The sequence below is a fragment of the Triticum aestivum genome, chromosome 1B (genome assembly GCF_018294505.1).
Source record: "Triticum aestivum cultivar Chinese Spring chromosome 1B, IWGSC CS RefSeq v2.1, whole genome shotgun sequence".
Lineage (NCBI taxonomy): Eukaryota > Viridiplantae > Streptophyta > Magnoliopsida > Poales > Poaceae > Triticum > Triticum aestivum.
This window is the reverse complement of record NC_057795.1, coordinates 596,019,307-596,090,363: the sequence shown is the minus strand read 5'-3', so window position 1 is coordinate 596,090,363 and position 71,057 is coordinate 596,019,307. Positions and strand designations below refer to the sequence as shown.

Here is a 71,057-nt window from a genome sequence, read left to right as displayed (position 1 = left end):
CATCTACCTCCCGCTCCGGACATGATTGGAGAAGGTTGAGGTGGGAAGTGCGGGCTTGGACGCTGGAGCTCGAGCGCGCAGGGACGGATAAGCAGAGGAGGAAGAAGGCATGAACGGAAAGGGCGGATTCTTATCCCCTTATATGGGCGGCCGAAACTACGAGCCCCCACCGGCCTAGTAAAACTCGCTCATCTCCCAAGCGCCGTGGTTAATGACACGGTTGGGTTACCCACGCCCGTATTGATGAGAATCCCGGAATAAGGGGACACGATCTCTGCTTTAACAAGACGTGCCAGGGAAACTGCCTCGCTAAACGTGCTGAGGTGGAACAGTAAAATGATTCGAATGAAGGCCTGGCCGTGACGTCATGCTACGGAATACGTCAGCAGATCCGATTGATGCAAATATTATTCTCTCTACGGTGGAATGTGGAACTTATTTTGCAGAGCCGGACACTACCCTGGTGTTCAACATCTTCTATGAAATATTTGGAGGAGGAACCCGCCTTGCAATGCCGAAGACAACTTGCGCGCCGGACTCATCGTCATTGAAGCCTGGTTCAGGGGCTACTAAGGGAGTCCTGGATTAGGGGGTGTCCGGATGGCTGGACTAAGACCCTTGGCCGGACTCCCGGACTATGAAGATACAAGATTGAAGACTCTGTCCCATGTCTGGATGGGACTTTCCTTGGCGTGGAAGGCAAGCTTGGCGATACGATATGAAGATCTCCTCCCATTGTAACCGACTCTGTGTAACCCTAGCCCTCTCCGGTGTCTATATAAACCGGAGAGTTTTAGTCCATAGGACGAACAACAATCATACCATAGGCTAGCTTCTAGGGTTTAGCCTCTCTAATCTCGTGGTAGATTTACTCTTGTACTACCCATATCATCAATATTAATCAAGTAGGAGTAGGGTTTTACCTCCATCGAGAGGGCCCGAACCTGGGTAAAAACATCGTGTCTCTTGTCTCCTGTTAGCATCCGCCTAGACGCACAGTTTGGGACGCCCTACCCGAGATCCGCCAGTTTTGACACCGACAGTTACTATGAACACTAGTAAAGTACACATCAAAAATATGTATATCAAATATACCTTTGTTTACTTTGCCATCCTTCTTACACGACAAATGTTTGGGGTAGTTCCGCTTTCAGTGACCATTCTCTTTGCAGTAGAAGCACTCAGTTCCAGGCTTGGGTCTAGCTTTGGGTTTCTTCATTCGAGCAACAACTTGCTTGCTATTCTTCTTGAAGTTCCCTTTCTTTCCCTTTGCCCTTTTACTTGAAACTAGTGGTATTGTCAACCATCAACACTTGATGCTTTTCTTGATTTCTACCTTTGCCGATTTCAGCATCGTGAAGAGCTTGGGAATTTCTTCGTTATCCCTCGCATATTATAGTTCATCACGAAGTTCTAGTAACTTGGTGATAGTGACTAGAGAATTCTGTCAATCACTATCTTATCTGGAAGATTAACTCCCACTTGATTCAAGCGATTGTAGTACCCAGACAATCTGGGCATATGCTCACTAGTTGAGATATTCTCCTCCATCTTGTAGGCAAAGTACTGTCAGAGGTCTCATACCTCTCGACATGGGCATGAGTATGAAATACCAATTTCAACTCTTGGAACATCTTATATGCTCCGTGGCATTCAAAACATTTTTGAAGTCCCGATTCTAAGTCGTAAAGCATGATGCACTAAACTCTCAAGTAGTCATCATACCGAGCTTTGCCAAATGTTCATAACATTTGTATCTGCTCCTGCAATAGTCTATCACCTAGTGGTGCATCAAGGACATAATTTTTCTGTGCAGCAATGAGGATAATCCTCAGATCATGGATCCAATTCGCATCATTGCTACTAACATCTTTCAACTTAGTTTTCTCTAGGAACATATCAAAAATAAAACAGGGGAGCTAAATGCGAGCTATTGATCTACAACATAGATTTGCAAAATACTATCAGGACTAAGTTCATGATAAATTAAAGTTCAATGAATCATATTACTTAAGAACTCCCACTTAGATAGACATCACTCTAGTCATCTAAATGATCACGTGATCCAAATCAACTAAACCATGTCCGATCATCACATGAGATGGAGTAGTTTTCAATGGTGAACATCACTATGTTGATCATATCTACTATATGATTCACGCTCGACCTTTCGGTCTCCGGTGTTCCAAGGCCATATCTACATATGCTAGGCTCGTCAAGTTTAACCCGAGTATTTCTACGTGTGCAAAACTGGCTTGCACCCGTTGCAGGTGAACGTTGAGCTTATCACACCCGATCATCACGTGGTGTCTCGGCACGACGAACTTTGGCAATGGTGCATACCTAGGGAGAACACTTTTACCTTGAAATTTAGTGAGAGATCATCTTATAATGCTACCGTCAATCAAAGTGGAATAAGATGTCTAAAAATAAACATCACATGCAACCAAAATATGTGACATGATATGGCCATCATCATCTTGTGCCTTTGATCTCCATCTCCGAAGCATCGTCATGATCTCCATCGTCACCGGCATGACACCATGATCTCCATCATCTTGATCTATATCAATGTGTCGTCACATGGTCATCTCACCAACTATTGCTATTGCAACTATTGCTATCGCATAACAATAAAGTAAAGCAATTATTTGGCGCTTGCATCTTATGCAATAAAGAAACAACCATAAGGCTTTTGCCAGTTGCTGATTACTTCAACAAAACATGATCATCTCATACAACAACTTATATCTCAACATGTCTTGACCATATCACATCACAACAAGCCCTGCAAAAACAAGTTAGACGTCCTCTACTTTCTTGTTGCAAGTTTTACGTGGCTGCTACGGGCTGAGCAAGAACCGTTCTTACCTACGCATCAAAACCACAACGATATTTTGTCAAGTTAGTGCTATTTTAACCTTCAACAAGGACCGGGCGTAGTCACACTCGGTTCAACTAAAGTTGGAGAAACTCACACCCGCCAGCCACCTGTGTGCAAAGCACGTCGGTAGAACCAGTCTCGCGTAAGCGTATGCCTAATGTCGGTCCTGGCTGCTTCATCCAACAATACCGCCGAACCAAAGTATGATATGCTGGTAAGCAGTATGACTTGTATCACCCACAACTCACTTGTGTTCTACTCATGCATATAACATCTATGCATAAACCTGGCTCGGATACCACTGTTGGGGAACGTAGTAATTTCAAAAAAAAAATCCTACGCACACGCAAGATCATGGTGATGCATAGCAACAAGAGGGGAGAGTGTCGTCCACGTACCCTTGTAGACCGTAAGCGGAAGCATTATGACAACGCGGTTGATGTAGTCGTATGTCTTCATGATCTGACCGATCCAAGTACCGAATGCACGGCACCTCCGAGTTCTGGACACATTCAGCTCGATGACGTCCCACAAACTCTGATCCAGCAGAGTGTCGAAGGAGAGTTTCTTCAGCACGGCGGCGTGATGACAGTGTTGATGAAGCTACCGATGTAGGGCTTCGCCTAAGCACCGTTACGATATGACCGAGGTGGATTAAGGTGGAGGGGGCACCGCACACAGCTAAAAGATCAATGATCAACTTGTGTGTCCATGGGGTGCCCCCCTCCCCGTATATAAAGGAGTGGAGGAGCGGAGGGGCCGACCCTCTCTATGGCGTGCCCTGGTGAGTCCAACTCCCACCGGGAGTAGGATTCCCCTCTTCCAAGTAGTAGGAGTAGGAGAGAAGGAAGGGGAAGAGAGAAGAGAAGGAAGGAGGGGGCGCCGCCCCTCCCCCTAGTCCAATTCGGACTAGGCCTTGGGGGGCGCGCGGCCTACCCTATGCAGCCCCTCTCTCCTTCCCATATGGCCCAATAAGGCCCAATACTTCTCTCGGCGAATTCTCGTAACTCTCCGGTACTCCAAAAAATACCCGAATCACTCAGAACCTTTCCGATGTCCGAATATAACCTTCCAATATATAGATCTTTACGGCTCGACCATTTCGAGACTCCTTGTCATGTCCCCGATCTCATCCAGGACTCTGAACAAACTTTGGTCATCAAATCACATAACTCATAATACAAATCGTCACAAAACGTTAAGCGTGCGGACCCTACGGGTTCGAGAACTATGTAGACATGACTGAGACTCATTTCTGGTAAATAACCAATAGCAGAACCTGGATGCTCATATTGGCTCCTACATATTCTACGAAGATCTTTATCAGTCAAACCGCATAACAACATACGTTGTTCCCTTTGTCATCGGTATGTTACTTGTCCGAGATTCAATCGTCGGTATCTCAGTACCTAGTTCAATCTCGTTACCGGCAAGTCTCTTTACTCTTTCCGTAATGCATCATCCCACAACTAACTCATTAGTCACATTGCTTGCAAGGCTTATAGTGATGTGCATTACCGAGAGGGACCAGAGATACCTCTCCGACAATCGGAGTGACAAATCCTAATCTCGATCTATGCCAACTCAACAAGTACCATCGGAGACACCTGTAGAGCACCTTTATAATCACCCAGTTATGTTGTGACGTTTGGTAGCACACAAAGTGTTCCTCCGGTAATCGGGAGTTGCATAATCTCATAGTCATAGGAACATGTATAGGTTATGAAGAAAGCAATAATAGTAAACTAAAATGATCAAGTGCTAAGCTAACTAAATGGGTTAAGTCAATCACATCATTCTCTAATGATGTGATCTCGTTAATCAAATGACAACTCATGTCTATGGTTAGGAAACACAACCGTCTTTGATTCAACGAGCTAGTCAAGTAGAGGCATACTAGTGACACTTTGTTTGTTTATGTATTCACACATGTACTAAGTTTCCGGTTAATACAATTCCAGCATGAATAATAAACATTTATCATGATATAAGGAAATATAAATAACAACTTTATTATTGCCTCTAGGGCATATTTCCTTCAAACGCACCATCTATTACCTTTTGGAGAGTGGTGTCTCCTAGATTGGTTAGGTGTCGCTTGGGAGCCTCCGTCAAGATGGTGGAGCTGAACCAAGAAGTTTGTAAGGTCAAGGAGATCGCCTACTTCGTGAAGATCTACCCAAGTGAGGCAAGTCCTTCGTGGGCGATGGCCATGGTGGGATAGACAAGGTTGCCTCTTCATGGACCCTTCGTGGGTGGAGCCCTCCTTGGACTCGCGCAACCATTACCCTTCGTGGGTTGAAGTCTCCATCAACGTGGATGTACGATAGCACCACCTATCGGAACCACGCCAAAAATCCCCGTGTCAACATTGCGTTTGCTCCTTCCAAACTCTTCCCATTTATCTTCTTGCAAGTTGCATGCTTTACTTTCCGCTGCTCATATACTCTTTGCATGCTTACTTGAATTGTGTTTAGATTGCTTGACTAGTGCTAAGTTACTAAAATCTGCCAAGAATTAAAATTGGGAAAAGGTTAAGTTTTTATTTGGTCAAGTAGTATAATCACCCCCCTCTAGACATACTTTCGATCCTACACCAGGACCCTCATCGATGATGGCGCGGGACTCAATGTTCTCTCCGTCAAGACATTCGAGACGCTCCAAGTGCCCTACGACCAGCTCCTACCCACCAAGCCTTTCTCGGGGGTGACCAATGGCTCCACCGCCCCCCTGGGGCAGGTATGCCTCCCTGTCACCTTCGACAAGTGTAACAACTACCACACCGAGCTCATCGACTTCGATGTCGCCCACATCAGCCTCCCGTATAATGCCATCCTCTGGTACACGACCCTTGCCAAGTTCATGGCAACAACTCACCATGGTTACAATGTCCTCAAGATGCCAGGGTGCGGCGGCATCATCATGGTCGCCTGCGATGAAAAGGATGTGGTGTGATCCCTTTAGTGCGCCTACTAGGCTGCGGCGATCGAGAACTCTGACAATGAAGGCGCCATCCTGCCTCCTAAGGCCACACCCAAGAAGAAGCAGCTCCTCAAGGGTCGTCAAGAGGTTGGGGCACCTGCCAATGGTGCCTCAGGCCCTGCGCCCGCTGCTGGGGCGCCCTTCCCTCTCGCATAGGAAGGCGCCCCCCTTAGGACAGGCTCGGGGGCTCTCGTCTGGAGGGCTCTGACCTGACCAGCGCGGTGAAAGAGGTGTTCGGGCACCACTTGGCGGCGTGCTTCGACGCACGCCCCTGGAGCAGGGTGCAAGACACGAAGCGCCAGGTGCACGAGAAATCATCACCAAGGCAATCCAGGAACTTCAGGAGGCGCGAGCCATGCGCAGCGAGCGTCGCCCCACATCACCAAGTGCAGCCGCCACTCCTGACATGGGCTCCGGGCTGCGTGTCTGCGTCGACATCCTGGGCCTCAACAGGGCCCCTTCAAAGGGCCTCTTCTGGCCGTCCCAAGTGGGGGTTATCCCTGCAACTACGTCCGCATGCCGTTTGGCCTGTTGGATACGAGCGCCACGTATCAGCGCCTCGTGCAACGTGCGTTGGCAGCTCACGAGGCCAGGCGACATGCGGTCATGTTGGAAGAGATTCCAGGCCCTCCTGAGCCTCCCAGGTCTCTGGAGCCGCCCAACTCGTGAAGGGCAACTTCTGTAGCACACGTCTCCAGCTACCTCGACGCTTCTACAACACTGGTGCCAGGTGACTTTTTTGGTTTGCTCAGTTGAGGCCGCCCCTCGGGCCGCATTGTCCTCGATCTGTCAGGGACCGCCTTCCTCGGCTATATTATCTCAATTAATGTACCCTAAATCAGTTATGCTTTAGCGAGCTACTTTGGTTGTTAACCTTGCATCTGGATATGCATTGCCTCTGAAGTCACCTTTGCGAGCCTTGCACGTTGGTGGCTCTCCCCTTGAACGCCCCGTGCGAGGGGGCTACCAGCACGACGCATGTGCTTGGGTCCGTCCCTGCAGCGCTGTTAAATCTATGGAAGTGAGCTCTGGCTCACGGGCCGGCACCGTGTACGTCACCTCACCAGGTCCTTAGTGCCTTCGTCTTCCCACAGAATGATCATGAGCAGACAAGCAAGAGCACATTGCCTCTTGTGTTTCATGGCTAACTAACCCGCAGGGGCTTCAGGAGGCAAGACCCCGTGATTGCGATGCTCGAGCTTCGACATTTTGCAAAAGGCTAAGTAAAATTTGCCCTAAACTCCGTGTGACAACGAGTATGGCCTTTACCATGCGCTTCCGCTAGGCGAGCCATTCCTCTTTTGCGCAAATCGCTTGCACGTTAAAAGGGGGGTGAGGGAGTCCTGGATTCAGGGGTATCCGGACAGCCGGACTGTATACATTGTTCGGACTATTGAAGCGTAAAGATACAAGACTCAAGACTTCGGCTCGTGTCCGGATGGGACTCTCCTTTGCGTGGAAGACAAGCTTGGCGATCCAGATATTATATTTCCTTCCTTGTAACCGACTCCATGTAAACCCTAGCCCTCTCCGGTGTCTATATAAACCGGAGAGGATGGTCCTTAGAAGGCCGATCACAATTACAATCATACCATCATAGGCTAGCTCTTAGGGTTTAGCCTCTATGATCTCATGGTAGATCTACTCTTGTACTACACATATCTTCAATATTAATCAAGCACGAAGTAGGGTTTTACCTCCATCGAGAGGGCCCGAACCTGGGTAAACATTGTGTCCCTTGCTTCCTGTTACCATCAGCCTAAGACGCACACGTCGGGATCCCTACCCGAGATCCGCCGGTTTTGACACCGACATTGGTGCTTTCATTGAGAGTTCCTCTGTGTCGTCACTTTGAGGCTTGATGGCGTCTTCAATCGCTAACAACATGGTCCAGGGCGAGACTTTTCTCCCCGGACAGATCTTTGTGTTCGGCGGCTTTGCACTCCGGGCCAATTCGCTTGGTCATCTGGAGCAGATCGACAGCTACGCCCCTGGCCACCAGATCAGGTTCGGAAGCTTGAACTACACGGCGGATACTCGCGGAGACTTGATCTTCGACGGAATCGGCCCTGTGCCAGGAGCGCCGGACAGTCATGATGAGCATGGCCTAGACCTGCTGTCGGACAATGCTCGGAACATCATCCCTGCAATAGCCCCTGATCTAATTCCGGAACAGGTTGCGTTGCCCAAGGACGGAGGGGTAGACCCCGCCCTGCAGGCCGCATACTCATCGCCGGTGGAGCCGAACACAGGTCTCACCTCTGTGGAGACCTATAACCCCGGGCCCCCGGACTCGTATCCGGTTGTTGGTTCTGATCCGCATGCCCTCGAGCCAGATTGGGCTCCGGTAATGGAGTTTACCGCTGCGAACATCTTTCAGCACTCGCCCTTTGGCGACAAGCTGAACTCATTAAAGTCTCTCTCTTTGTCAGGAGGCTCTGGGCCGAACTATGTCCGGCTTGAGTGGGAAGCAGGTGACGAAGGAATTCGCTGCCCACCCACCACCCACTTCATTGCCACGGTCGATGATTTAACTGACGTGCTTGACTTTGACTCCGAAGACATCGACGGTATGGACGACGATGCAGGAGACGTACAGGAGCCACCGCTCACAGGGCAGTGGACAACCACCTCTTCATACGACATATATATGGTGGACACTCCAAAAGAAACAAATGGCGATGAGGCAATGGAGGATAACCCCTCCACGAAGAAAGCAAAGCATGGGCGTCACCAGCGCCGCTCCAAGCCCCGCCAAGGCAATACCAGCACCGGAGAAGAAAACAATCCGGATGGTGCCGACGATGAATACAACCCCGATCAGCCCGCCTTTGAGCAGGCTGAGCAGGAAGATGGGCAGGACAACCCAGACGAACATGCGACAGATGGGTATCCGGAGGAGGACAACTACATGTCTTCCTCCGAAGACGAGATTAGCCTCAGCGACGACGAGTTCGGTGTGCCCGAGGACCCCGCGGAGCAGGAGCGCTTCAAGCGCCGGATTATTGCCAGTGCGAGAAGCCTGAAGAAGAAGCAGCATCAGCTTCAAGCTGATCAAGACCTGCTCACAGATAGATGGACAGAAGTCCTGGCAGCCGAGGAATATGGACTCGAGCGCCACACAGCTGACCGACCGCCTCGAGGTCGGGATAAAATGGCATATCAGCCCGAATACCAGCCTGCACCCCCGCGCCAGTTTACTACGGCCCGGGGCAATGCTCAGGACCTGCGTGATAGACTGGATAACGCCGCAGGACAACCAAGATCGATCTACGGATCACGGGGGCACGCTGCAGCACATGACGATGACCGTCATACCGGATACACTAACAGCAAATCCGGCCGGGCCGAGGCGCAGCCGGACTGCATCGTGACATAGCCCGGCACAGAGGCCCCGCACACCCCATCTGCTTCACCGATGAAGTAATGGATCATGAATTCCCAGAAGGGTTCAAACCCGTAAACATCGAATCATACGATGGCACAACAAACCCCACGGTATGGATTGAAGATTTCCTTCTCCACATCCACATGGCCCGTAGAGACGATCTACATACTATCAAGTATCTTCCCCTTAAGCTCAAAGGACCCGCCCGGCATTGGCTAAACAGCCTGCCCGCAAATTCCATCGGCAGTTGGGAAAACCTGGAAGACGCATTTCTTGACAACTTCCAAGGCACATATGTGCGACCTCCGGATGCCGATGACTTGAGCCACATTACTCAACAGCCCGGAGAATCAGCCAGGAAATTCTGGACTCGGTTCCTAACTAAAAAGAACCAAATAGTTGACTGTCTGGACGCCGACGCCCTGGCGGCCTTCAAGCATAATATCTGTGACGAGTGGCTCGCCCGACACCTCGGCCAGGAGAAACCCAAGTCCATGGCAGCTCTCACGACACTAATGACCCGCTTTTGCGTGGGCGAGGACAGCTGGTTGGCTCGTAGCAGCACTACACCACATTCTGGCACTTCAGATGTCCGTGATAATAATGGCAAGCTACGGCGCAACAGACACAAGCGACGGAACAACGGCGACAACACTGAAGACACGTCGGTCAATGCCAAATTCAGCGGATCCAAATCCGGTCAGCGGAAGAAGCCATTCAAAAAAAACAATCAGGGACCGTCCAGCCTAGACCGTATACTGGAGCGCTCATGCCAAATTCATGGCACCCCAGACAAGCCAGCAAACCACACCAATAGAGACTGCTGGGTATTTAAACAGGTCGGCAAAATAAACACCGAAAACAAGGACAAGAGGCTGCACAGCGACGATGACGAAGAGCCCCGGCGTCCGAACACCGGGGGACAGAAGAAATTTCCCCTCCCCCCCCCCCAGGTGAAAATGGTCAAGATGATCTATGCCACTCACATCCCCAAGCGGGAACGGAAGCGAGCACTACGGGATGTCTACGCGATGGAGCCAGTCGTCCCCAAATTCAACCCATGGTCAGCTTGTCCGATCACCTTTGATCGTAGGGATCATCCTACTAGCATCCGTCATGGCGGCTCGGCCGCATTGGTCTTAGACCCAATCATCGACGGATTCCACCTCACGCGAGTCCTTATGGACGGCGGCAGCAGCCTGAACCTGCTTTACCAGGACAAAATGCGCAAAATGGGCATCGATCCTTCAAGGATCAAGCCCACCAAAACCACCTTTAAAGGTGTAATTCCTGGAGTAGAGGCCTGTTGTACGGGCTCTATAACATTGGAAGTGGTCTTCGGATCTCCAGATAACTTCCGAAGCGAAGAGTTAATCTTTGATATCGTCCCTTTCCGCAGTGGTTACCACGCACTGCTCGGACGAACCGCATTCGCTAGATTCAATGCGGTACCACACTATGCATACGTCAAGCTCAAGATGCTTGGCCCACGTGGGGTCATAACAGTCAACGGAAACATGGACCACTCTCTCCGTACAGAAGAGCATACTGCAGCCCCGGCGGCAGAAGTACAATGCGGCCTCCTCCGGCAAACCACCAATCCAGCGACGACAACCTCAAGCACCGTCAAGCGAGGTCGGAGTACCCCGCAACAGGATCACCATGCATGCCAAGAGCATGACTAGCAGTCCGTCCTCCGCTCAAATCCCATCAAAGCAGCATTCGTGCCACGCGTACACAATTACGCACTCAAAATACCATGGGCACAGGCGGAGGCGCAGCAGTGGCTCAGTCAACAGTGCGGTATAACCGCCACACACCTTCGTAACCTTTCCTTTTACCTTTCAGGACATTGCTTTAGTTTAGCTTCTCTAGAAGAGCCGGATTGTCGGACTTACATAGGAGAGAAAACCAAGGAGGCAACAGGCTTTGGTGCACAGAAGGAAATACCCAGGTGGAATCTATTTACGATCGTTAAACCTGCTTTATCTATCTGTACGTAGCCGGCCCCCGGATAGGATATGTCAAATAATCCTATTTATCTCCGCTTAATGCATTCATTGTAAACATACGCCTAAACGTATTACTCCCTCCATTCCTAAATATAATGTGTATAGTTTTTGGCACGGAAATTAAAGAACACACATGGAGGGAAAATTTCACAAGCTTTGGGCGACACTACACATGACTAATTGACATGATAAAATAGAGGAGCTTGCATGATATAAGGAAATGTAAACAAATCCCTCAAAAAATTATCCAAACGGGTGGTGCATCACAATACACCTTATATTTCGGAATTTTTCTCAAAAATCTATACACCTTATATCAAGGAACGGAGGGAGTATTCATCAATGGGAGATCATATATAGCGTCAGCTTATTATTCTTATTTGAGCATTTTTTCTTACAAATGTCTATTTGATATTGCATCTGTACACTTTGGTACGTTCAGTTTGCTAGGGGCTTCTTATGGCGCCCCATAATACGGCAAGACAAGTCCGAACACTTTCAACAGTGCGGCACCCCAAACTTATAGCATTATATGCATCAGCTCCGAATCATGTCTTGGGTCTACAGTTGGGATAGCCCGGCTCCCTTGTTTTGGTGCCTTATGTTCCATTATATCAGCTAAGGTAGCGCAGGGAGAACTACCACGATTGTGCCCCGGTTCTTCCGGACGAGCACCTCAGTAGAGAAAGCCAAAAACTGACCGGCATGATGTGGCGAGAGCTGGTCGCTGTTCGAGAGGTCTTAAAATCCTTAAAGATTTTTCCTCTTTAGGCGATAATTCGGCTTCGTCCGATCTAGGCGTATATAGCGCCCCAATTCGGCCTTCCGGATTCTAAGGGCTTCGCCGAAATTTAAAATTGTAGACTTTTATGGCTAAGTGAAGGTTATAAAGCCGCATAGTCTGATTGCCTTGTTCGCTGCGTCGGACACCTCCTTAAGGGACCAAACATTTGGATAAAGAGTGTCCGGGTTTTCCACGAACACCCCAGTACTAGTTGCATGGGGGCGGAAGCCGACGACTGGCCTACTTTTAGAATTTTATAAACAGCCGCACAGAAGGTAATATTTTAAATAACAAAAGCGCTACATAGCGCAAGTAACTTCGTCTTTCAAATTACAAACATGACAGAAGTGAATTCATTCAAAAATTATGTCCTTGGTACATTCATTGGCCACGAGGTGAGCACCCTTCATAACACCCTCATAATACTTCTCCGGAATGCGATGCGGCTTGCCCTCTGGCGGCCCGTCCTTCACCAGCTTCTCCGCATCCAGCTTGCCCCAATGCACCTTCGCACGGGCAAAGGCCCGGCGGGCACCCTCAATGCAAACGGATCGCTTGATGACTTCCAGTCACGGACAAGCATTCACCATCCACTTGATCAGGCCGAAGTAGCTGGTGGGCAGGGGCTCACCAGGCCACATCCGGACTATGAAATCCTTCATATCCACTTCGGCCGCCTTGTGGAGTTCGACCAACTGCTTCAGTTGGTCACTCAGAGGCGTTGAATGTTTGGCCCCAACATACTGGGACCAGAACAACTTCTCTGTTGAGCTCCCCTCCTGGGCACGGTAGAACTCCGCCGCATCTGATACGCTGCGTGGCAGATCTGCGAATGCCCCTGGAGAGCTCCGGACTCGGGTAAGTAAAAGAAACACCTCCTCCACATGTTTGCTTTGCATAAAGAATTTCTTACCCGCCGTTATCTTTTTGGCCTCCTGGATTTCCTGCTGTGCCTTCTCGGCTTCGGCCTTGGCGTCTTTTATACTTGCAAGGGCCCTCGCAAGCTCGGCCTCTTTTGCCTTAAGCTCATGCTCCACGAACTCGAACTTCTTGCCGAGATCCTGGAGCTCTTCTTGTACCTCGCCCACTCGGGCTTATTGCTTTTTGTGCTCCTTGCGTTCCAAGGCCGCCTTGTGCTCGGCCTCGGACAATGCTTTCTTGAGAGACGCCACTTCGGTGGTGGCCTCTGTTACCAAATCACGACCGTTGGTAGTGGCCGTCGGAAGTGAGTTCATTGCCGAATCACTCAAGGACCCGTCCGAAGACGACACCTCAGGATGGACTCTGGCCGGACTGCATACAAGTTCGGCATTATAACAAAACTATGAAGCAAAATTACGATGGAGTGCGGATACTTACAATTGCACTAGGGGCTTCTTCCTGGGCAGCCACCCCTCCTCGCTATCGGCGGCGGTGGCGGAGTAGTCCGGAAGGGACACCTTTCCCTTCTTGGACGTCCCAGTCTTCCCCACCGGGGCGGACTTCCTCTTTTTCTCCCCCCCCCCCAATACGGGGAGGTGGAGTTTCTTCTTGTTTCCCCCTGCCTCCGCGGGAGGAATCTGCCTCGTCTTCATCGGACGACGAGGGTATGACGGCCTTGCATCGGGGGCCTCTCCTGGTCCCCTGGTCCGCCCTCTCAGGCCCCCCGTCCTTTTCAGATGGGGCGGCCTTCTCTTCTTCTTCTTATTCCCCTTCGGGGAGGAGTATTCCTCGTCCTCTTCGGACGAGGCTTTTGGCGCAACCTTACGTCGGAGACCCTTTCGGATCCCCGGGGCCTTCTTATCGGCCTTCTTCTCCGGCCCCTTGTAGGGCACCGGGACCAACATCTCCGTCAGAAGAGCATTAGCTAGGCTTTCTGGCAGGGGAGCCGGACAGTCAATTCGCTTCACTGTCTCCACATAATCCTAAACAAATATACACAATCACTTAAGGCTCCCCATGAATATATTGGGAAGAACCAAACCAGGTGGCAGCCTGAGAACTCACCTGAATAGGATGCCGTGCGGCATGGAGCCCACGGTCCTCAGATATGGGAGGAGGTACTTTGGAGGCCTTGAACAACACCTTCCACGCGTTTTTGTGCTTCATGCCGTAGAGCCTCTGGAGCGTCTGGTGTTCGGCCGGGACGAACTCCCACAGATTGAATGCCCGCCTTTGGCACGACAGAATCCGGCGAACGAGCATGACCTGGATCACGTTGACAAGCTTGATGTTCTTGTCCTTCATGCCCTTGATGCAGTTTATGAGTCCGGTCAGGTCTATAGGTTCGCCCCAGGACAGGCCCTTCTGTTCTCACGAGGTGAGACGCATGGGGGTTCCAGATCGGAACTCGGGATCCGCCGCCCAGTCGGCGTCGCGCGGCTCAGTGATGTAGAACCACCCCAACTGCCATCCCTTCACGGTTTCCGCAAAGGATCCGTCAAGCCAGGTGACGTTAGGCATCTTACCCACCATGGCTCCTCCGCACTCCGCTTGCTGGCCGCTCACGATCTTTGGCTTCATGCAGAAGATTTGCAGCCACAAGCCGAAATGAGGCTTGATGCGGAGGAAAGCCTCGCATACGACGATGAACACCGAGATGTTGAGGACGAAGTTCGGGGCTAGATCATGGAAATCTAGCCCGTAGTAGAACATGAGCCTGCGGACGAAGGGGTGGAGTGGAAACCCCAGTCCACGGACGAAGTGGGCAAGAAACACGACCCTCTCGTGGGGTCCTAGAGTTGGAATGACCTGCCCGTCGTCTGGTAGCCGGTGCGCTATGTCTACGACCAAGTATCCGGCCGCCCGAAGACTTGCGATATTCTTCTCCTTCACGATGGAATCCACCCATTTACCTCCTGCTCCGGACATGTTTAACTGTGCGGAGAAGACTTGGACTAGGGCACTGAAGCTCGAGGAGGCAAGAGTGGGTAGAGGAGGAAGAAGGCGTGGGTAAGAATGGAGAACTCTTATCCCTTTATAAAGGCGGCAAAAGTGGTGCGCCTCCCCACTAGCCTGTTGAGAATCGCTTACTTCCCAAGCGCCACGATTGATAGCACGGGGGGATTACCCATACCCGTATTGATAAGAATCCTGTGATAAGGGGACACGATCTCTGCTTTGACAAGACGTGTCAAGGAAACCGCCTCGCAATACGCGTTGTGGCTGGTTGTGGGAAAACGTTTCGAATAATGACCCGACCGTAAGGACATGTCACGTTGTTTAAAAAGTTGTCAGCTGAAGTATCATTCTCTCTACGGTGATATGTGAAGATCATTTTGCGGATCCCGACATGGCCTACGTGTTCGATAATAACCTTAGAGTATTCGGAAGGAGGAACCCGCCTTGCAATGCCGAAGACAAGACTGCGCACCGGACTCATCATCATTGAAGCCTGGTTCAGGGGCTACTGAGGGAGTCCTGGATTCGGGGGTATCTGGATAGCCGGACTGTATACATCGTCCGGACTATTGAAGCGTAAAGATACAAGACTCAAGATTTCGGCTCGTGTCTGGATGGGACTCTCCTTTGCGTGGAAGACAAGCTTGGCGATCCAGATATTATATTTCCTTCCTTGTAACCGACTCCATGTAAACCCTAGCCCTCTCTAGTGTCTATATAAACCGGAGAGGATGGTCCTTAGAAGGCCGATCACAATTACAATCATACCATCATAGGATAGCTCTTAGGGTTTAGCCTCTACGATCTCGTGGTAGATCTACTCTTGTACTACACATATCTTCAATATTAATCAAGCAGGAAGTAGGGTTTTACCTCCATCGAGAGGGCCCGAACCTGGGTAAACATTGTGTCCCTTGCTTCCTATTACCATCAGCCTAAGACACACAGATCGGGACCCCCTACCCGAGATCCGCCGGTTTTGACACCGACAGGGGGGCTGAGCATCACGACTCAGGAGCTCCTATTGGCTCTCAAGCTCTCACCCCTTGGCCTTGACCACGGCATCGCGACCTGGCATAGCAGCGGCGGCTGAGCCCCACTCCAGGGTTGGGTCCTGAGAACTTGGAGCATTATGACGAGCAAAGGGAGGGGAATCACCAGCCTCACGGGGGAATGTAGGGAGAAGGACGTGTGCCTGTCGGCGCTGACGTTCGCTCGTCCGCTTTCTGGAATGAAATGGACACCAATCTCCTCACGCGCCTCTAGCGGGGGCTTATTCTAATCCATTGCAGAGCAGGCGGCATGAACAAGGTCAGGAGCCCCAGGGAAGCTCGCCTCCACGGTGAAGAAACCACCATGTGACGCAACCTCGCCAAGCTAAGTTATCCCACGCACGCTAGCGCGAGCCCTGCCTCTGATATTTTATCCCTTCACGACCTCGCTCGGATAAGGGGCCCCCTTTTTTAACCTTTCGATGGTCGCTTAAGCGCCAAGGGGGACCTCCTGAGCATCGCGCCTCAGGGGATCTTACCGGACCTAGGGTCGCTCACCTCCTGGACTTGTGCACGGCATCGCGACCTGGCATACCAGCGATGGCTGAAGACCACCTGGGGACTGGGTCCCGCCAACACAGAGCAACACGATATCACAAGATCAAAAAGGGGACCAATGCCCAAACGAGGAACGCGAATATAACCAAAAGCGTGAGCCAAAAATGTCAAAATAAAGGCACAAGTGTTGTGGTTCTTACACCCCCCTCGGGGCCCTTCTTGGTTTTGATACAGGGAGTGAAGCAAAAGAAAAGACCGACGGGAGCCACGGCTCAGGAGGTTCAGGCTCTAGCGTGGCGCCCTCCTCCTAGGCCCAGGCGCGGCAGCGCAGCTGCTCGGTGTAGTTGCCGTCACTTAAACTCTTGCCAGGGGAGGTGCCATCGCTGCTGGAGGTGTCACAGACAAGGCCAAGGGCAAGTTCGTTGCCATGGGCCTCGCTACCTCGCCGACCAGCAGAAGGGTCGCCACCGCGATGGCCGCCCTTGGGGCAGCATTCCAGTCGCTCGCCATTCTCTCTAAAGACCTTGAAGAAGAGCGTCGACGCCCCATCATACTCGAAGTGGAGGGCGTGCCTCCCCTTCGAGTTGCAGGCGCGGGCAATCGCCCCCATCCCCGGGTCATGAAGACGTCGCCGGAGAAGACAACCTCAAGCTCTGTCTGTGAAGCCCGGCCGCAGCAGTTGTCATGCTGCAGCCAAAACTCGACGGGCCCCCACGATGGTATCTCCCCTGCTAGGGACCGTGGGAGCCGGATCCATGTGCGCGGTGGCATCGCCGCCCACAACACGAACTCATGGGCCATGCCGCTGTCATGGGCCAGCGGGCAAGGTGGTCATGTGGCCGGCATTTGCTCTCCTTCTCGGCTTCGCCCTCTGTGGTTGTCCCCACGAGCAGGATCCTGTGCACAAACACTTTCACTAATGGGGAACCCCGGCGGAGCATACTCGCACCAGGATTGGACAGCTGCGGGCGCTGCGGTGGCCTTGCGAGGGCGACAACATCTCTTCTTCGGCAGAAGAAGCTCCGGTTCCTCTCGCTAGGCCTTGCCATTCTCTTCAGTCGAGAACCTCCTCACCAGCGCCATTGTCACTCCGGCAAGGTGGCGGCGCGACGAAGCTGAAGGAGGAGCGAGCAACAAGAAGATGAAGATGGACTAGCGGCTTCACATCCCTCGCCCTTTTATAAGCAGGGGGAGGCTAATCGGCGCCTCTCCATGTCCCAAGCAATGATGGCCCTGCTGCATGCACCAAGCATTTGTCAAGTCGAAGTAGTTGTCGAGGCAACTTAGGGGAGCGGAGGCGCCCGCGCCCTATCGAGCACCATGCGTCAGCCTGGCCCGCAGGCGATTGGGGCCCGTGGCACTTCGCCCTTGCCCCTTGGCTTCTCCTCAAAGCCAAGTCCGAGCGTGCATTGGGCCCGGGGGCTACTGCCGACGTTCTAGGAACCAGAGTAGCCAGACTTGTCTGCATGCGGCCCACAACATGGCTCCCTCGACGGCTTGGGATGGCCCATTGGCAAGATTATCAAGACAAGACCCTCGCGAGGTCCCCTTAGCCTTGCGAGACGGACGACACCAAGACCTCCAGAAGGAGTGGCCTCCCCAGGCTGCCTCCTGAGGAGCGGAGTTTTCTATGCAGGTACCCAGCTCCACGAGGTTGCGGTGACGCAAGCCATGACGATGGCCAGGCGGGCGCCAGCGGGCGCAGAGAAGACAGTTTCCCCTTTGGTGCTAAGGAGGCAAGGACAGGCGTGGGTTTCCGAGGAATCTGTCAAAGGTTTCCATTCCGGTTCAACGAGACCAAGACCACGGGCTCGGCAGGATGGAGGTTATCGCCGAGCCCACCGCCGTGTCACGACCAGAAGCTTTGCAGGAAAAGACCACATTTCATCAGGATAAGATGTACTACTCGTCCCCTTTCAAATTGGCAGTTGAGGGATCCCTTCCCGCCTACGTTTTGGGAAAAGAGGACCATGGCCACTATAAATATAAGTTAGCCACCACCGTAGAGGGGGATCAGATCCGAGAGGTTGACTCATTCCTCACCTCCCGAGCCCTCGCGAGGCAGCTCAACCACTGTACTAGTTCATCCTCAAACCTCCTCGTGAGGCCAATCCATCCCAAAGCAATGATAAGGTTTTACATCGCGAGGTGGCCCAAACCTGGGTAAATTGGTGTGTCCATCTTTCTCCTTGCTCGCGCGAACCCGGCAAAACTAGGCTATAGGACAGCGAGCTGGAAACTTGAGAGGTTGAGTTCTTCGCGTACGCCTCAGAGTTTGAACTTTTGTGGGCCTGCGGAGCCCTGCATCCGACAGCCTTCACCATACGCGACCGCCGCACCGCTCCTCCTCCTTGCCACGTGCCCGTACGCCGCCTCGCTCCTCCAGCCACCTCGTGACGACGCGCGCCGCGGCAAGCACACCCATCTTGTCTGCAACTTCTTCTCCCAAATCCACCACCGCGTTCTTCGATTACGTGGCGGAGCTTCCGGATATTGCTAGCAGATTTTGGGAGGTGTAGGGAGAAGTGGAAGGAGAAATACCACTCTGCAGAGAGACAGGGGCCAGAGCGCCATCACCAGGCGGAGGTAGGAGAGAGGGGAGTTTGGGCGGTGCCCCTCCTTGGTGCGCCGCGTTCGTGCACGAGCGAGGGCTCGAGAAGGGAGTCGCACATCCGTGCAATACTGACCTCCTCGCGTGCAGGAGTGGGGGACGCCCAGATCCGGGCCAACGCTGCTGTGTGATTCCAGGTGCTCCGACCAAAGGAAGCAGCCGCGGGACCCTTCACTCTGGTCCCATGTCGTCTGTGGCCGAGCTTGGGTTTGGGTGGACGGAAGGGAGGACGGCCGAGGGACGAGAGGGCGAACTAGGGATTGGGGACGAACTGTTGACATTCGCCGGCAACGGCTCCAGTTCTCATATATATACGAACAAAATAGAAGTAAGATTTTCCCCAATACGTGGTTCTCACACCATCGTCACTCATTTTATTATTGCCCAGAGACAAAACAATGATCCTGGCGTACTGTGGGTGCCTACAAAATCGAAACAAGGGATTCAGGAGTAGCTTAGTTGCAAATCTCAGTAATTTCAGCGATGACTTTGCCTTACGCCCGTTCGGATTTGGTCTTGCTCACTCACGGAGGTGGTGAGGGGTTGAATTGGGTGTTGTACATTGTGCTCTGATTGGTTCCCGAAACTACCAAAAAAATTCTGCAAAATCTGCTCACCATGATCCCTAGTTCTTGCTTTCAGCATGAATCATGCCTACAGGTCTAAGGTGGCTATACAACACAGTACAACGGCCATATCTTCATCGTAGGGCAAGTTTGCTCATAAAGCCTATTTTTTGTCTATTCCTTAGTGCTTGGCTAATTCAATGTTCAATTCTAGTCACTTACAACCACATATGAACTTAAAATCATGGTTAATTTTTTTGGTAAGAAGCAACAGATGCAAATTCATATGGATTATCCGGCATATTTTTGTACATAGATGGTTTTTTTTAGGGATTAGATGGTACATAGATGGTTTGTACATAGATGGTTGGTGTTTGCTTATTGTACACACTTTGTAGTCTTCTCTTTCCTTGTATGATTTATGGCATTTTTTTGATTTCTCTTTGCGACCAACTAATCTGTTCTTTTTAGTTTTTAGGTTTTGATTTTTACCACAAAACAGTCAATTGCATGCAAAGCATTATATACTTGCTTACATCTCAACACAACCTGCCTAAAAAAATAACAAGAAAAATGAAGAATTTTGGTGGTCTGGGGGCAGGAATTTGTTTTTTTCCGTGTGCTTTTTTTTTGCAGGGGGTCCATTAATTTTTACAGAGGATGCAGTGCCCAAACAAGAAGATCCATTAGACTTTTTTCAGGTAAGAATATCACATAGCCATAAAGAGTTAAGCAACTTTTTTGTGTTTTGTCTACACCACCCCTCATAACCCTATTTCTTGTTTTTTGATCTTCAAATCCCAACAGGTTTTATGGGCAAGCAGTCCCCTATTCTCAAGCAACTAAACTTCATTTTTCTCAAGTAAGCTCATCTCGGGCCCCAAAGAGCCTCCCAGTTAATTTGTTTCTTCCCGCCAAAAAATGGAGTTTCAGGCTGAAACTTATATGCATTTTTTTCTGCATTTCTTGGGAGGACTTTATGGTTTAAGAATCAATGTATTCGATCTCAAGCAAGAAAAGCTTCAACATCCACCACAAGGTAAACTTCACACAACCCCTAAGAGCATTTTATTTTCATGCCTTCCCTTTGTTTTTTGCGTGGATTTAGATGGGATTTGCGTATGTACCACCCCTTCTCAATCTGTTTTCATTAGGTTACAAGCTAGTTACCAACCCCCATAGTGTTAGGGTATTATGTAAACTCACAAATCATGCAGGCCATAGTACGAGTTGCTACCTTTTTCAATCTCGTATTTTAAAAAGAAAAACCTAGAGTTTGCCTGGATATACCATGCAAATTGCTTAGATTAGATCACAAGTTGCCTGCAACCACAAATGCGCTTGCCAAGGGGGACACCAACTTGATGTTCCACAGAATATAGGGCGACATCCCCCCCCCCCTGGAATATGTAAGCAATTGACTTCTCTCTACTAGCAGTTGCTCATTACTTCCACTTTCTTTATCTTTTTTTTTCACGGCAAGCAAGCCAATCAGTTTGCTGCAGAATCTATGGAAATTGCATACAAAACTAGTGCGAGTTGCTACCTCTTTGAATCCCCCTTTATAAACAAAAACCTGGAGTTGCCTGGATCTACTACACAGTTTGCTTTGATCGGAGCACATTTTTGCCTAAACCTACGAATGATATGGGAGTTACACAAACCTCTAAGCAAAAGAGATGCCCCACAACTTTTATTGCTAGATCATGTTTTTCTTCCTCTATGGCAGGAACCATTTTTTTTGACTTTTTTCATCAAATTAAACTCCTAAACCAGGGGGTGGGGAGTTCTTAAGGACGGGGGTAGAGGTTAGCCATGAGTTCATAGGGTACATGTAAGTCAGAGTCTGATGGGAGTTCTTTTTGTTTTTTTCTGCAGCTCTTTGTGTGCTAATGGCGTTCAAGCTATGGAACTAGATCTGGGAGGAAGAAGGTGCCCAAGAACGTTTTAGGACGCGGCTAGGGAGTTCTTTGTGTGCTAATGGCGTTGAAGCTATGCAACTACTCCCTCCGTCCCATAATATAAGAACGTCTTTTACACTAGTGTAATGTAAAAAACGCTCTTATATTATGGGACAGAGGGAGTAGATCTGGGAGGAAGAAGACGAGCAAGAAACAAGATAGACTATATCTGGGAGGAAGAAGAGGAGCAAGAAACAAGATAGGCTCTGGTAGGCAGTGTGTGACGCCCCCGATTCAATCGTACACTAATCATGCACGCAAACGTGTACGATCAAGATCAGGGACTCATAGGAAGATATCACAACACAACTCTAAAACATAAATAAGTCATACAAGCATCATAATACAAGCCAGGGGCCTCGAGGGCTCGAATACAAGTGCTCGACATAATCAAGTCAGCGGAAGCAACAATATCTAAGTACAGACATAAGTTAAACAAGTTTGCCTTAAGAAGACTAGCACAAACTGGGATACAGATCGAAAGAGGCGCAGGCCTCCTGCTTGGGATCCTCCTAACTACTCCTGGTCGTCGTCAGCAGGTTGCACGTAGTAGTATGCACCTCCAGCATAGTAGGAGTCGTCGTCGACGGTGGCGTCTGGCTCCTAGACTCCAGCATCTGGTTGCGACAACCAGAAAGAAAGGAAAGGGGGAAAGGGGGGGAGAAAGCAACCGTGAGTACTCATCCAAAGTACTCTCAAGCAAGGGGCTACACTACATATGCATGGGTATATGTGTAAAGGGCCATATCAGTGGACTGAACTCCAGAATGCCAGAATAAGAGGGGGATAACTAACCTCTCGAAGACTACGCTTCTGACAGCCTCCGTCTTGCATCATGTAGAAGAGAGTAGATTGAAGTCCTCCAAGTATCATCGCATAGCATAACCCTACCCGGCGATTCTCTCCTCGTCGCCCTGTTAGAGAGTGATCACCGGGTTGTATCTGGCACTTGGAAGGGTGTGTTTTATTAAGTATCCGGTTCTAGTTGTCATAAGGTCAAGGTACAACTCCAAGTCGTTCTGTTACCGAAGATCACGGCTATTCGAATAGATTAACTTCCCTGCAGGGGTGCACCACATAACCCAACACGCTCGATCCCATTTGGCCGGACACACTTTTCTGGGTCATGCCCGGCCGTGGAAGATCAACACGTCACAGCCCCACCTAGGCACAACAGAGAGGTCAGCCCGCCGGTCTAAACCTAAGCGCACAGGGGTTTGGGCCCATCGCCCTTAGCACACCTGCACGTTGCGTACGCGGCTGGAAGCAGAACTAGCCCCCTTAATACAAGAGCAGGCTTACATTCCAATCCGGCGCGCGCCGCTCAGTTGCTGACGTCACGAAGGCTTCGGCTGATACCACGACGCCGAGTGCCCATAACTGTTCCCGCGTAGTTGGTTAGTGCATATAGGCCAGTAGCCAGACTCAGATCAAATACCAAGATCTCGTTAAGCGTGTTAAGTATCCGCGAACGCCGAACAGGGCCAGGCCCACCTTTCTCCTAGGCGGTCTCAACCTGCCCTGTCGCTCCGCCACAAAGTATCAGTCGGGGGCTATCGGGAACCCAGGCCCACCTCTACCGGGATGGAGCCACCTGTCCTTCCAGCCCCCACATCGGAATCACTTGCGGGTACTCAACGAGCTGACCCAACTTTAGTCACCATCTGTATAGTATGTATGTATAGTATATACCCGTGATCACCTCCCGAGTGATCACGGCCCAATAGTATAGCAAGGCAGACTGACAAGAATGTAGGGCCAATGATGATAAACTAGCATCCTATACTAAGCATTTAGGATTGCGGGTAAGGTATCAATGACTGTAGCAACAATGACAGGCTATGCAACAGAATAGGAGTAACCGAACAGTAACATGCTACACTACTCTAATGCAAGCAGTATAGAGAAGAATAGGCGATATCTGGTGATCAAGGGGGGGGGGGCTTGCCTGGTTGCTCTGGCAAGAAGGACGGTTCATCAACACCGTAGTCGTACTGGGTAGCAGCGGCGTCGGTCTCGAGGTCTACCGGAGAAGAAGAGGGGGGAAGAAACAGTAAATACGGAGCACACAAGGCATCACAAAACATAACATGGCAATAAGCGGTGCTAGGGGTGACCTAACGCGGTAGGAGGTGATACCAACGAAGGGTGGAAACATCTGGGAAAGTATTCCCGGTGTTTCGCATTTTCGGACAGATGAACCGGAGGAGGAAAGTTGCGTGTTTGCTATGCTAGGAATATGTGGCGGACGAACGGGCTGCATAACCGGATTCATCTCGTCGTTCCGAGCAACTTCCATGTACAAAGTTTTTCCATCCGAGCTACGGTTTATTTTATATTAATTTTAGAAGATTTAATCATTTTTAGAATTTATTCAATTATTTTAATTCAACATTATCCAGAATAGTGTATGCTGACGTCATCATGACGTCAGCATGACGCCAGCAGTCAACAGAGGTGTTGACTGGTCAAACTGACGTGTGGGTCCAGTGGGACCCACCTGTCATACACTTTTAGGTTGATTAGGGTTTAGGATAAACTAATTACTGTCTAATTAAACTATCAGGTTAATTAGATTAAATAAATATGATTAATTAACTTAATTAATTTAAGTAATTAATTAATTAATTAATTAAATCTATTACTATTATTATTTTATCTCTTGTTCTTTTTGTAAAACATTCTGGGGTGCCCCCCCCCCGTCATTGGTCCTAGGGGCCAAAGCGGGCTCTGGGCGTTAGCGGGCGCGACCCGAACTGGCGCATGCCCAGGTGCGGGCGGAGCCAACAGGGGCCGGAGCCGGGGGCGTTGGCCACGGCGAGGCCGGCCGGGAACTGCACCGGCGAGACGGCCGAGTGGCGGACAACAGCGGAGGACGGGGAGGGTCGCGCGAGGGGGCCGCCGGGGAGCAGCGTCAGTGGGACGCGCGGTCGGAGCAAGCTCATGGCGTGGGAGTGAGCAGAGGCGGCAGCAGGGTGGGCGCGGCCGCATTAGGGGCGCGCACGCGAGCTGCGTGCGATGCAGGCCACCGTGTGCGTGGGGGGAGGCAGCTCGAGCGGACGATGAGCGCAGTTCGATGGCGCGGGGCACGGCGTGCGACAAAGGAGGAGAGGAGGAGATTGGGGCCTCACCATGGGCCGTGGGGTCTAGGCAGTGGGGGTTGAGGAGGAGGATGGAGACGACACGACGTGGAGGAGGCAGACCGGCAAGGTTGCTCCGGCGACGTCATCGTGCGGCGAGGGCGAGGCGGCATCGGGCAGCGTCAGTGTTCGGGCGGCGAGCGGCGGCCTCCAGGGTCGGGGAGGTGACGAGGCGGTCCGGCGGGGAGGTGGTGTCCGCGAGGTGGCGGCGAAACGAGGCGGCGATGACGGAGGTTGGCGCGGCGGCGACCGCGGGGTCGGGCGCCGTGGGGGTTCCTTCCCCCGATCCCGATCTGGGTCGGGGAGGGGAAAAGAGACGTGGGGGAGGAGTGGGGTGTGTGGTTGTGGGCTAGGGTTTCGGGGGTGTGGGTGGATAAGCGAGTGAGGGGGGAGTGGGTGGCCGGTTGGGCCAGGTGGGGCGGCCAGGTGGCCTGGTGGCCTGCTGGGCCAAGGCCCAGGGGGCCTTTCTTCTTTTTTTTTGGTTTGCTTTTGTTTTGTTTATCTGTTTAATCATTCTTTTCTGCTTTCTTTTAGTTCCTAGTTATTTTAGTTTTAATAAAATACCAAAATGGCACCTAAATTTATGTTACAAATTATGTCACAACCACAAAAGTTTCATCCGAGAATAATATAGTTTAGTATTTTACAAAATATAAAAGGCATTTAATTAATAGTTTTAGCTACTGATTTAATTAGTTTAGTGCATTTAAACATTTTATAAAGACCTGGTTTCTCCACCAATATATCTTATGAATTATTTTTCACAATAAGAACATTTTAGTTTTGAATTTTGAAAACTTTAATTGTTTGACTTGTTCTTGAATTTGGATTTTGAATCAGTTTTGAACTAACACGGGATTAATAACAGTAACGGAGGTGACGTGGCATCATCAGTAGAGGTTTACTGTAGCTTAATTATCCGGGCGTCACACAGTGTGGGGTGTGAGAGGCTTTTGTTTTCGTGGGATCGGTGTTGTTGAGCACCTTGGGGGACCAACATGTGCGCTTACCTTTTTGATGGAGGGGGACAAAACTTTCCTAAAACAGGTGTGTGCCACGGGATGCTGGGGAGCATACGTTTGCTCCCTAGACACGTCCTCTATCTTGAGTCACCGGAGGCAGCGGGTGCCGTAGAGTTGGCGGTGAAGATACGACGGAATCGTCCAGATTAGCGGCAGCTAGGGGCACAGCGGCGGCGGCAATTTTCAAGGAGATAAAAACGGATCGCAGCGAGAGATGCAGAGGGAGAGGCGGAGAACACACACGCTTATATACCCCTGATCGCTCTAGAAATCGTGCCATCGAAAGAAGAGCCCAGAAGGCGCGCTGAACGTACAGACTGAAACGTGTCGACAGAAGAGCCCAACAGTCAAAGAAAACGTGTGTGAGACACGTCAAAATCAGGTAAAGGGGCGGGGCGACCGCCACATCATCATCAAAACAAAACGTGCAAAACGCTCACCCAGATAAAAAAAGGAAAAGGTCTGAAATAAACCTTGAATTTATAGGCGAAAATTAAACCAAACTCCGAACTCTCAATCCCTGAAATCAGCACACTAAACTCTCTAATCCCGGTCTATTTTAAACCTTGAGAGGACTTCGCCGGTATTTACTGAATTGGGCCGGCCCAGTAGTGCAGTCGCTCATGCGCACGCACTAATTTGTTTTCTTGTTGCCATTCGTTTTTCTTATTATGTGATTAGGTCCCCTCTCGCTAGGGTTTTTATCCTCTCGGGCGGCGGCGAAAACCCCACCGTAGAGACCCCTCGTCCCCTCCCTCCGGCCTTCTTCTCTTCGGCGACTGGGGTCGTGGACCGACTGGGGAAGACGGTGGAGGTTAGGGATCCACCGCCCGCGGAAAGCTTCTCTCGGGCGAGAGATCTGATGGAAACAGGCGCGTCTAGCTCGGGATCCAAAACCGATCTGGAAGCCATGATGAAGGAACTAGGGCTCAATGAGGAAACCCTAGAAGATGTGATTGTTGAGGAGGAGGAGCTGCCGGCTGAAGCTACCAGGTGGATGGCCATGGCACGAGTCCACACAAACAAGACATACAGTCAGTATTGGTTCTTCCGGAATATGAGGGTGGCCTGGGATCTGGCACAGGAGGTGAAGATCAGACCACTTGAAGACAATCTTTACACGCTGCAGTTTTCATGCCTGGGTGATTGGGAAGGAGTCATGCAGGAGGGGCCATGGGATTTCAAGGGCAAGGCCGTCGTGATTGCTCCTTACGATGGCTTCACACGACCATCAACCATAGGCCTCAACAAGCTGGATATCTGGATGCAAATTCATGACTTACCGGATGGTTACTTTCCCAAGGTTAAAGCTCTTTCGGCAACAGTGGGCGAGTTCATATATTTAGAGCCCAAGTCTCCCGATTTTGAGGGGAATTTTTGTAGGGTGCGTGTCAAGATAGATGTTACAAAACCCCTCAAGAACGCAGTGTCGTTGGTGGTCAAGAGGAAGCAAGAGGTTACTAGGGAGATTTTCAGGGTGAAGTTTGAGAGGCTTCCTGACTGGTGTGCAGTTTGTGGTTATCTAGGCCATCTATTCAAGGAGTGTGGGGATGGGGTTCATCCCCCGAGCAAGCTTGCCTTCAAAGATCTACAAGCCACCTGGTTCAAGGGGCGGGGAGAGGCCCTGGCGAAGGCGGAGGCACTCAAGGTGGAAGAGGACGAGGACGTGGAGGTCGTGCGGGTCGAGGCCCGGGGAGAGGCACAACTGATGACCGTATGGATGCAACCGAGTCTGAGGCAGAACAGATGGATACCGATGGGTATGATCCAGATGTCAACTGCAGGAAGAGGGGATCAGCGGACTCGAAGGTGTTGCTGCACTCAAGCATGTCTTCCGTTGACGGGGCAAACCAGAATCTACTCCTGATAGGGCCGAAAATGCCCCAAAGTCCATCAACCAAACAGGAGGTGAAGAGAACCAAGGCGATAGTACCAGCGACTGACAAAGGCCAGGGAAAGAACTCGACAACAAACAAAACCAATGATGCATGTGTGGCGGGCCTCCCAGGGGAGGGGGGGGGCGCTAGGCGCAATGAGTCTACTCGTGTGGAACTGTCGCGGGGTTGGCAAGCCGGCGGCAGTTCGAGAGCTTCGTGACCTTACGAGGCAATTTGCCCCCTTTATTTTATGCATCCTTGAAACTCAGATAGAGGGCAATAGAGTTGAAAATCTAGCTGGTACTTTAGGTTACAATAAAAGTTACGCTATTAGTAGCTCTGGTAGGAGCGAAGGCCTTGGAATATTTTGGAATGATGAAATAAAGATCAAAGTTTTAGGTTACTCGAAGTATCACATTGATGTGCTTGCTAATGAACTTGTGGACTTCCCCGCTCGCTTCACCTTTGTCTATGGGGAAGCGCAAGTAAATGAGAGGCATCTGACTTGGGATATGCTCCGAAGCATCGTTGGAGCCAATGACACTCCATGGGCAGTCATTGGAGATTTCAATGAAGTACTCCATGGTCATGGGCATGATGGAGTGGGGAACCGGAGTCAGGCGCAGATGGACGGATTCCGTGATGCCCTTGATACTTGTGGGCTAACTGATATTGGGTATGATGGACCATGGTGGACTTTTGAGAAGAAGGTTGCTGGTGGCACTTATACACGTGTTCGGCTTGATAGATGTGTGGCGAGCCCAGCGTGGCTGGTGGCTTTCCCAGACGCAAGACTTGAGCACAAGACAGCGGCTAGTTCAGATCATGCCCCCTTGCTTCTTCACCTACGTGATGTGCATGCATGCAGTCGGGCCCCACGTAGTTATAAATATGAGTTGTGCTGGGAATGATACCCGGATCTCGAACAAGTAATTACACAGGGCTGGCAGAAGCGACAAGGTGACTCGATGGAGGATGTTCGTGACAAACTGCTGTCACTGTCGGCGAATCTATCTAGATGGGAACGCTCACACTTTGGTAGCATTAAGCGGGAGATAGCAGCACTAAAAAAGGCGCTGCATGACATGCGAGCTGCACCAAACCGAGCTGGCCCGACACACGCAGAGCATAAAATCGTAGACCACCTTGTTGAGTTGTTCCACAGAGAAGAGATAATGTGGAGGCAGAGGGCAAGATTGGAGTGGCTGGCGCATGGCGACAAAAATACGTATTTCTTCCACTTACGTGCAAGACGGAGGCGAAGGAAAAATCAGATAAAGGAATTGCAGCGGTCCGATGGACAAATGACAGATGATGTGGCTGAGATGGAGGTTTTAACTAATGAGTTTTACAAGGACTTGTACACGTCGGAGGGTGTGAACAATATGGAACAAGTCATTGATACAGTACCTACCAGAGTGACCCCGGAGATGAACGAGGCCCTGAATGCGCCCTACAGCCAAGATGAAGTTAAGAAGACACTGTTTCAAATGTTCCCACTAAAAGCTCCAGGCCCAGATGGCTTTCCCGCTCACTTTTTCCAGCAAAATTGGGGCATATGTGGCGAGGAAGTAACCAAAGCAGTGTTGCTGATAGTGGAAGGCAAGGAGTCGACGGAGAGCATAAATGAAACGGTGTTGGTATTAATTCCCAAGGTAAAAAATCCCACCTTACTGTCTCAGTTCAGACCAATAAGTTTATGCAACGTCTTATATAAGTTAGCATCAAAGGTGATATCTAATCGGTTGAAACTAGTGTTACCTGATATCATATCATAGGAACAATCCGCTTTTGTTCCTGGCAGATTTATCACTGACAACATAATCACTGCTTATGAATGCCTACATTTTATGAAAAGGAACAAAGCAAAAAAGCACCAAGTGTGTGCACTGAAACTCGACATGATGAAAGCCTACGACAGAGTGGAGTGGTCGTATCTCTGGGCAATTATGATAAAGTTGGGTTTCAGTGAAAACTGGGTCAACATAGTTATGAACATGGTGATGACAGTTAATTTTTCAGTCATGTTCAATGGAAAGAGACTTGAGCAATTCAAACCATCACGAGGAATCAGACAGGGAGACCCAATATCTCCATACTTGTTCTTACTGGCATCAGAGGGCCTTTCGTGCCTCCTTAAATCTAAAAGTGAGTCATCCAATCTTGAAGGTTTACAAGTTGCACCTACGACGCCGCGAGTAAGCCATCTCTTATTTGCTGATGACAGCCTGTTGTTCTTTAAGGCAAACAGTGTGGGTGCTAATGAGGTCAAGCAGGTGCTGGACATCTACTGCCAGGCAACAGGGCATTGTGTGAACTATGCAAAATCATCAATCTATTTCAGCAAGGGTGTGCCAGACAGTGTTCGGCATGACATTAAGAGTGTGCTCAATGTGCCCAATGAGACTCTAAATGAGAAATATCTTGGAATGCCTTCAAATATTGGGAGCTCAAAAAATGGGGCTTTTAAGTACTTGAAAGATCATCTTTGGAGCAAGGTACAAGGATGGATTGAGATGATGCTATCCACTGCAGGAAAGGAGGTGCTTGTTAAATCAGTGGCCCAGGCGGTACCAGTCTTCTCCATGTCCTGTTTTAAGCTACCCCGAGGGCTTTGCCAACACTTGAATCTGCTTATTCGAAAGTTTTGGTGGGGGAGCAAGGAAGGTAAACGTAAACCACGCTGGGTCTTGTGGGAATCAATGACATAGCCGCAATCTATGGGTGGTCTTGGGTTTAAAGATTTTGAGTTGTTTAATTTGGCCATGTTAGCAAAACAGGCATGGTGCCTTCTCCAGAACCCTGACTCGTTAAGTGCTAGACTCCTAAAAAGTATCTATTACCCTAACAGCAACATTTTGGAGGCAAACCTAGGAGGACACCCGAGTCAAACATGGAGAGCTATTATGGAGGGCCGCGATATTTTGAAACATGGAATTATTAAGCGCGTCGGCAATGGTCAGACTACACGTATATGGGAGGATAATTGGATTCCCCGAGATGAGATGTTGCCGTATGGGTTCCGTGTCGCAGACCCTCCGGAGATGGTGGCTGATCTCATAGATGCTACTACGGCAACATGGAATCGGCAACTCGTTCAGCAGGTTTTTATGCCCATGGACGCCGAGATCATATTATCTACTCCCCTGTGTACACGTAACCTGGCAGATTTCTGGAGCTGGCACTTCGAGCGTCATGGAAATTTTTCAGTTAAAACAGCATACAACATGTTGGTTGCAACCAAGCTACGGCGCGAAGCATGGCTGCGTGAGGAGGCAGGTCCTTCGAGCTCCACTGTCGAACAGAAATCGTGGAAGTTTCTGTGGAAAACAGCTATACCGGGGAAGGTGAGAATGTTCCTATGGCGCTTGTCTAAGCACTCACTGCCGACAGAAGATGTGAGGGCCCATAGACACATGTCAACCACATCGTCATGTGGTCTATGCGGAATGACGGATTCATGGAGACACTCACTCCTGGACTGCACCATGTCGAGGTGCACATGGGCTCTTGCTGATGAGGAGCTTCTACATAAAATGACAACCAACACTGAGCCTAGTGCAAAGACGTGGCTTTTCAATCTGATGGATGGACTGTCCCATGATCAGTTCGTGCAGATGTCAGTCACACTTTGGGCGCTTTGGTCTGCTCGACGCAAAGCCATACATGAAGGAATCTTCCAGAGCCCTTAGTCTATATATGCCTTCATTAGCTGAAGTTGATCAGGGAGAACCAACCTATGCCACGCGCATCTGGGCGGACCAAGGGCCTCCCACCCCCTTCGGCCCAAAGCACCACCTGCTGGTTTCGTGAAAATTCATGTTGATGCGGCAGTTCTGAAAGGAAGAGGGGGATCTGCAGCGGCTGTTTGTAGAGACAGCCTAGGCAATTTTCTGGGAAGTTCGGCATTGGTTGTACAGGGGGTTGATGATCCCTCCATTCTGGAGACCATAGCGTGCAGAGAAGCTTTGGCCTTGGCACAAGACCTCCAACTACAAAATATGATCGTAGCATCAAATGCCAAGCAAGTCGTCCAGGAGATAAACAACATATCCAGAGGCGCAGACAGAGCTATTATTAGCGAGATTCACTCAAATTCCAGTTGGTTTCAATGTATCTTTTCTTTCGAAAGTCGTGGGGCAAACATAGAAGCTCATAAGTTAGCCAAGCACTCGTTGTCTTTAGGTCAGGGGCGCCACGTTTGGTTTGGCCAACCCCATGATCTTACTTGTATCCCACAATCTGTGGTATTCGATTAATAAAGCTTGGTGATCCTCAAAAAAAACTAATTTGTTTTCTTAGTTTTTTTCTTTTACGTTTTCTTTTCTTTTTTCATTTTCACACATGTCTAATTTTTCTCAGTACCAAAAATATATTTTTAACACACACATTAAATATTTGATAAACTTTTGATATTTTCAAGTACATTATGGAGATTTTTAAATTAAATGTTTTCAAAACTTTTTTGAAAACATGGTAATATTTTTCCAAATACATGCTTTACATTTTCTTAATGACACTAAACATTTTATAAAACTACACGAACACTCTTTTACATGGTTCAACATTTTTAAATTTGCATACACTTTTTCAAACACATGTCGCGTATATTCTGTTAAGGTTATGACACATTTTTTTACAACGCGCAAACATTTTTTACATTGTACAAAAAGTGTTCGCACTTTAAAATTTTGTTCAGGTTTCAGAAAAAAAAATGTTTCAAAAAGTGTTTGCACTTTAAAAAAATTCTCAGGTTTAAGAAAATGTTTATGTTTGAAAAGGTGTTCTCTTTTTGAAAGTAGTTGGTTTTATAAAAGTATTCGAATTTTTCAAAAATGCACTTTATAAAATGTTCGAAGAATTCAGAAATAAATACGTTTTCAATACTTGTTTGCCCTTACAAAATATTCACAGTTCAACGCTTTGGTTTTTGATTAAATATTTTTGGCTTCTTATTATGTAAGTCATAGACATTTGCTGTAGTGGCTAGCGAAATCTGGTCAACCATGCCAGGTCCAAAGTTCGACTCCATGACATGTTTTTTTCTCTTGGATGTATTATGTCGCGCGTTAAGAAAAAGAAAGAAAGAATGTTTATAGCACGTGATAAGAAAAAAAACTCGCTTTATTTCTGATGGGCCGGCCCAGTCGAGTCCGCAGCCAACAATCTGAATCATTTTTTAAAAAACATTATTTACGAAATAATTTATGAAAATTCCGAAAATATTATTCAGAAAATGCGACACAATTCTGAAGATCCGGAAAAATTAATAGCATGTGAATAACTGTTGTAATTCTGAACATTTTTTGACAAATATGATTTTTTGTAAATCGCGAACAGTTTTTTAAAATGCGAACAGAATTTCAGAATTCCAAATAATTTTTAAATAATACAAAATGAGTTGAATTCGTGCTAAAAATATAAAACATGAACTTTTTTAACTTCTGAACAATTTTAGAAACGTGCAAACATGTTTTAACCTTCACGAATTCTTCTTGTGTTATAGTGGGCTGGCCCAAATTCTTGTTTCTGAGAGTAGCTGGTTATCCCAGCCGGGATTGTACTCCCTCCGTTTCTTTTTAGTCTGTATATAAGATTTGGTCAAAGTCAAACTTTGTTAACTTTGACCAAGTTTACAAAGAAAAATACCAAGATTCACAATATGAAACCAATATTGTTAGATGCATTATGAAATTAATTTTCATACCATATAACTTTAGTATTGTAGATGTTTATATTTTTTCCTACAAAGCTGGTCAAACTTACAAAGTTTGACTTTGACCAAATCTTATATGCAGACTAAAAAAAACGGAGGGAGTAATATTCCTGGTGTGTCAAACAGGTCTAGGGTCTAAAATAGACCGGGATTACAAGTTCAGAGTGCCAATTTCCGGAATTCAAAGTTTAGGGTTTGATTTAGCTTTTGGTTACAACTTTAAGGTTTATTTTGAACTTTTTCCTAAAAAATGAGTACGCCCTGGAATTCTTTGACTCCACACGCGTTACGCTGCTTAGAGAAACTACCCATTCACGCGCGTCAATTTTCCAGGAGCAGTAAAAAAAAGTTCAAAAAAACCCAGGAAAAAGAATCCCTTACGGGCCTAGTATCTAGTTATATTATATGCACTTGGTATCCGATGCATTTGGAAGTTGAGAACATGGGATGACAAAGATCAGTTGAAACTTCGGCATCACCTGTCCTTTTCCTAATAATATATTATTGGTCTGTCTAGCTAGATCAGTTGAAACCTTGGACCTATTTGGCTTTAGGAGCAGGCATGACCTGTATTTTATTGGAGAGATGTAGTTGGCATCCACTATCGTACAAACCACATCCCATTTCTTACACAGGAGATGCAATCTAAATCTTCACCCTTTTTAATTAGTAGCAAGCAGATTGTTAGGTGAGCAATAGCGGTTAGGCGGCAAACACGGCAGCGATACAAATTAAAAATATTTTTGTAGAAGAGGATTCCCATCAAAGGATAATTCTCGTTCAGGAGAAGAGTACAAGGTGGTTAAGAGAGTTGTACCTCTGAATCTTATTGCAAGAATCCAAGAAGCCGTGAATAAGATTTCTTCATATCCAACATTGGATCAGTACCCTGCATGACATGACATTCTTGCTCCTTAATGTGTATTTTGTTCTTGAGATGGAGACTTGTTGGTTGTTGCTATGCAAACTGTGCTCCATTTAGGACTTCTCCAATTACAAAATAAAATAGCTTTTCAAGTGTCATAGGTACGGAAAAGGGCTTATCAGATGTCATAGGATGTCGTTATTGCTTGCTGCTAGTACTAACACAAAATAAGGGCCCGTTTGGAACACAAGAATTTCATAAACTTCTAACCAGTCAAATCCCCCCAAAAAAGTATAGTGTTTCAAACAGTCTAAACAAATCTGAACCTTGTTTGGTCTATCTGTCTGTGGGCCATTTCTTACTCATTTCAGCAGAGAACTACAAATCTGCATGGAGGAAGAACTCTGCAGCGGCCAGTAGAATCCTCATGGGTAAAGGAAGCCTTTACTGAATTTTGGAACTATTTGCACTCCTGCAGTCAACGGAACACAGAACTAGATAGTTTACTTTATCTTGGCAGCCCGCCCAGATTTTCTGTGTCATTGCCCTGAGTCCCACCGCGCCGCGCGCCATCCTATCAACCCAAAGGCAAGAATCTACCAGCAAACCCATTAACTGCTGTCAGCAACAAAATTTAACAGAAAGACATCTTCATAAAAAGCAGAGTTACCAACACTTAAATAGATGTCCAGCAGACAACACAGCAAATGCCTTCAAAAGCTGGCACCACAGACGATCCGGTCCGGTCACCGGCTCTCCTCCCCGATTGGTTTTCCAGCGAGTGGTGCGGGGGCTGTTTGATCACACCATTTCATCCCCTGGATTTTCTAAATCCAGGCCTCTCCACGCCACCTAACTGTCTCTTGCCTGGACTACACATGCAGCAGTAGCAGACTTGGAGTGCTCCTCTCTCTCATCCCCAAACAACAGTTGCATCTTGCACAACTGTTTATTGATGGGTTTCTTCCTCTGATACATCATTCCCTTGGGTGATCTTGGAAAGAAAGAAGCCCCTTTTTTTCAGGCTTTCCCTTTCCAGTGTGGTGCGAAGCGCTTTCCGGCGTATAGCTTACCTTTGCTTGTGTGCTGTTCCTGAGTGGAATAAAGCCAGAGCGTGCATTCTTGTGGCTTGGGATAGGGTAGGATTCTTCCTTCTTCCACAGCCATGTGCTGGATGCAGCTTTGAGCTTTGGTAATTGCTTCTAGGCTCTAGCCACCCCCAGTCCCAGCTTTAGCCATCAAGATCCAGCACCAAAAAGCCTTGAGCTGCATTGTAGTGAGGGGTTGTCTTGTCCCCTAGCTTGGCTCGCTCTTTATTCCTCATATTATCTGTCCTTACTCTGCCTCCAGATCAAAGATCAAGAACACAACTCCCTGTTTCCCGAGGAGAAAAGGAATCAGGGACAGGAGGCTCAAGCAGCAGCAGACTCTCCTCAAGGTACTAGTGCTAAATTACGCTGGATTGGTGATCTTTCTTGTGTTCTTTTTGTTCTGAAGAAGCTATTTGGGAGAAGCTCCTATATTAATTGGGTCCAAGAGGGGCTACAGATGCAACAATCATAAGGTATTGGAGAAATCATGTACTTAATGTTATTTAGCTGGGTAGATTCCATTTGAAGTACACATATTGAATTATTGATGTCCTCCTGCCTGCGTAGGGCCAATCATTGCAAAGGCGTTTGGAATATATTCCCTCTGCTCTTGTCATTCTTTGCTTGTAATGAGTTCTTTCATATTCCTTCACAAAGATAGTGCTGATACTCTGGTTTCTTCTCTCAGTATGAAGCAGATGAAGCTTCTCTGAGGAAGGAAGGAAGGAAGAAGAAGAAGCTCTTGATTTCTTTGCATGGAGAAGGAGGCCATGGGGGGGCATGTAAATATAATGCTGCCACTGGAGAACCTGAGCTCGGATCTCCCCAACGGTGGAGTCGTACTTGGCCATGACAAGGAAATCTCAACTCTGCATGGTTGAGACCACCACTCTCCTCTCCTGTTTATTCAGTTCATTCATGTGATGATTCACCGGCTAAATAACTCGTTCGGCTCGGTGGTGTTTCAGAAGAGATTTCTGCTCTGAGATCGAGGCAGAGGCATCTCAACCGGAGGAGACGTGAGGCGCTGGACAAGCTCATAGACCTGAAAGGTACCGCCTTTGATCCTAGAACTAGATAGCAGCAGCATAGATTTAGAGTTAGTATTCCTTGAGACTCTAAGAAGCTGAATTTGGATAAAATTCAGGAAGCATCAGGGTGTTCTGCCGAGTCCGGCCGTCGATCTCAACCAGCAACATCAAGATCAAATCACCAGTTACTGTCGAACAAGAGAACATCCTAGTTCGGGCAGTGGGGATCAAGAAAGATTTCAGTGTTGATCGGGTGTTTGATCAGGAGTCAACGCAAGGTAGCTTCTTGATCTTGCTTCACTACCTTTTCACTGCGCATCTATCTTTTTCAAGTGTCAGTCGGATCTTGTTGATGATGCAGATGATGTGTTCCATGACGTGAAGCCAATCCTCCGATCTGCACTTGACGGGCACAACGTCTGCATCCTTGCTTTCGGCCAAACTGGGACCGGAAAGACCTATACAATGGTCAGTTGGTGCTTGAGCTGAATTGAATTCAAGGCAATGTCTGTATTTCCATCTCACCTGTCCTTGGAAACTGCTAACTGCTGCTTGCAGGAAGGAACTAGCGATAACCTCGGCGTCGTGCCTCGAGCGATTCAGGAGCTGTTCTCTCATGCTGCTCAAGATACTTCATCCACATATTCTTTCTCCATAAGCATGCTTGAGGTGTACATGGGAAGTCTCAGGGACTTGTTGGCACCAAGGCAGCAGCCTCTCTTCAGGTCCACAGAAGGCAATACAACTTGGTAAAGACCCATCAATGCACCTGTGAATTATTACTCTCTCTGTAACTTAATATAAGACGTTTTTTGACACTCGTAGTATATTGCCTTCAATTCTCAAAGTGAAGCAAATGCGCCTTTTTTTTTTTGCTTTTAGTAACCTCAGCATTCTAGCAACCACAAGTGGCTCCGTGCAAGTCGAGGGGCTTACCGATGTCGCAGTACCGGACCTCAAGAAGGCCAACCAGTGGTACTGCAGAGGGCGGCGATCCCGGTCGACATCCTGGACAAATGTCAACAATGTTTCGAGCCGATCACACTGGTGGGTTGGTCTACGCAGGGTTTCAGCTTGTGCAGTATGTGGTAGTAACTTGAACAGTACCCAATTTTATCTTGTCTTAGCTCTGTCTGTGTGTAGTTTGACAAGAATCACCATAAGGAGATGTGGAGGTGTGAGTGAGCAAGTCAGCAAGCTGTGGCTCGTGGATCTTGGTGGCAGCGAGCGGTTGCTCAAGACTGGTGCATCTGGGTTGACAATGGATGAGGGCAAGGCTATAAACCTGTCTCTGTCAGCTCTTGGAGATGTCATCGCTGCACTAAGGAGAAAGAGAAGCCATGTTCCATACAGGTAAACTGACTAGTTTTCTTCTTTTTCTTTTTTCTCTTTATTAAAAAAAATGGGTAAACGGACTAGCAGTTCCTTCATATCTTAACAGGTTAATTAATTTTGATGCTTCAAGTTACCTCGGTAGTACTTAGGCCTTACCTTGTTTTTGCCAAATTCTGCAGAAATAGCAAGCTTACCCAGATTCTCAGCGATTCTCTCGGTACGGAAAAAACCAACTTCAGATCAATTTGAAGCATCAAATGTGGAAACCTACATATATATAAATATGCTTATGTTGATTTGGTAAAAACAGGCGATGGCTCAAAAGTTGTGATGGTGGTGCACATCAGCCCTTCCAAGGAGGACGTGGGCGAGACAATTTGTTCGCTGGGCTTTGCGAAAAGAGCCATGCTGATAGAATCCAGCAGAGAGCTTTCAGAGGTAAGAAGAAGACTAAGATCGAGGGTGAATGAAGAAAGAACCAAAGGCCCCACTATTCACCTAGAGTAGTACATGTAGTAAAGGCGTTCCTTGTATTGATGTAGGACCTGAAAATGTTGAAGCGGAAGCGGCTCGCTGAGCTCGACAAGGAGATGCGCGACGCCGAGCAGGAGCTCGGGGTTCTGAATGAGCAAATAAGGAGCGCCGAGACGTCGGCGGCGGAGGAGAGGAAGAAGCTCTCTCCCTCCGTCGCCTGTCAGGCTCTCAGCGACGAGAAGGGGTCGCCCAGAAGCATTCTGGTGTCAGGGCATGTTGATGATGCCGCGGATAGCCCTCAGGCAACCCAGAGGGCCAAGAGCAGGATGATGGTCCATCATGGGTCAGTCCCTCACTTCATGTCCGCAACGGTGTGCAGCCGTCAAAGGCACGGCGCGGCAACCCATTCCGCCGGTAAACCGAGGCTGACAAGATCAGTGAACGCCTACTCATCTAAGCCCGGCGGGAGCCAGTCGTTCAGCCACTCCGCATCCAAGGCTAGGTCGTCGGTGGCATTCTCATCCGGTGAGCCTAGGCTGAAATACTTGTCTGTCAAATCCGATCAGATCAACGTAAGCAGCAACAGCATCGATTCGACGGCGGCGTCGGCGCCTCGGCCTCGGCCAAGGGAGAGCTTTGTTTCCAGGCCGGTGCAGAGAGCTCCCCTGCATCAGCACAGGAGAAGGATGTCATGCTTAACCTGAGCTCACAGAAATACTGCATACAGATTGCATACCACTGATTGTGACTTGTTGTTTGGTGGCCAAATGTTTTGGAAACTACCATGTCTACAGCTGTTTGATAAGTAGTTTGGTTGTGTTAACTTGTGTAACTACTGGAGGGCCCTTCCTTTGCTCTTTTTGGTTTCAAACGGAAGGGCACAAGGATGTGAGCGTGAGGGGTATGGTAAATGTTGTAACTGTAATTGGATTTGGCTAATTCTTTTGATTGCTCTGTTGAATTGTAATTTGAAAAGGAAAAACAAATGCAGTACATCATCACTTAATATACTGTTCTGATTAAGGCTATGAAAACAGATATGATTGTTTCAGGTTTGTTGCATGGATTATCCTAGGGTCATATCCTATAAAAATACAAAAAAAAATATTCCAGGGTCACATTCTGTAAATAACAAAAGATTATCCTAGGATCATATTCTCTAAAAAGATGACATGAGTTGAAAGTTATCTTGAAATTTAGCTGCACCTCAGTTTACTGGACCGCACAAGTGTTGGATGTCACTACTCTTTCACTGAACCTGCATACCTTAGTTGCTAACTGAGGTGTAGTTAAGTTTCAACTTGGAAGAGAAGTAGTGCATTGCAGGTTAAGCATATGACATGAGTAAAAGCTTGGTGAAGCAACCTATTTGCTTCCAACACAAGGCAAGTATATGCAACTGGGTGTACTACTGCAGCCCACTTAAATATATGTCTTTCTAGAGACTACAAAAGGGACTACATACATAGCAAAATGAGTGAATCTACACTCTAAAATATGTCTATATACATCCGTATGTAGTCCCTATTTGAATCTCTAGAAAGATTTATATTTGAATCTATAGACTTAGTCAAACTTAAAGAAGTTTGACTTAGGATAAATCTACTAGTACAACTTATTTATTTTGACTTAGGATAAATCTCTAGAAAGATTTATATTTGAATCTATAGACTAGTACAACTTAAGTATTTTGGAATTTAGGGAGCATGTATGTTCTTTAATCTGTTTTCTTCTATTAAATGTGAGGTCTTCATTGGTACACACATTTGGTAACCATCCACTCTCCGTCCCAAAATAAGTGTCGATGATTTAGTACAACTTTACTTTCGGGACGGAGGAAGTACCAAATTACTAAGCTCCATCAGAATGTTTTAAATTTACAAGTTCTCATTGAACATTTCATGGTGAATTTACAACAGCGTGAATGTTTGGTGTCCACAATCGTCAGAGTTTGGGATGGTACAACAAAACTAGCTTACACAGCTATACAATCGAATTCACTCAAACACGAGAATTCCAAAGTCGTCTGGGCACATTGTTTTCAGAATCACTATCTGAATCGCTACTGTCAGACGATGAAGATGGTCGATCTTGAGCATTTAATATGTAACAAGCAACCTGGTACATGAAAGAGTGAAATCAGTCCGACAAATGTACAATGGAATATCAAGTGAAAGTGTAGTGCAAAAGTTACAAAAATAACAATGACTCATGGACTACATCCAAAAGGCTGATCAATCGAGAAATGGATATATTGTGATTAAAAAACAGAATTATTGCATGCAAAACCCCATCATACAAAGTATTGACCATAAGATAGAAGCACTTACCGCATAAGGTAACAGGGGCGTTAGTTTTATTTCATCTTTTCCTTTCTTAGGACAATGGTGAGGAGCAGCACACGTCAAGTTGCTCAGCCAGAGAACTGAACGGCATTGCTGGCATATTGCTCTATTTGATGCGGCATTCCAGCTTATGTGCTCTGTATTAATGGTAATTCAGACATGTTTAGAGGGGAACGTTGTAATTTGCCGAGTGTAATTTACATTGAGAATACTAGCATACAGGAGCACTACCTGCATGCTTCTTGTGGAAAACCTCTTTCCAGTTCAAATTGGGATCATCAAATACTGGATCCACATTATTCTGCGGGAGAATACCATGACTATTCTGTACACCACTGGATACAAGCGTGCTGTTGGAGCGCAAATGGGACGTGCTAAAGAAAAGGGAGCAGTTCATTCTCCACAGCTTGTTGTCACTTGCAGATGAATTCCAAGACCTTCTAGGGAATATGCAAGTGTCAACAAAAGGAACTAGCATATGTTTGGAAATAGTATATGGGTATGAGAGAAGAAGAAAAATACCAGCAAACAAGACTAGCAGCCACCAAAGAACGCGTGTCCAGAAAACTAAAGATATGAACAAGCACATCATTTGGTATGTCTGGGGGGTCTGTCAAAGAGGTTCAAAATAAATGTCATGATGACTAGTGTATTAATATATATTTATAAGCTCACCCCATAAATATTGACAGGAAGCTGCAAATTAAAGTGTATACTGTTATACTGAGACATGTAAAACTAGGGAGGGCATAAAGTGTATCCTATATACTAAGAGAGTCATCCACACTAACTTATTTATCTCAACATGCAAGCATACGACCTCACCATACAATTATGAATGGGATAAGGCCCACCTCAATGCAATCATGCATGGGAAAGGACCCACCACAACATTCAACCATGCATGGAAAGTTTTTCCATTTAATTATTCTACTTATATTCAGTAAGTATCATTACAACTATACATAATCAAATATAATAAGTCACATGTATTTTTAGTTTTGGTTCTCATGTTATTAACCCAAATTCTCATCAACCAATTCCCGCAGCAACGCATGGGGTATCCTCTAGTATAGATATAACATGACGACAATCATCAGCTTTTATTTAAGCTGGACTTTATCATCCTAGCAGAACATTCAAACATAAGAGTCGAGTCACTTCATAGAATCTAGAATAATAAATGCACACATTTTATAATGAATGCTGAAAAGGCACAGTAGTTCCCCACACTTATCTAATGTGTGTAACTAAGACTCGAGTTTGCTAAGCAGGAAGACATCAACGCATTTGCACACCAGAGAATACCCTACATACCAGGCTCTTGTTGAACTTTAGCCCGCCTCTTATGTAAAATAACAGAACACTTGAACTCTGAAACAGCTTGTGACTTCTTTTGCTTTGGCAGGGAAGTTTCTACCGCTAGGAGAAGACCATTGGCTGCCGCCAATGCATATTCTGTCTGCACACTATGGGAAAGAAACAATGGATTAGTACAGACTATCATGTGGAAATACCATGCAAGCTTTAAGTTAAGTTAAAAACTAAACACGTATTTCAAAAAAAGAATAAAGTTTAATGGGAGACTTCCCACTTGATTCCATGCATATTTTGACGACACAGATGACTGATCTTTATGATACATGAAAAACATATCTGTAAGTATATAATAAGTCAAGCAGAAACTGCTTGATATGATCACAAGCATGACACAGTGAACCTGTGGAAGGATAATACAAGGCAATGTATTCAGAGTGACAAGACTAAGAAAATTTGTGCAAGTCAATAACATATCAACCTAACTACCTAAGTGCATATCTGCTTGGGCAAACTTTGCGTAGAATCAATATTCAATTTTGCACCAGACAAATTTAAAAGCCAATGCGATGTCATCTAAAATAACAGACCATCAAGTATCAACCCGACCTTTGTTTTTCATATGATTGTGGATTCATCAGTTACCAAAGCTGCATAAGTATTCGAATGTTGACACTGGCACATAATTTCTTGAAATTCCAAATCGACAGAATATGAAGCTGACATGGATAACCTCTGCCAAGATAATGCCGGAGCGATTCAACGAAATCTAGGCACATAAATACTTCTGGAGGCCAACATAATAACAGTACGAATTAAGCAATTTAGCACGCAATGTAACAGAACGGCCACCATTTATATTCAAGGGGGCCAATCCGAATTTCACTACGCAGCAATCCGTCGCGAACCGCACCGGCCGGCGGGCCCACGAGGCGAGGGCACGGGGAATTCGACGGGGCCGCGCGCATCTGGGGGGCGCGGGAGGGGGGGCTTACTCAGGGAGGAGGCGGAACGCGACGAGCACGTCGGCGGCGGCGAGGGCCTGGGCGGGCTTGGGGAGGCCCGCGTAGCCGTGGCGCAGGAGCTCGGCCAGCTCGCGGCACGCCGTCGGGTAGTCCCACGGCCGCGACAGCGCGGCCGCTATCCCCATCTCCGCGTACCTCTTCACCACCCCCGTGTCCTGCGGCCGCGGGGCCCGCCGCCGCACCGGCATCGCTGGGAGGGAGCGTGGAAGCCCCACGTCGCCTCCGCCTCGTCGTCCCGGCCGCCGCGCCACGCCAACCGCCGTTCACGGCCTCGCGGAGCCGGGCTCCACCAATCTGCCTCTTTTGGGGTGTCGCGTAGGAAAAGTTTTGCTCGACCGGTGGTGGATCGTAGCAGGCTAGCGGAAGAACGCGTGTAGGGGGCCCACGTGATTGATGGGCTGTCACGGCTGCTTAGCCCATTGACAGCCAGAGTGAGCTCTGCTCTCTGCTAAATAATTTGTGGAGCTCACTCTTTTTTTTTCCTGGCAAACTTTTCTTTTGGAATCCAATAACCCCCGAACGTTCGGGATTTGAGCATTTCGTCCCGAACGTTTTGACATGGCAACTTTAGTTCGTACGGGATGACAACTTTAATTAATAGGGGATGGCAACTTTGTTCTTTTTCATTTTTTTTGTCAGAAAATTGCCATGTTTCCCTGATCTCACGCAAACTAAAGCTGCCATCTAAAAGCATTCGGGTTGCCATGCTTAACTCCCGAACGTTCGGGAGTTATCATTCCGTTTCTTTTTGGTAAACCGGGGAGCTCACACGAAAAACAACAATGAGTAAAACTTCTCTTCTCATTTTGTTGGTACAGTGCCATCGTCGAGCACAACTGCCAAATGAGTCACATGTCAACATTATGCGACTAATAAAGCAAAAAAAATCATGATGATAAATGTAAAGCAAGATTTTTTTATTTTTTTATTGTGGAGGTAAAGCAAGCAAAAAGTTGCATGGCTTCTGGCTCCCATGTCACTTGAGCATATATACACACCAAAAAATAATTCATTGACTCTTGGATGTCATATCTGTTGGAAATATGCCCTAGAGGCAAAAATAAATTGGTTATTATTATATTTCCTTATTCATGATAATTGTCTATTATTCATGCTATAATTGTATTAACCAGAAACCGTAATACATATGTGAATACATAGACCACAACATGTCCCTAGTAAGCCTCTAGTTGACTAGCTCGTTGATCAATAGATGGTTATGGTTTCCTGACCATGGACATTGGATGTCGTTGATAATGGGATCACATCATTAGGAGAATGATGTGATGGACAAGACACAATCCTAAGCATAGCACAAGATCGCGTAGTTCGTTTACTAGAGCTTTTCTAATGTCAAGTATCATTTCCTTAGACCATGAGATTGTGCAACTTCCGGATACCGTAGGAATGCTTTGGGTGTATCAAACGTCACAACATAACTGGGTGGCTATAAAGATGCACCACATGTATCTCCGAAAGTGTCTGTTGGGTTGGCACGAATTGAGATTGGGATTTGTCACTCCGTATGACGGAAAGGTATCTCTGGGCCCACTCGGTAATGCATCATCATAATGAGCTCAATGTGACTAATGAGTTAGCCACGGGATCATGTGTTACGAAACGAGTAAAGAGACTTGCCGATAACGAGATTGAACAAGGTATAGGGATACCGACGATCGAATCTCGGGCAAGTAACATACCGATGAACAAAGGGAATTGTATACGGGATTGATTGAATTCCCGACATCGTGGTTCATCCGATGAGATCATCGTGGAACATGTGGGAGCCAATCCAGATCCCGCTATTGGTTATTAGCCGAAGAGGTATCTCGGTCATGTCTGCATGGTTCCTGAACCCGTAGGGTCTACACACTTAAGGTTCGGTGACGCTAAAGTTGTAATGGGAATAGTATGTGGTTATCGAAGGTTGTTCGGAGTCCCGGATGAGATCCCGGACGTGACGAGGAACTCCGGAGTGGTCCAGAGGTGAAGATCGGTATATTGGACGAAGGGTATTGGAGTCCGGAATTGTTCCGGGGGTACCGGGTGACGACCAGTGTGACCGAAAGGAGTTTCGGAGGCCCCGGCAAGTGTTGGGGGGCCTTATTGGCCAAGAAGGGGGGACACCAGCCCACTAAGGGTTTGTGCGCCCCTTCCACCCCAACTCACATAACCTAGAGAGGTGGGAGCGCCACCCCTAGGGCAGCCGCCCCTCTCGGGTTGGGGGGGGGGGCAAGTTTCCTAGGGGTGGGGGCGCCCAAACCCATCTAGCTAGGGTTTCCCCTCGCCGCCGCCCCCTCCTCTAGATCCATCTAGAGGGGCCGGCCCCCTATCCCCTTTCCCCTATATATAGTGAGGGGGTGGGAGGGCAGCCACAACCCTTCCCCTGGCGCAACCCCTCCCTCCTCCAACACCTCCTCCTCTGTAGTGCATGGCGAAGCCCTGCAGGAGAACCACAAGCTCCACCACCACGCCGGCGTGTTGCCGGAGCTCTCCCTCAACTTCTCCTCTCCCTTTGCTGGATCAAGAAGGAGGAGACGTCCCCGGGCTGTACGTGTGTTGAACGCAGAGGCGTCGTCCATTCGGCACTAGATCGGATCTTCCGCGATTTGAATCGCCGCGAGTACGACTCCATCAATCGTGTTCTTGTAACGCTTCCGCTTAGCGATCTTCAAGGGTATGAAGATGCACTCCCTCCCTCCCTCCCTCCCTCCCCTCTCTCTCTCTCTCTCGTTTCTAGTATCTCCTAGATTGATCTTGGTGATATGTAGGAAAATTTTGAATTATTGCCATGTTCCCCAACAATATCATCTATGCGTGAGCAAGTTGTCTTCGCGATCATTTGCAATTTGATGCGGTGTGTAGTTGTCAAACTCATTGAAGTGGTCATGAACTCTCGATAAATATTTCAAACCGGTTTTGTCTATTCCATGCTAATTCACAACGAAGCATGGCACACCACCACATATTCCTTTGTGGTGTATGTACTACCTCTCTGTGTCGCCTTTTTGGTTTGAGATGGTTCCCCAACATCATACATCAGCTAATCCGATCACCAATGTCAAATGTTGGAGGCATTTACCATTGTTGATCATACCCATCATAAATTTATCCTAAATATGCATCACAATGAGCCATCGCATCATAACATTGATCCTAAATATGCATAGGGGGTAAAAAATTACCTCGGTCTAGGGAGCATTTTCTTGAACTATTGGCATTCATAGCTCCAGGTGTTCGCGCCCGGAGGAGCTACATCGAAGAACAGTGACGAAGCAATGGGGAACGACTACAAGAGAGGCGGGTAGTGAAGAACAGTGTTGGGGGTGGGAAACAAGCGTGGGTTGGGGAGGAAGATAGGAGAGGTGGCTAGGGAGGTGCGGTTTTGGGGGTGAGGACCGCAGGTCTGGACTGACCTGATGGACAGTCTGGATAATTCCATTCCTTCCTCACATATGGACTGAGTTCGGGGGAGTTCAGACAGTCCTTGGGGGAGAAATGGCTACGCCAAGGAGATGCTATAAACTGCCTATGCATCTAAAGGATGCACGTAGCCATTATAAATCAGCATTATGTTCAATCAAGTAATTCGTATAAATAATAAAACCAAGCACGAAATTATGTAAAAATTCATGGACAAATGTGCATGCCACATCTATAAGTAATAATAAAGGGGTTATTGCTTCTCGCAGTATGTCGCGGAATTACCCCAAAGCTACAAAATATTACACACCAATGCCACCTATAGGTGATAAAAAACGTTTTACGTAGGGGAAACCCCCGCGTGGGCCGGCCAGTGCAGTAGGGACCTCCTATACTATGCCCTGCGCGCTGGGAGAACAAATAGCATGCCCGTTTTGGGCCGCCTCACGTCCGGGCAGCCTGTTTTTTCAAATTCATTTTTTCTATTTCTTTTTCTTTTTTCGGTTTTTTCTATTTTAAATAATTTGGTTCTTCAAAAAAGTTAGAAAAAGAATGAGAATTTTGAAAAAATGTTTAATGAATTTAAAAAATTGTGGATTCAGAAAATATTCGCGATTTTGCAAAAAAAATGTATGCTTACACAAAAAATGTTCGGAATTTTGAGAACAAATGTTTAGGAAATAAAAAAAAATCATGATCTTTGAAAAAGTTTGTGTATTTAAAAATAGTAATGAAATTGAACAAAAATTTCCCAATTCAAAAAATGTTCATGAATGGAAAAATATCCTAAAAATTCGAAAATTGTTCGTGACTTACAAAATAGTTTATTCATTCATAAAATCTTCACTGATTCAAAAATTGATCATGCATTTCATAAAATGCTCGTTAAATCAAAAAATGTTCATGAATTTCAAAATATTCCATCAATTTCCAGAAAAATGTTCATGCATTCAAGAAAACTGTTTAAGAAAATATTTGCAAATAGTATAAAATGTTCATGAATCCAAAAAAAGTTCTTAATTTTAGAAAATGTACAAAAAAATGTAAAAGTGTTACGAATTTAAAAAATGTTCATGAGTTCAAGAAAATGTTATGATTTGAATTTTTTTTCATGATTTCACGAAATTGAGAGTGATTGTGTATTTCGGTGATGCAGGAAATTGTGGTCATGACCATTGGAGATTATGATTTTTTCCCGTTGCAATGCACAGACCCTTTTGCTAGTATAGCTAATTTAGCAATGATTTTCTACCTTTTCTTTCTTAGCGAACATAATTGCTACTTACTTACTAAGCCTTTTGTCCCAAACAAGTTGGGGTAGGCTAGATATGAAACCTTTTCACGAGGACTTCCTAGGAGGTCACTCATCCTTGTACTACTTTCACCCAAATGGGTTTTATACCCAAAGAACTGGCTAGTTTTTACGTTGGCTCGCCAAACCTATCACAACCCTTAGATATGAAACCCTTTCACGAGAACTCCCAGGAGGTCATCCATCCTAGTACTACTCTCGCTCAATTGAGTTTCATACCCATGAGACCGGCTAGTTTTTATGTTGGCTCGCCAAGACTATCACAACTCTCCTCCTTTACCCGGACTTGGGACCGGCTATGCCTAGAAAACATAGGCAGAGTTAGCGAACATAGTTGCTAGTGACAAGTTTTTTTTTTGACCGGACTAGTGACAAATTGCAAATGCTATCATTAACATGTAATCGAGAATGTGTCACAGCTGGTAACATTCTTTTTAAGGAGCACGAGTCAAATCTTGTGCCATCTTACAAGATTGAAGATTCTGATGTGCTAGTGCCACTCATATCACACTGCAAGAACACCGCAATAGGGGAGATAGCACATAGCAGGCACGGACTCGACCGTGTAAATCGCGTTGCTTGCAGCAGTATGATCGATGGCAGCTGGTTCCTCCTACGTACCGTGGCTACATCAAAATTCATTCTCATTCCTCCGTGGATCTACCTGCCAAAAATGACGTTCCCCTCCTCATATCGAGTCCAGCTTGTTCTGCTTGAGGAACTCGAGGTCCTTGAGCTGCCGCTGCGCCACGTCTTTGGGCACCACCTTGGCGCCGGGGCCCCTCCTCTCGCCGGAGGCCACCTGCTCGGCCATGGTGGACACCATCCTCTCCACCGCCGGCCTCCCCACCGACGGGAACACCGCGTTCAGCATGGTGCACAGCAGCCGCTCGTCCTCCGGCTCCACCATGTCCTGCCCGAAGCAGCACACGTAGATGGCCTCCAGCGCCTTCTCCGCCCGCGCCTCCATCGGTATCACCGGCGCCTGGCTCTTCGACTTGGCCCGTTTCTGCACCCATTGCGGTCCGTTTCGTTCAGCTCAGGGGTCAGGGATTCATGGCACTGAAACTGAAAGAGTTTGATGTGGTGGATGTTCGAGTGCTTTACTTACCTCCCTTGCAATCTTCATCATGTCGAGGAAGGTCTCCTCCTCGTACTCGATGTCGTTGGACATGCGGAGCCGGGCCACGCCTTCCAGGATCTCCTCCGTTTTCAGCAGCCCGGCGCCAATGGCGGCCAGCCAGCAGCAGAGCAGGACGTAGAAGGGGTCTCCCACCTGCGCGCGCACGCACGCACGCGGCAAATCAATGACTCGCCGCCACGGTTCGGAAAGGAGCCGGGCATGTAGGATTAGGAAGGCGCACCTTGCCGCGGCGGTCGTTGAAGTCGTAGAAGGCCTGGGAGTCCATGACGGTGCACTTCTTGCTGACGCGGCGCCGGAACTCGGCGAAGTCGACGGTGTCGCCGCCGACGCCGCCGTCGTCGCTCAGGATGCGCGCCACGAGGCCCACCACGGGGAGGGCCCCGACGATGCGCCCCAGGATGGCCGCCGGCGAGTTCGGGTCCGGCTCCATGTACGCCACCACGGCCCCATGGCGCCGGCGCCGGCAGTGCTGCTGGGCGGGGGGACGGCAGGCCCGGCGGTGACGCGGGAGGAAGGGGGAGGCGAGCGAGAGCTTGTGGGCGACGGGCAGCACTGCTGTCCCCATGCCCGACGATGGGGTTTTTCTTGGACGCCCTGCGTGTGGTGGGAGTGGCGCGCGCCTTATCTGCCCATGGTGCGTCAGACTTCTTCGCTGGAGCAGTCTTGGTCTTGTAGAGCTTTTTACCCCAAAACCAGTAGGTTTGGGATCAAACCTTTCACACTCAGATTTATGTAAAACTCTCAACCTTCGTTCACAAACTTTTTTTGTGTGAAAAAAAAATCATAAGATATTACTACGAATAAGGAAACTGGTGCAAACTAAATCGAAACGCCTTCTCCTCCGGTTTTTTCCTCCTCACACCATTTCTGCTTGGTTTTCTGTACATTTTCTGGTAATCTCAACCTGTGCTCAACAAAACAAAAACCAATGTATACAGAATTACTTGAATAATCTGAATCGATTCGATACTTTCCTTTTCGTGTCCTACACATTTCATTAAAAACGCCACCAAGTTTTTCGCCGGGGGCGAGCCAGGGCGCCTCTGAGACCCAAAATGACTTAGTTAAAGTATTTTTATTTTATTTAAAATTGCAACGTTAAATGAAAACGCCACAAAGTTGCCACCTTCTTAGTCACCATCCAGAACCTCCGTGTAACAAAAAACAAAAAGTGGCAGTACAAAAAATAAATGCCATCTTTTAATATAAAAATGCCACCTCTTAATAATAAAAAACGCCATCTACTAAAATAAAAATGACATCTCCTAAAATATAAAAATTCCATCTCCTAAAATATAAACATGTCATCTCTTAATAAACAAAAAAGCCATCTCTTAATAAAAAATGTCATCTCTTAATATAAAAATGCCATCAAGGTTAAAAAGTCACGTTTTCTTTTCTAAAAAATGCCATCATGGTTAAACTGCCATGTTGCCATCTAACTAGTTCAAAACCTGACGTCACAACGGCCCTGCTCTGAGATTCGTGCGGACATATCATCTAGCATTGGAGAGAATAATTACATTAATTATAAAGTGCATCGTTCTTTTATTATTTGACAATAGCATGCGTAGTCTGGTTAAATACCTCAAGCAAGGATCACCTTAATTTAAGCAAAGTATTATTTATGTGGGTTCCTCCTAAAATATCTCGTTCCCTTTTGATCATATTCATGTTTTGACCATACTCGATGACGTCGATATGGGATGAGCCATAGGAAAGTAAAAGGCACTAGCAATGTCTCCGTTGAGCCACTCGTAATTGCTATTGAATCACTAAAGTATGTTTACTCATGTTGTAACACACGGGGCAATTAACTAGTGAAGGATTAAATTGAAGAAAATCTTCTCACCAATTTTTTTTTGAGGAAGCCTTGCAAGAATGGGACCACCTATGCTAAGTTGTTTGATTCTTCTTATATTTCAGTTCGCCTGAGTCGTTGGATTGGCATCATTTTCCTCCTCCCACAGTTTTCAGTTGTCGAGCATTAGCCAAACCATAGAAAAATACATCAGGCCTTGGTTGTTGTTTAACAAACATCAATAAAAGCACATAAGACTCGGAAAAATACACTAACATTATTATCCAAAGTATTTCAGCTCAACTGACACTGCTAGGAAAAATGTGCTCAATAGCTGTCGTACCTTAAGAAGCGAGGCAGATAGCCGGACTGAGTCTTAGACATGGTTGACTGAGCTCTGGACGTGTGCTCTAACCAACTGGTCACTGCTCGACTCTCATGACATTGATAGCACACCAAACCTTATACACTAGGACATGGCTACAATCCCAAGCTCACATCAAGATCCCTCCCACAACCGACAACCCCCTCCTTCGGCACCCTCCCTGGCTGTCGCTGTCGTTGGAGCTTGATGAGGTAGCGCCCTCCCTCGCCAATGGTGGTGATAGGATCCAACGCTGCGCAAGCTCGACGGCTCTATGGCGGGGGCCATGCTCTCTGGTGCTTGTGGTGGTTGTGGGGGCGCACATGTGGCATATTGAAAGGATCGAGATGGACGTAGACGGGAGGGTGAATGCGTACAATTACAAAATTTATTTATTACTTAGCAATTTCAGATAATGTCGTGAAATATGAGAGTGAGCCTAACAAAAGATGATTCTAGTTCTAGCAATATACTCAACAACAAATATGAGGACATAAAATCGCAATATGATAGGCGTAGCCTCTGATGCTTCGTCTCCGTCAATGTAAGATGTTCTAATTTTTTTTTGTGAATCTGATGTATATGTTTTAGTGTGTTCGTTCACTCAGGTTAGTCCGTATGTACTCCATATTAAAATATCCTAAACATCTTATATTTATAAACAGAGGGGGTATACATTTTTTGTATATACATGAAACATTTATTTGATACACGTTGAATATTTTGCAAATACATGTCGCACAATTTTTCAAATACATCTTTGAGCATTTGTTCAATACATCTTAAACATTTTTCGAACGCACGTTCAAACTTTATTTTGAATGGCATGAAACATTTATAAAATTACAAAAACACATTTTACATGGTACTAAAACTTTTTAAAAAATTCATGAGCATATTTTGAAATACATGAACATTTTTTAATGGTATAAAACATTTTTATTTAATTTAGGCAAACATTATTTTTACATTGCATAAATACTTTTTAAATATGTCATGAACGTATTTTTGAAATGCATGAATAATTCCTTAAATGTCACAAACATTTCTCTGGATGGTGTGGAATATTTTGAAATATTATGTGAACATTGGTTTTACATTTGTATTAACATTTTTTTCAAATGTCACAAACATATTTTTGAAATGTGAGAACATTCTTTAAATGTCTTAATTTTTTTGGATGCTATAGACATTTTCTTTAAAGTTGCATGAACAATTGTTTTACACTGAAAAATCATATTTTAAATTTAGCGATGAATGTATTTTAAAATTTAAGTCAATTTTTTTATTAAAAAAATATAAATAGAAGCAATAAAATAAAGAAATGTTTAGGAAGCGCTCCTCCCACGCTGGACTGGGTCATTTAGGAAGTGCCGGAGGCTAGAGCTTCCTACATCAGTGGTGCGTCCAGCCGCTGCTACATGTCGCGTGGTGGGTGCTCCCTCTGAATTTTACCTTTTTATATGCATTTTCTGGTTTTAGATGAGTTTTTTCTAGGTTTTTGGCTTTTTGGTTTTCACCTGAGATTTTTCCAGGTTTGGAGATTTATTTTTGTTAAACACGGTCATGCTTCTTGGAAAAAAATATGTGTGCTTTCACGAGAAGCATAAATTTGCTTATGCGAGAAGCACAGTTGTGCGAGTTGTGTTTCCCAGGAAAAAAAAATGATGCTTCCACGAGAAGCACAGATTTGCTTTTCATGGAAGCATAGATTCGAAAGCAAATTTGTACTTCCACGAGAAACATAAATTTGCAAGGAGTACCTCTAAACTAATGATTTTGGAGAGCTCTTCTACAACGGCCGCTTGCGTCCAACAGTGGCTTCCTATGGGGGTGATGCAATTGGGCCAGCCCACAGTTTGACTAAGGGTAAACGCAAAATGCATAGAACCATCACTTTGGCAACCTATTTTTGCTCGGTTTTTATTTCTAACATTTCTTAGAATATTAATATTACTCTGATTTTTTTAAAATACACATTTATCATTGATTTATATGTTGACAATTTCAAATACAAACTGAACATTTATGTAATATACTCTGAGATAATTTCAAGTACACAATGAACATTTTTGGTATTCCTTGAAAATTTTCTTAATATATGATGAACATTTTTATAATGCACCATGAACTTTTGTTTGTAATATACCGTGATCTTTTTCTTAACATACGATGAACATTTTTGTATTACACAGTGATTTTTTTATAACACAGAAAAGGAAAATAGAAAAAAGGAACAAATAAAAAGAAAGCAAAAGTAAAAAATGAAAGGAAATAGAAACATAACTAATAAAAAGAAAAGTAATAAAAGAAAAGAAACGAAGCAGAAGAAGAGAAGAAACCGCGTCAGCCTAGATGCCCGTGGGCCGGCACAAACTGGGGCGTCGGGAAATTCCTGGAAAAAAAATATGACGCCCGCTGGCGGCCGTCTTCCCCCTTCGTCTCTCCCGAGTCGACAGACTCTGGTTCTCCTCAGTCCCCACTCGCCTCCATGCGCTACTGCCTCCCCTCCATGGCGATTAGTTCTCAGGCTTCCCAATTTCCCTTCTCTCTCGATACATCGAGGCATCCACCGCCGCCCGCCGCGCACCGTCTACCAACCGCCGCCGCCCGCCTGCCGGCTGCTCGCTGCTGCATCCAATCTGGACGCCACCGCCGCTGCCTGCTGCCTGCTGCCGCCCCATCTCTTTTCGCTTTGCTTGCTGCTGCCCCTTTCTCTTCTCGACCGATACAACCAAAGGAGGAGGCGCCGAAGGAGCAAGCAAGGTAGATTTTCATTGCCATGTTAATTTGATTCAGATTGCCAATTTCGATTGCCATGTACAGTGTCAGTTAAAGACACTAGATTCAGATGTTAAATCAGGGACCCGATAAAATCCGAACGTTTGGATTTTAAGCATTTCATCCCAAACGTTTTTACATGGCAACTTTAGTTGACGCGAGGTGGCAATTTTAGTTGTTAAGACATGGCAACTTTGTTCCAGTTCGTTTTTTTTGTCAGAAAATTGCAATGTTTACCAACCTCACGTGAATTAAAGTTGCCATAAAAAACGTTCGGGTTGCCATGCTTAAAATCCGAACGTTCGGGATTTATCATTGCCGTAAATCAGTCAGGCGGTCACAGTATTGGGCAGCCAGCCATGTACTGATTCGGAGAAGAAGTAACAACGATTTTCGAATTTTCGTTTCAGGTAGTAGTAACAATGACGCAATCCTTTTCCAAAAGAAAGAGAGGCGAAGAAAGTGTGTAGTACTTCCTCCGTTCTGAATTACTTGTCGCTCAAATGGATGTATCTAACACTATTTTAGTGCTAGATACATCCATTTGAGCGACAAGTAATTCGGAACGGAGGGAGTACAAGATATGTGTAAGATGCATATTTTGTTTCAGTTTATGTTGTGAGTAGCTCTTGTTTCCATGCATATTTTTTGCTTTTAGTTTGAAATTGCGCCCCCTCTTGGAGTCTTGGTTGCTTGTCAAAGTCCGCCACTGCCTCCAAGTGTAACAAGCAAAACAATATCACTTGGACGAACTCCTCAAAAGGTCTTCAATCAACTCTCACAAAAACCTATATCATCTATCTTCCACCTAGAATCAAATGATAGAGCTACAGAGGTTGAGCAGAAAGAAGAGATTCAAGAGGGAAGGAGGTTGGTCCTCAAACTCTCTGAAAAATCAGCTTCAAAACGTCCATGAAGTGCTCACCCACTCAGGGTGTGTGGGGGTCTATATAATATATATAAGAAAAACAGAAATGTGGCCTTTTACATGAAAGAGCATCTAGCCCAGAAATATCAAAGATTTTTCTCGGTAGTACCGATCAACCGGCGAAAACGAACTTCCCAGAAGTGATACCTGACTGTCCAGTAAGCCTCTTAGAAGTCCAAATACACAGAGATAGCTGAAACAAAAAGCTTGGAGGTGGGCACAAAGTAACATTCTGTCAGGATGGTCTATGACTGAAGCACATCCAAGGATATGTTCACATGAGCCTCATGCCAAAAATGCTGATTCTGCTGGTCCAAATAACTATTTTAAAGATTTTTATCTCTGGGCTATCAAAAGAAGCTTCAGTTACACATCTCGAAAAGATCAGTAGATTATGTCGATGACTTCATCTGAGTTGCTTACGTTGCTTAAAACAAGCTATCAGTGTCATACTGAGAACTGTATAAATGCACTCTTGGTGACATCTGGTATGGACTGAACGAGATTAAAGTGCCTTACAAGTTACATTACAACCAGTAAAAACAAATATAGCTCAGAAATAGAGGTAGTAGTACCAGCAGAAAGAACCACTTGATGAAGGAGTTTGCTGGTCCGGTCCAGATGCGAAGCCACACAGTAAACCATGACACAACATTTTGAAGCGTGAGACACCTTCTTAACGGAGCATCTTGATTAATCTCTTCATTTTGAAGCGTGACACACCTTCTTAACGGAGCATCTTGATTAGTCTCTTCCTTTTGAAGCGTGACACACCTTCTTAACGGAGCATCTTGATTTATCTCTTCATTCTGAAGCGTGACACACCTTGACGTAGCATCTTGGTCAATCTCTTCATTCTGAACCGTGACACACCTTGACATAGCATCTTGATCAATCTCTTTGATTATTCGATCCATATAGGACAAAAAGACATTTTCTCCACTTTGACGACTACTCCTGACTAGATCTCCATACTTTTTCTTGAACTGCCAAAACACAGTAAATTAAAACAAAAGCAAATCTCAAAAAACAGAGCAACAAGAGATTACTGAATAAACTAAAGTAAATAATTGGTTGAGAATTCGCGTGATGAAAGAAATAACAATAGCAGTAGTACTCAGAGGGTAAAATAAAGTAATCAACATCAGCAGTGCTGCCAGAGAACTTACGTGTTCTTCAAAATGGTGACAACCTGTAGTGTATCCTCTAGGACGTGTAAATGTGTAAGTGGGACGATTGTGAAGTTGCCCCACTGCAATTTTGATAAGGCTATTAACCTTATTTACAAAGTCGTCTTCTTTTGAAAGCTTGGGTACTTTTTTGATAAGATAGGCAGCTAAGCCATGAATGTGGACATCCAGTCTTGTCAGGGTGGAGAGGTGCTGGATGCCAAAATCTGAAGCACCATTCACGCACTTGACGCCATGTACAGGGAATTTAAGCTCCAAATGGTCCAGCTTAGGCATTGATCCCTCTCCGAACTCCAGTGCAGTTCCACAAAGAAAGATATCCAAGCTGAAATATTTCAAACTTCTGAACCCACGGATGTTGATCCTTCCATTTCTGCCGTAATAAGTTTTGAGCTTCAGGAAAAACAGACGGGCATAGCTCCAAGGATCTCGACATCTTCTGGTCCCATACGGTACAAGGATATGTCTAACGCCCTAAGATTCACAGGGGAGATCATCCAATTCGGAACTTTGTCGATGTGGTAATTAGTGATGGAGATCTCCAGGAGTACAGAAGGAGTAGTAGGGCGCCATGATTCCAGGGACAGTAGGCCCCAAATTGTAAGTTCAGCCATATAATCAATCCGTAGATGATGAAGATTGCATGAAGATATTAAAATCCCTACAAATCTCCCAACATCTTCAGCTCCATCAGCATGACAGAAATGAAGCGGATACAGGATACTTACACTCAACGTCCTTAGATTGGTTAACTTGTCGAGCTCTACCAGAGGCATCTTTATTCGCGAGGGGCAGACATGAACATTCTCTAGTTCTTCTAAGCTCTGCAACTGTCCAATTATTCCATCAGATAAATTAGCGCAGTTTTCCATTGACTCTGATGGACTCATGTAGTCAACATATAGACGGGTCAATCTTTGAAGCCGTGTAATAGTTGATGGTAGTTTTGCAATTGTGGTGCCCTTTATGTCCAGAGTTTCCAAATACTGCAGATCTCCAATTTTACATGGAAGCTCTGTTATTTTATCTGATCCAAGACGCAAGTACTTGAGAAGAAATAACTTTCCAATATTTGTCAGATGGCTGTTTTCTAAATCCCGACATTCTCCCAGGTCCAACACACGAAGAGCTGGAAAAGACAACAAAGAATTTTGCCCGAAATTCCCAAACATAGCAAGTGATCGAACATGAGAGAGATCCCCTGGCACAGCAGCCATTTCGCTATAGCGGCTCATGACAGAGAGCCTGCGAATCTTGTGTTTCTTCCTATGCTCGGCATCACCATATGTTGTCATGAAATTCTCTTCACTGGCCTTGCATGTGATGAAATCCAGAATAATGTCATGAACTTTGCATGTCTCCACCTGGCCATACTTTATGTCGTGTGCTTGAATCAAGCTTCTGTTGATGAAACCATAAAAATAACTCTCCCCTACTCCGTATGCACTCCGATGTGGTTCTTCATGGATGAAGCCTTCGGCGATCCATTTATGTATCAAATTCCTTTTCTTGATAATATGATCTTCTGGGAATGCACTGAAGTACAACAAACAAGTTCTCATAGGGTGAGGAAGATCAAAATAACTCAGAGATAATATCTTTGTCAGGGCTTCAGCATGAGATTCCTTTGCAAGTGAAGAACCAATAGCAGCCAGTGCCCTGTTCCATTCTTCTTCGGCTGTTTGATCTGCCAGCAAACTAGACATGGTAATAATAGCCAGTGGTAGGCCCTCGCATTTCTGCAATATCCCTCCAGACACATTTTCCAGATGCGGGGGGAATAAATCCTCTGAACCGAATGCTCTTTGCAAAAACAAGCTTCTGGAGTCAGCAGGACTGAGGGGTTTCATTTTGTAAACATAACCGGTTCCAGAACAACAATGTGATGCAACTGTACTATTACGTGTTGTAGTGATAATTCTGCTACCATGATCATTATTCAGTAGGGCATCCCTTATGGTTTCCCATGCTTCAGTGCTCCAGATATCGTCGATCACGATAAGGTACCTGCCACATGATTTTTAACAAACATATATACATTTGAGAGGGAAGCCATATAAGATTGCTTACGCATGCAGTGACATTTGCTAGGCTAGCCATCACTTAAAATCTTATAGAAGATGACAACGTGAATGATAGCCATCCCTCCCAAGGATTGGCCATTTAACTAGTTGCCACATCGCCATTAGTTTACTAGTCAGCCAACTTGATTACTTACTGTTACTAAATCATGTCATTAATTAGCTGAATCAGATATAGTACTTACTAGGAAAATCATGTGCTTCAGAATATTGCAGGTTAGCAAATTAAAGCCCTTTCTAGCCAAGGCGTTCCTTTGGAAGAACATTTCAATATAGAACATGAGGCTTACTTTTCGTTCTGAAGGTGGTCTCGGAGCCGATCAATAAGTCGCCGCTCGTCATCATTGGAAGTGCTGTGAGAGATCCCCACTCTCTCAGCAATATCTCTTAGAACATTTTTCATGTTAGGCTTTCGAGAAACCGACACAAGTGCTGAACATGAGAATTCACCTTTAATGGCTTGGTAGACTGCATTTGCTAGGGTAGTCTTTTTTTTTTTTGAAAGGTTTTGCTAGGGTAGTCTTACCAAGACCACCTGTACCAACAATCGACACCACTTGAAGCGGGGTAGAAAAATCTTCATTCTTGAGCCGCTCAATGATATGCTTCTTAGGATCGTCCATGCCCACAATCTTAGCAACATCCACATAAAGTGCATGCAGCCTGGGATCAATTTCAGAGGTGATAGAGTTGGGTATTGGGAAGTCATTTTTGTACCTCTTGTGCCTCTTGCTTGCCTCGATAGCCCGGGCCTTGAGCTTTTCGAACTCGACAGCGATCTCATGGCTTGGTTTGAGCTTCTTTAGCTTGTCAAAGAACCCCTTGAGGCCTGTATGCCCACCGCCCTCGTGGTCAAGACGAGCCGTGAAGTCATCAATGCAATCTTCCATGTCGTAGGACAGCTCGCGGACGTCGTCCCTCCAAGGTATCATCTCAGGGTCCAGCTGCTCGGCATCCTCAAGCGCCTCTAGCGCGGCCGTCATGCTGCACATCTCATCTCTCGTGGCTTCGACCTGACGAGCCAAGCCTTTGACTTTGAGCCGGGCGTACTCTTCCTCCGACAGCTTGAAGAGCTTCTCCAGGAGCGGCTTCATCACCCCCACGCCAACACCCACAAGAGCAGCCTCCATCGCCTTCCGCTACTATCTGAAATTTCTGGATATTGGAGGAAGGTAAAAGTGAGGTGATAGCGTGGGAAGAGAGGCAAACAAGGACACCGTTTTAATAGCCTTTTAGTTGAGCTACATTTGCACTGTAATACCTACACGACCAAGTTTTGTTAAACAGGACCATGCTTTTATGTACTCCCTCCGTCCCAAAATTCTTGTCTTAGATTTATCTAAATACGGATGTATCAAGTCATGTTTTAGTATTAGATACATCCGTATCTAGACGAATCTAAGACAAATTTTTGGGACGAAGGGAGTAGTTGACTCCATCCACAGGTTGACTAACGGCGAAGATGGCGTGTCAGCTAACTGTAGCCACGCAACTAACTCCATGTGTTAGACTGTATTTACATGTGTATATTGTAACGTTGTATATCACCTCATTATATATATATGTGATAGGCCACTCCTAGAGGGTTGTGCCGGTTCCCCCCAAAGCCTATTGTCTTACATGGTATCACGCTAGGTTACGTCCGCTTCCGCCTAAAAACCCTAAACCGCCGCCGCCGCCGCCGCCACCGCCGTCGCCCGACTGCTATGACGTCCGCCGCTGCGTCCGGCTCCACCGCCACCGGTTTTCTGCCGGCCTCCCTCGCGGCACTTCTCTCGAGGCCGCTGGATGCCGCCTCCCTTCAGGTGCCAATCGGGACACGGAGCGTCGGCTCCCTCTTCGCGCTCCCGCCGGCTGCTACTTCGCCCGGGCAGGCTCTTGTGGCTCACACCACCGCCGCCCCGTCAACCGCGGCTGTCGCGCCCTCGGCCACTGCGCCGCTGGTGGCGGAGGACGTCGCGCTGGCAGGCTTTGCGGCGTCAACCGCGGCCATCGCGCCCTCTGTCACCGCGCCGGCTGCCCCTCCGACTGTCTCCACGGTGTTCTCACCTCAGCCAGTCTCCTCGATGGGATCGCAGCCGCCGCCGCCGTTTCACTTCGGCCATCTCATCACCATCAAGTTGTCGTCGGACAATTACATCTTCTGGCGCGCGCATGTTCTTCCGCTTCTTGGGAGTCACTACCTGCTTGGCTATGTCGACGGCTCTCTCCCTTGCCCTCCTGCGCTGGTTGACAGCGTGCATGGTCCGGTCTATAATCCGGCTCACCGTGTCTGGACAGGGCAGGATCAGGCGAACCTCTCCTCCATCCAGGGGTCGCTCTCTCCGGCCGTTGCTGGGCTTGTTGTCTTCGCCAAGACGTCCCACGAGGCATGGACTATTCTTGAGCGCTCGTTTGCGGCACAGTCGCAGGCTCGTGTATCTGGGCTCCGTCGCCAACTTGGGGAGTGTCAGAAGCTTGACTCCACCGCCACTGAGTTCTACAACAAAGTCAAGAGTCTCGCCGACACGCTGGCCTCCATTGGACAGCCCCTCACCAACTCCGAGTTCAACTCGTTTATTGTCAATGGTCTTGATGAGGAGTATGACGCCCTAGTCGAGATCATCAATGAGAGGGGCAACTCCACGCCCATGCCAGCACACGAGGTCTTTTCACGCCTCCTGCTTACTGAGCAACGAGTCGAGACGCGCCGATCCAGGGGCAACGGCGCCCTCTCGGCAAACGCCGCCACCAAGGGTGGTCGCTCCTCTACTTCATCCAGGGCTCCTTCGGGGCAGTCACCACCACCCGCCTCGGCCCCTCCTCCTACTGCGACGCTACCAGGGGCTGGCGGTCCCCGTGTGTGCCAGCTTTGTGGTCGCGATGGGCACTGGGCCTCGAAGTGTCACAAGCGCTTCCAGCGGGGTTTTCTTGGTCTTGGCAATGACGGGAAGGATACACGCAACTTTGCTCGCCAGGTCGCCATGGCTGATCGTCCGCCACCGCAGAAGCCACAGGGACACACTCAGTCCTACTCCATTGATCCCCACTGGTACATGGACTCTGGGGCGACAGAGCACCTGACTAGTGAGATGGGGAAGCTTCACACTCGTGAACCCTACCATGGCTCCGACAAGATCCACACCGCCAATGGAGCGGGTATGCACATCTCTCATATTGGTCAAGCATCACTTCTCACTAGACATGCCAATAGGAGTCTTCAACTTCGCAATGTTCTTCGAGTTCCATCTGTGACACGTAATCTTCTTTCAGTTCCTAAACTCACTCGTGATAATAATGTGCTTTGTGAATTTCATCCTTTTGATCTTTTTATTAAGGATCGGGGCACGAGGGACATTCTTCTTAGTGGGCGGCTCTGCCAAGGTCTCTATCATCTGGAGCATCCTGGCGTCGCTCGCGTCTTCAGTGGAGTTCGGGTATCTCCGTCACAGTGGCATGCTCGTCTTGGTCACCCGGCCACACCTATTGTCCGGCATGTTTTGCGTCGTCATGAGCTTCATAGTGTGTCTAGTAATAAAGATGTAGCAGTGTGTGATGCTTGTCAGCAGGGGAAGAGTCATCAACTTCCTTTTTCGGAGTCCAGTCGTGAGGTGAAACATCCTTTAGAACTTGTGTTTTCAGATGTATGGGGTCCTGCTCAGACTTCTGTTAGTGGTCATAATTATTATATCAGTTTTGTTGATGCTTACAGCCGCTTTACCTGGCTTTATCTTATCAAACGTAAATCTGATGTGTTTGACATTTTTGTTCAGTTCCAAAAACATGTTGAACGCCTTCTCAAGCACAAAATTGTTCATGTTCAGTCGGACTGGGGTGGCGAGTATCGCAACCTCAACTCCTTCTTTCAGTCGCTTGGGATCACTCATCGTTTAGCATGTCCACATACACATCAGCAGAATGGTTCAGTAGAACGTAAGCATCGTCACATTGTTGACGCTGGTCTGACTCTTTTGGCCCATGCATCTGTTCCGTTTCGTTTTTGGAGTGATGCTTTCACCACTGCATGTTTTCTCATCAATCGTACTCCCACTCGTGTTTTGAATATGAAGACTCCCATTGAAGTTCTCCTTAATGAACAACCGGACTACACCTTTCTCAAGGTGTTTGGGTGTGCTTGCTGGCCCCATCTCCGTCCATATAACAAGCGTAAGCTCGAGTTTCGTTCCAAGAAGTGTGTTTTTCTTGGTTATAGCTCTCTTCATAAAGGATACAAATGTCTTCATGTTCCCACTAATCGTGTCTACATCTCTCGGGATGTTGTGTTTGATGAGCATGTTTTTCCCTTTGCCAAACTCCCTGTGTCCACTACCGAGCCACCTGTCATGCATTCATCCTCTGTTGCTTCTGACCAATTTGATGATGTTGCATATTCTCCTCTATTGTTGCCTAACCATGGTGTAGGCACTGGTCGTGGGGTTCGTTTGGAGATTCTGGAAGCGCCATCTTCCTCTTCGTCGCTATCGCCTTCATCCTCGGCACCTTCTGTTGTGCATGAGGAGCACATGGCGCCCCTGCATGGCCTCGGTTTCCGTGCTCATGCACGGCCGATCGACGTCCTGGCCCGGTCGCCTCTGGCTTCTGGGCTGCCTTCGCCATCGTCGCGCCCTGCAACCCCGCCGACTGGGCCGGCCTCCTCGGTCCCCGTCTCGCCCAGGGCGTTGGGGCAGTCATCACCAGGCCTGGCCTCGCCCGCCCCTGCCTCGCCCAGGGTGTCTGGGCCCTTCTCACCAGGGCCGGCCTCGCCTGCTCTCGCCTCGCCAAGGCCGTCTGGGCCGGTGTCACCGGAGCTGGCCTCGCCCACCCTCGGTTCGCCCATGGCCTCTGAGCCCCTGTCGTCGGGCCAGTCTTCGCCATGCAGCCCGGAGTCGTCTGTCCCGAGCTCGCCTGAGGTGATTCCTGCATCTCCGGCGACCGTCACGTCTCCGTCACCTTCGCCTCCGCCGGCTCCTGCTGCTGCTCTACGTCCACATACGCGCAGTCGGAGTGGCATTTTTCAGCCTAAGCAACGTCACGATGGCACAGTTGCTTGGTTAGCGGCGTGCATGTCTGCTGCTCTCGCAGATCCATCCTCTGAGCCACACACGTATCAAGCTGCTATGCGCATTCCTCATTGGAGAGAGGCCATGGAGCAGGAGTATCAAGCGCTTCTTCGCAATCAGACATGGACTCTTGTTCCTCCACAATCACGGGTAAATGTCATTGATTCCAAATGGGTTTTCAAAGTGAAGAAGCATTCTGATGGGTCCATTGAGCGCTATAAGGCTCGTCTGGTTGCTCGTGGTTTTCGACAGCGTTTTGGACTTGACTATGAAGACACCTTCAGTCCAGTGGTCAAGCCTACTACCATCAGACTTCTTCTCTCTCTGGCTGTTACTCGAGGTTGGTTTCTTCGTCAGCTTGATGTTCAAAATGCTTTTCTTCATGGTGTCTTGGCGGAGGAGGTTTACATGCGCCAGCCTCCGGGTTTCTCTGATCCGGATCGCCCTGATCATCTCTGTCGTCTGTCCAAGGCAATTTATGGTCTGAAGCAGGCTCCTCGTGCTTGGCATGCTCGTCTTGCAATGGCTCTTCGTGCTCATGGTTTTGCATCATCAACTGCTGACTCCTCATTGTTTCTTCTTCAAAGGCCTGAGGTTACTATGTACTTGTTGGTCTATGTCGATGATATCATTTTGGTCAGCTCCTCTCAGTCGGCTGCTACTGCGCTTGTTCACTCACTTGGTGCTGATTTTGCGGTCAAGGACCTTGGGAAGCTTCATTACTTTCTTGGTGTGGAGGTTACTTCTCGTGCTGCTGGCCTTGTTATGACGCAGAAGAAGTACTCTCTGGATTTATTGCAGCGAGCTGGGATGCTTAAGTGCAAACCGACGACTACACCCATGTCTACCACTGATAAGCTCACTGCTGTTGATGGTGTGCTTCTTTCTTCTTCTGATGCGACCGAGTACCGTAGTATTGTTGGTGGGCTCCAGTACTTGACGATCACGCGACCAGACATTTCCTATGCTGTTAACCGAGTCTGCCAGTATCTGCAGTCACCCCGTGACACTCATTGGTCTGCTGTTAAGCGGATTTTGCGCTATATTCGTTTCACGGTGGCTCATGGTTTGCATATTCGGCCGTCTGACTCTGGTTGTCTTTCAGCATATTCTGATGCAGACTGGGCTGGCAATCCGGATGACAGGCGATCCACGGGGGGTTATGCTGTCTTCTTTGGCTCTAACCTGATTGCCTGGAGTGCTCGGAAACAGGCTACTGTCTCGCGTAGCAGTACTGAGGCTGAGTATAAGGCTGTGGCCAATGCCACATCAGAGATTATATGGGTACAGTCCTTGCTTCAGGAGTTAAGTATACCCCAATCACAGCCTCCGGTTCTTTGGTGTGATAACATCGGTGCTACATACCTTTCTGCAAATCCGGTATTCCATGCCCGAACGAAACACATTGAAGTTGACTATCACTTTGTGCGTGAACGTGTCTCTCAGAAGCAACTACAGATCAAGTTTATTTCTTCCAAGGATCAACTTGCTGACATCTTCACCAAGCCATTGCCTTTGCCACAGTTTGAGACTTGCAGGCGCAATCTTACCCTTCTAGATTCATTAGAAAGTGGCTAAGATTGAGGGAGGATGTTAGACTGTATTTACATGTGTATATTGTAACATTGTATACCACCTCATTATATATATATGTGATAGGCCACCCCTAGAGGGTTGTGCCGGTTCCCCTCAAAGCCTATTGTCTTACACCATGCCGTGCTACGGTGTGGCATACGTGGTGAGCAATCAAAACTTGATACGAATTAGTTGCCTTAGTTTTGTTTTTATTTGTTCATAAATAGTTTGGATTGCTTACCCTGTTGTCATATTTTTCTTTATAAAGAGAATTTATTAAAATCGAGAAGATACATGTACACATTGAAGATTCACAAACCAAATTAATCAAAACAAGGAAAAGAAAAGGAAAAACATGAACTGAAAAATCATGCTGAAGCAGATGACCATATGCAACAGCTACTCCCTCCGTTTGGAATTATTTGTCACAAAAATGAATAAAAATGGATGTATCTATAACTAAAATACATCTAGATACATTCATTTCTTGGACGAGTAATTCCGAACGAAGGGAGTAGCAACAAGCAACAATACCAATCATCACCTTGGCAACACATACAACTACAAGAGATTCTACAACAGCAAGATGCACCCGCGTCGTCATTGACATATTAAAATCAATTGAAGACCAGATCACGAGTTTTCACCCCAAAGAGTTTGTTCGAGAAAGGATCTAACATGTAAGCACCATCATTACCAGGTTCAACACCAACTAAGTTCAAACATAAGGATCTTCATCCCAGAGCTCGAGGCTGGGTAATCGAGAAACACCACCAAATGACCATCGCCATGTGTTTCTACCTTACATGCCTACCTCAAACCCATGCTATACGCATATGGAGATAATTGCTCATGCATCCGGTCCTGACGTGGACATTACCACATGATCAATAACACTTAAATGATTGTAAACACGAGCATCAATCTAGCGAGAGAGGAAGGTAACCGTTGTCGTCAAAATCCCATACAAGGGACCCCTCCAGCTGTGCATGACATCATCCTCCTAGCAAAGTACATCAAATCGGCAGCGACTAGGGTTTGCCCATGCCGTCCCCTAGGAGCAAGTTGATCCATTTCTCCGGTTCCGTCCCAACAAAGCGTCCTTTGTAAAGGCGTGGTTAGATCTCGCAATTCGGCAGATCTTTCCGTTAGTCAACGATAGCAACATAGTAATATACAAGTGGAACGATGGTATGCAACAAATCAAAATTTTGACGCGCTTAGGGAGAACTTAAACAATACTAGCTCACCGTTACCTGTGACCTGATCAAGCAAGTGTCTATTTTCTTTAGAGTGCAATACCTAAACTAATCAATCAATCAGTGCAATCCAATGGGTTTATTGACTAGGAAATGGCTAGCTGATGGTGAACCATCAACCAACAGCCAACTCCCTTGTATATATTGGGGAATTGTACATGTTGAGAAACTTCTTGTGCCCGGGTCGTTTTCAGCGACCAAAGTAGGGCAAATAGCGCTCACGCGGATACAAAACAAAGAATAAATGAAACCACCTCCCAGCTGACAGCTTATCCTTCGCTGTGCATATCAGGTACCTTCCGTAGTTTTTTTAGACAAAGGTACTTTCCGTAGTAGTACTGAGTGTAGCTGCATCCCGATAAAGGTTTGACCATAAAGGTTTTCGGGTGAAAGGCTAAGGCCCAGTGGGGTTGGGCGACGGGGTCGACATCGTCGCTTCCTTTTTTGGGGCGTCGTCTTGAAGAGCATTGGATCTCGTTTGCACGCTCCATGGGCTGGGCGCCCACAGCATTGTGGTCGGCAGGTGTCTGTACGGCAATGATGATGTTGCGCGAGTTCTTGTGCGGCAACGATGGTGGCTTCGGGCGGAGTAGGGCTGCTGCTGAGCTTTGGTAGTCGGTTTCCGGCGTGTTCGAGGCGTTGACGTGCCTCACTTGTCTAACTGAAGTCGGAGCTGTAGAGGAGGTGTCTCCGTGGTAACGATGACACGAGTCGGGTGTTCAGTTCCGGTGTTGGCTCGGCGCAAGCCCAGTGCTTTCCCCCTGCAATGCACGTCGACCGAGTCAGAGCTGCCTGGTCGTCGGCGCGTGTGGTGGACTGTTTGGCATCGGCCGGCGTAGGCCTCGACACTTGAGTGGCGAGGGCTACATCGGTGGTTGTTGATGGTGGAGTCGGAGTCGCCCTCGCAGAGGTGTGATGACGATGACACCGGATTGCAACCTCGACGGCGTGTGTGCGTTCTTGTGTGGGTTGCCTGGTCGCCCTGCCTTATTTTTGCGGTGTTGTGACGATTTTCGCCCGGTTTTCCGTTAATTAACTAGGCAACTCTCTTCGACCTTTTTTAATGAATCGGGCCCTAAGAGACCGCGTTTCAAAAAAAAAGATAAAGGTTTTCCCCTGCTTTATATTGTAAAGCAACCAACCGATACAACAAGGTGCTGGGACGGAAACAACACAGTCATGCCCAAAAGAAAAGAAAGAGAAAAACAAAAGGAACAAATTCTGACAACGGCAGATCAACATAAATGAAGAAGCCTTGCGGCCGTTGCGCCCACCGGAGGTCTCCCACCAAGCTCCTAGCTCCAAAGCACCGGTACCCATCAACACCTCCAAGAAGGGACGCGACGATGACAATGATGCTGCCAAGGGTTTCCCCTGATACACGATGAGGAGAAAGGAAGGGTAGCACCCGACGCCCTCCAGAAATGTCTGACGGCAGCCTCAGGCACCACCGCATCGGCGTAGAAAAGGCCGACAGGGATTTCTCCCGAGCCCAACCATCACCCCGGGCGCTCCGGAGGTCTCCACCATGGCATCCACCACCCTGCGCCAACCGGTCACCGAGCCACCCACGTTGTCTCACCACGACATCATGAAGAGGGGCCTACACAACAAAGAAGAAGAGTCGGGACTAGGGCCAGCAGCACCATTAGTACCCGGGAGGGCCAACCTCCACCGTCAACGACGGTAACCTACCGGACGCAATAGCAGAAGCAAACCAGGCTCACGGGCCCATAGGCCTGGCCAGGCGCTGACATGCCTGTAAAGCTCCCGTCGTTGCACTGTAGAAGGCACGCCTTCGGCGATGCCACCCCTCGTCCGAGCTACTCCTCTTCTTTACCGTGTAGAAGGTAGCGAGGCCGCGCCGGAGCTGGCCTGCTAGGACCCAGATGGGGCCCTAAGGGCCCAGATCTGGGCCGGGGGCACGCCGCCGGCCACCCCGCTCACCAGGCTGCCCCACCACCAAGGAGCAGTGCCACCACAACGCTTGCCGCTGGCCACCGCCACCAGGTCGCCGGACCACCGCCTGCCAAGCACTACTAGGGAAAACCTTATACACAGAATCTTAGCAGCAACGCGGCACAAAAAGAAGCGCTACTGCTAATTAGCAGTAGCACAGATTTTTAACCCTCGCTACTACTAAGTTGATAGTAGTAGCGCGGGTTTTTAACCCTCGCTACTACTAAGCGGTCTCTACCGTGCCCCCTGACACATGCCATAGTAGTAGCGAGGGGTATAAACCCGCGCTACTACTAAGTTGATAGTAGTAGCGCGGTTTTATACCCCTCGCTACTACTAAGTATGAGGTAGGTGAAGTCGCCATATCCTCGGCCGAATCCCCATCTCCTCCCCAAATCCCTCCTCTCTTCCACCACTCTCTCCTCTCACTTTCCATACGCTCTCACATGGACCTCTTGCCCATGCACCCATCCTCCTCCATGGCGCCGAAAGAGGCCGCCGCCTCGCGCCACCGGCGTCTAGGAGCTCGTCGGTCTTCCACCGACGTCTAGGAGGCCGCCGCCCCGCGCCACCACACCGGAGCACCTCGCCACCGGTGACTAGCTCCACTGCTCCCTACATCACCTTCCTCTCTCCCTCGGTTTTCCTTTTCTCTCTCTCCCTCTGGTTTGACTCACCCTCCCATGTCCATGCCCGTGCAGGTCATTGCCATAGATTACCCGGAGCTATCTGGCATGGTCGGGAAGAGGAGCCCCACGCCACGGCCTGGCTCTGCCATAGAAACGGGCCCTCTCCAACAACCACTTCTAAATCTGGTCTTCCGCTGTCCGTTCATGCCTCCGGCGACGCCAATCATCGCTAGATCTTACCATTGCTGCCATTGACAGCACGCACGGGATCGAGATTTTTTTTGAAAGTAATAGCAGTAGCGCGGGGTATAAGACCTGCTACAGCTAATTAGCAGTAGCGCTGTTTGCAACGCACGCTACAGCTAACCATGTATAGTAGTAGCATGTGTCAACACGCGCTACTGCTACAAGTTAGCTGTGGCGCCGTATCAGTAGCGCGGGCACCCGCGCTACTGATACACCCAAAACCCGCGCTGCTGCTAGGCTTTTCCCTAGTAGTGAAGCCTCACCGCTGCTGATCCCCTGCCCCGGGAAGGAGGGTCAAGCGCGCGGGTTCAGAAGATCCTGCCGCCGCCGACACCACCCGGGCCGGATGGGGGGCACCCACCGGCTGTGACGTGATACGTTCCAAACGTATCTACTTTTCCAAACACTTTTGCTCTTATTTTGGACTCTTGCATGATTTGAATGGAACTAACCCGAACTAACGCTGTTTTTAGTAGAATTGGCATGGTGTTATTTCTATGCAGAAATTAAAGTTCTCGGATTGGGCTAGAAATTTAAGAAGATTATTTTTAGGATATATAAAAAATACTGGCGAAGGAAATTACGAGAGGGGGCCACATGAAAGTGCGTTATATTGACTAGAGGGGGGGGGGTGAATAGGCGATTTTTATGAACTCTTCAGTAAGGAATTTGCTGGTGAGGAAATTCCTAGATGAAGAACTACTTGCAGCGGAATAAGTACTCAAAAGTAAACATAACAGAACACACGCATAGTCATCATGATGAAATGAAGACCAACACAGAGTACAGAAAGCGTAAACACAGGATAACACAAGGAAGAAGACGACCAGACTGAAGAAATAGAACTGAGGAAATTGAGGAAGTCTTCAGTCAAAGTCTTCACACAGATATGAACAGACACACAACAACATACATGAGGAATTTAAAGAGTTGAGGAAATAGAACCGGTAAGCTCGGTGAAGACAATGATTTGGTAGACCAGTTCCAACTGCTGTCTCAGTTGTACATCTGGCTGGAGCGGCTGAGTATTTAAACTTGAGGACACCCAGTCCCGGACACACAGTCCTCACCGTATTATCCTTGAGCTAAAGTCACACAGACCTCGCCCAATCACTCGTGGTAAGTCTTCAAGTGACTTCCGAACCTTCATAAACTCGGTCACTCGGTGATCCACAATTCCTCTTGGATCCTCTAGACCTTGACGCCTAACCGTCTTGAAGAAGCACAGTCTTCAAAGGAAACAAGCATTGGATCCACGCAGGATCAATCTCTTCAGTGATGCTCAATCACTTGGGGTTTTGTAGGTTTGGGTTTGGGATTTCCTCACTTGATGATTTTCACTCAAAGTCCTCGGAGGATGGGTTGCTCTCAAATGACAAGTGTCAGTTTCTCTCGGAGCAGCCAACCAGCTAGTGGTTGTAGGGGGCGGCTATTTATAGCTGGGGAGCAGCCCGACATGATAAGACATAAATGCCCTTGTCTGATATGACCGTTAGGTGGGTAGATATTTTGGGACAGCTGGCACGTAGCACAACAACGGTTGGAATATTTGAGGTTCGAATTCCCCAGGGCTATCATGTTCCTCACTTGGTAGGCAATTCGCACTGGCGAATTCCTAACTCTTGAGTCAGAATAAGTTCCTCAGAGACCAGAAGAACTTCGTCTCTGTCACTGAAGAATATGGCTGAATGTGCAAGATTTCCAATGGCTTCACTCAAAAGGATTGGTAGGTGTAGGATTTTGAGTTGAGCATCACATGGAAATTTCTCTTTAGTATTTCGTTGACCCCCTTTAACAGTAGGGTGTTTCCTATGACTCAAGAAAGAGAAAAATGAAACAACGAAAACAAAAGTCTTCACGCTTCATGTTCCTCGAATGATTACCAAGTTTTCAAGGTCACACCAATTTCTTCACTTTCAAAGTCTTCAGAAAGTCTTCAGAAATCCAAAGTCTTCAGTCGAAGAACTTCATTTTTAGGGGTCGACTTTCTCTGTAAATATCAAACTCCTTAGACTTATAGACCTGTGCACACTCACAAACGCATCAGTCTCTTAACCTATAAGTCTTCAATACAGCAAAATCACTAAGGGGCACTAGATGCACTTACAATCTCCCCCTTTTTGGTGATTGATGACAATATAGGTTAAGTTTTCAACGGGGATAAACATGTGAAGTGCAAATATTGATATTGAGGAATTTGATTGCAAGATATAGAAGAACTCCCCCTGAAGATGTGCATCGTGAGGTATTTGCTTTTGAAGCAATGCACACTTGAAGAGTATAATCATGGAGATCTCCCCCTATATCTTGTAATTCATACACGCATTTGACATATAATGTGAGGAATTTGAAATGCATGATGAAATATGGTGACTGATGTGATTCAGCATGCGTGCATTAACATTAATGAGGAATAAGCATGCAGAAGAACACAACAAAAGTATCAAGCCACCATAGAGTTTAAGATTAC

General features: G+C 47.4%; 3 protein-coding genes and 1 pseudogene across 8 annotated transcripts; 1 reads left to right on the top strand and 3 right to left on the bottom strand.

Moving 5' to 3' along the window:
• The first annotated feature begins 35,020 nt into the window (after window positions 1-35,020).
• Window positions 35,021-39,197, top strand: LOC123141088 (kinesin-like protein KIN-14O). 6 transcript variants are annotated; one of them, XM_044560335.1, is made up of 13 exons: window positions 35,023-35,430; window positions 35,589-35,676; window positions 35,736-35,802; window positions 36,018-36,205; window positions 36,298-36,381; window positions 36,477-36,638; window positions 36,722-36,828; window positions 36,919-37,109; window positions 37,243-37,407; window positions 37,504-37,713; window positions 37,875-37,912; window positions 38,006-38,133; window positions 38,238-39,197. In XM_044560335.1, the coding sequence occupies exons 4-13, from the start codon at window positions 36,085-36,087 to the stop codon at window positions 38,871-38,873; spliced, it is 1,842 nt and encodes a 613-aa protein (XP_044416270.1). In that variant the 5' UTR covers window positions 35,023-35,430; window positions 35,589-35,676; window positions 35,736-35,802; window positions 36,018-36,084; the 3' UTR covers window positions 38,874-39,197. The 6 variants fall into 6 exon arrangements, with proteins under 6 accessions (XP_044416286.1, XP_044416270.1, XP_044416280.1 ...); XM_044560345.1 differs by lacking the exon at window positions 35,736-35,802; XM_044560324.1 differs by having other exon boundaries at window positions 35,023-35,676.
• Window positions 39,198-40,036: 839 nt separating this feature from the next.
• Window positions 40,037-43,176, bottom strand: LOC123141077 (F-box protein At5g52880). The gene is made up of 6 exons (XM_044560313.1): window positions 42,827-43,176; window positions 41,832-41,983; window positions 41,037-41,124; window positions 40,746-40,951; window positions 40,500-40,651; window positions 40,037-40,287 (listed from the first exon to the last, which is right to left on the bottom strand). The coding sequence occupies exons 1-6, from the start codon at window positions 43,042-43,044 to the stop codon at window positions 40,171-40,173; spliced, it is 933 nt and encodes a 310-aa protein (XP_044416248.1). The 5' UTR covers window positions 43,045-43,176; the 3' UTR covers window positions 40,037-40,170.
• Window positions 43,177-47,960: 4,784 nt separating this feature from the next.
• LOC123141065 (photosystem I assembly factor PSA3, chloroplastic) lies at window positions 47,961-49,386 on the bottom strand. The gene is made up of 3 exons (XM_044560303.1): window positions 48,956-49,386; window positions 48,703-48,867; window positions 47,961-48,600 (listed from the first exon to the last, which is right to left on the bottom strand). The coding sequence occupies exons 1-3, from the start codon at window positions 49,298-49,300 to the stop codon at window positions 48,280-48,282; spliced, it is 831 nt and encodes a 276-aa protein (XP_044416238.1). The 5' UTR covers window positions 49,301-49,386; the 3' UTR covers window positions 47,961-48,279.
• Window positions 49,387-55,774: 6,388 nt separating this feature from the next.
• LOC123080282 (disease resistance protein RGA5-like) lies at window positions 55,775-59,010 on the bottom strand (annotated as a pseudogene).
• Between the last annotated feature and the right edge of the window lie 12,047 nt (window positions 59,011-71,057).

Excerpts from the sequence above, each read along its gene's own strand:
- LOC123141065 (XM_044560303.1), bottom strand. The coding sequence starts at position 49,300 with ATGGGGACAGCAGTGCTGCCCGTCGCCCACAAGCTCTCGCTCGCCTCC. Across the intron at positions 48,868-48,955 it reads TCAACGACCGCCGCGGCAAG|GTGGGAGACCCCTTCTACGT; the intron begins GTGCGCCTTCCT and ends GTGCGCGCGCAG. Across the intron at positions 48,601-48,702 it reads TGATGAAGATTGCAAGGGAG|AAACGGGCCAAGTCGAAGAG; the intron begins GTAAGTAAAGCA and ends CAATGGGTGCAG.
- LOC123141088 (XM_044560345.1), top strand. The coding sequence starts at position 36,085 with ATGGAGAAGGAGGCCATGGGGGGGCATGTAAATATAATGCTGCCACTG. Across the intron at positions 37,408-37,503 it reads GTTTCGAGCCGATCACACTG|TTTGACAAGAATCACCATAA; the intron begins GTGGGTTGGTCT and ends GTCTGTGTGTAG. Across the intron at positions 37,714-37,874 it reads AGAAGCCATGTTCCATACAG|AAATAGCAAGCTTACCCAGA; the intron begins GTAAACTGACTA and ends CAAATTCTGCAG.
- LOC123141077 (XM_044560313.1), bottom strand. The coding sequence starts at position 43,044 with ATGCCGGTGCGGCGGCGGGCCCCGCGGCCGCAGGACACGGGGGTGGTG. Across the intron at positions 41,984-42,826 it reads GCGTTCCGCCTCCTCCCTGA|TGTGCAGACAGAATATGCAT; the intron begins GTAAGCCCCCCC and ends TCTTTCCCATAG. Across the intron at positions 40,652-40,745 it reads TTTCCACAAGAAGCATGCAG|AGCACATAAGCTGGAATGCC; the intron begins GTAGTGCTCCTG and ends CCATTAATACAG.